The 71,550-nt window shown below is 37.7% G+C and overlaps 5 protein-coding genes across 11 annotated transcripts; 2 read left to right on the plus strand and 3 right to left on the minus strand.

Moving 5' to 3' along the window:
* Positions 1 to 5,068: 5,068 nt before the first annotated feature.
* On the plus strand, positions 5,069 to 7,432 carry LOC144715452 (small ribosomal subunit protein eS26-like). The gene is made up of 5 exons (XM_078590372.1): positions 5,069 to 5,189; positions 5,286 to 5,378; positions 6,199 to 6,283; positions 6,366 to 6,496; positions 7,282 to 7,432. The coding sequence occupies exons 1-5, from the start codon at positions 5,187 to 5,189 to the stop codon at positions 7,351 to 7,353; spliced, it is 384 nt and encodes a 127-aa protein (XP_078446498.1). The 5' UTR covers positions 5,069 to 5,186; the 3' UTR covers positions 7,354 to 7,432.
* A 195-nt stretch (positions 7,433 to 7,627) lies between these two features.
* Positions 7,628 to 16,663, plus strand: LOC144715451 (uncharacterized). 3 transcript variants are annotated; one of them, XR_013584638.1, is made up of 11 exons: positions 7,628 to 8,018; positions 9,218 to 9,403; positions 9,512 to 9,604; positions 9,681 to 9,863; positions 10,186 to 10,288; positions 10,370 to 10,561; positions 10,648 to 11,297; positions 15,784 to 16,058; positions 16,130 to 16,214; positions 16,372 to 16,411; positions 16,495 to 16,663. XR_013584638.1 is itself a non-coding variant. In XM_078590371.1 (10 exons), the coding sequence occupies exons 1-9, from the start codon at positions 7,794 to 7,796 to the stop codon at positions 16,191 to 16,193; spliced, it is 1,971 nt and encodes a 656-aa protein (XP_078446497.1). In that variant the 5' UTR covers positions 7,628 to 7,793; the 3' UTR covers positions 16,194 to 16,214; positions 16,372 to 16,663. The 3 variants fall into 3 exon arrangements, 1 of the variants encoding a protein (XP_078446497.1); XR_013584639.1 differs by having other exon boundaries at positions 16,520 to 16,663; XM_078590371.1 differs by having other exon boundaries at positions 16,372 to 16,663.
* A 12,421-nt stretch (positions 16,664 to 29,084) lies between these two features.
* LOC144715489 (uncharacterized) lies at positions 29,085 to 33,160 on the minus strand. 3 transcript variants are annotated; one of them, XR_013584647.1, is made up of 5 exons: positions 31,683 to 33,160; positions 30,811 to 31,595; positions 30,605 to 30,689; positions 29,738 to 29,868; positions 29,085 to 29,315 (listed from the first exon to the last, which is right to left on the minus strand). XR_013584647.1 is itself a non-coding variant. In XM_078590421.1 (3 exons), exons 1-2 carry the CDS (start codon positions 32,901 to 32,903, stop codon positions 30,843 to 30,845), a joined length of 1,974 nt encoding a protein of 657 aa, XP_078446547.1. In that variant the 5' UTR covers positions 32,904 to 33,160; the 3' UTR covers positions 29,085 to 29,315; positions 30,811 to 30,842. The 3 variants fall into 3 exon arrangements, 1 of the variants encoding a protein (XP_078446547.1); XR_013584646.1 differs by lacking the exon at positions 29,738 to 29,868; XM_078590421.1 differs by lacking the exons at positions 29,738 to 29,868; positions 30,605 to 30,689.
* A 1,532-nt stretch (positions 33,161 to 34,692) lies between these two features.
* ETG1 (E2F target protein 1 (ETG1)) lies at positions 34,693 to 39,767 on the minus strand. Of its 2 annotated transcripts, none has more exons than XM_078590877.1 (13): positions 39,540 to 39,767; positions 39,218 to 39,331; positions 39,028 to 39,135; positions 38,776 to 38,940; positions 38,444 to 38,536; positions 38,207 to 38,368; positions 37,983 to 38,051; positions 37,788 to 37,901; positions 36,987 to 37,189; positions 36,512 to 36,647; positions 35,788 to 36,021; positions 35,623 to 35,690; positions 34,693 to 34,878 (listed from the first exon to the last, which is right to left on the minus strand). In XM_078590877.1, the coding sequence occupies exons 1-13, from the start codon at positions 39,711 to 39,713 to the stop codon at positions 34,755 to 34,757; spliced, it is 1,764 nt and encodes a 587-aa protein (XP_078447003.1). In that variant the 5' UTR covers positions 39,714 to 39,767; the 3' UTR covers positions 34,693 to 34,754. The 2 variants fall into 2 exon arrangements, with proteins under 2 accessions (XP_078447003.1, XP_078447002.1); XM_078590876.1 differs by having other exon boundaries at positions 38,023 to 38,097; positions 39,540 to 39,766.
* A 1,945-nt stretch (positions 39,768 to 41,712) lies between these two features.
* Positions 41,713 to 42,448, minus strand: LOC144715646 (EPIDERMAL PATTERNING FACTOR-like protein 5). Of its 2 annotated transcripts, none has more exons than XR_013584677.1 (2): positions 42,143 to 42,448; positions 41,713 to 42,064 (listed from the first exon to the last, which is right to left on the minus strand). XR_013584677.1 is itself a non-coding variant. In XM_078590605.1 (2 exons), the coding sequence occupies exons 1-2, from the start codon at positions 42,237 to 42,239 to the stop codon at positions 41,829 to 41,831; spliced, it is 318 nt and encodes a 105-aa protein (XP_078446731.1). In that variant the 5' UTR covers positions 42,240 to 42,433; the 3' UTR covers positions 41,713 to 41,828. The 2 variants fall into 2 exon arrangements, 1 of the variants encoding a protein (XP_078446731.1); XM_078590605.1 differs by having other exon boundaries at positions 41,713 to 42,049; positions 42,143 to 42,433.
* Between the last annotated feature and the right edge of the window lie 29,102 nt (positions 42,449 to 71,550).

The raw sequence follows: 71,550 nt of genomic DNA on the forward strand, positions 1-71,550 counted from the left end.
TACATGTCTATTCCACCATTTTAGGTGGAGTTTGAGATTTCTCAGTTGATAACTGAAGTTATCCATAGGCGATATCGAGATTTCTTTATGCTAATGATGGTGCACAAAGTTGTGAAAAGCTGTGTTGGAGCCATATGGCTTGTAATCAAAATGGAGGAGACAGACTCTCACAATCGTGGCGGGCAGAAGGAGAATTAGTGAGTGATCCAAAAAATATCACAATCGAGCAATCATCAGGGCAATGCTGTTAGTGAAACATCGATAAAGCTGTTCATATATACGTGCAGTTGCTTGGCGCCCATTGCACCATGTCCGGATCTCCCATATAGTGGGTAGTTCCACAAGTGATGCCTTGTGAATAAAGCCATTGAACTCTTGCATAGATCTCTCCCTTGGGGTTCATCCATCTTGTCGTTCACTAACCACAAGTACGTAGTTGAAATCCCCAACTAATAAGTCAATCACTAGGTGAAAACCAAGGGAGATTAATAAATCGAGGGTATTCCTGCATATGTTGCGTGAGTTCCTTAGATAGGGCCTCCATCACTAGGTGTCGACGCAACACGTAGACTATTGTGAGCTTGTAAGGCTGTGGAGAGTGCTGTAATACAATTCCATATGAGACTTGGAATCATAAAATTATATGCTCACATGGTGCACCCGCGATTGGGTGTTATAGATACGATGTGAGTGTGGGGTATCTAAGTGATGGCTAAGAGGAAGGGTTTATGATAGTGTTGGAATCCTCAGATATAGGTTCGTCATTCACCGCTTGGTCCTTAGGGGCAAGTCCATTGGTATCCTCATAGGTATCTCGCGAGGGAGAGAGGGTTGAAGATTTGTCAGGCGTTATTTCTTAGCAAATGATATATGGGATGGGTGAACATCATGCAAGGAATGGAATGAGGAAGGCGGGTCAGTTGGATGAGTAGGGAGTGCTGGGTGGCTAGGGGATGTGATGGTGGTTGGATGAGGAAGGGGCATTGGGTGGATGGGGGATGTGACGATGGAAGGAGGAGGAAGATGCATCAGGTGGCGAGGAGGGGATGTGACGTTAGGGAACATCGGGTGGCTAGGGGATGTGATGGTGAATGAATGAGGAAGTGGCTAGGGATAGGGGGATGTTGGGAGAGGGCAGGAGGTGTTGGGGATGACGAGCTAATAACAAGGGATGGTGAGGTACATGGGAATGAATGGAGAGAAGGTCTAAGGGGCGAATGACTCAGAGTGTGTCCAATGGTAGACCGACTCTCCCTTATCTCGATGAAGTCTCTAGCCTCAACCCCATCAAGTGATTCAAAAGGGAAAAAAGCATTCAAGGTTAGTGTAGGGATCGTAGCCTCTTTACCCTCGTCCGATGGGGAGGTAGCAAATGGTGATGGAAATATATGTGGCCGGCAAGCCAATCACACATTCCACATCTCGTTCTATTTTCATTAATACCACATATTCATTATAGTGCACATGTGATGCGTATAATGAAGTCCATGAATACATGATCGGACTTAATGAATTATGATGAGATCGTAATACGGAGATCACTAGTCTTTAAGCATGTGTTCTAAACATTCATATTCAAAGGATACGCGAGAAGGACATCGAAGTATCCGGATAGAATAGCACTATCTAACCTCACTCATATGATGAGTATGGCCGTTCCCGTGGCCATTAGTGTGGCGACACTAAGGATATATACTGGGTGCTCTTTAGTGGAAAGAGTTCACTGAATTGATCTGTATGAATCCCTGAATGGTATTATACCGAACTGTCAATCAGGTTGATTCACGTCACGGTTGTGTAAGTGGTCCTTAGACTTGAGACACCAAAGACGTCTTGTGGGCGGACGGTTGTACTTTGTCTATGGCCAACGAGTCTCTAATCATGGGATTCTAAATGGTCTTAGTTCGGGTGCATCAAGAAGTACACGAAAGCAATTGAGTGGTCAAGATGGGATCGTCCACCCTCGGTATAAGAGGTGACAACTCAAGGAAGATGATGTTATCACCTCTTTGATGATGATGTTATCAAAGCGATGACGATGTCTGGCATCGCTTTGATGATGAAGAAGGTTGTAAGCTAACTACTGGCGGAAGGAGGTAGGCATTGGCGAGGACGACATCGGCGGTTCATCTTGCAGCGACATGTACTTCGTGGCGGTGAAATGGCGGCAGCGACGATTGCTCTCCTCGAAACTACTTTAGAGAACACTTGGTGTGCGTGTGGCGTGTGTATGCACAGTAGCGGGTTCGAAGGCAAGCGCAGTGGCGAGAACGGCCGCTGCGCAGCTAGTGAGGACAGTGGCATAGTGACGAGCTCAGAGGTGAGTGCGGTAGCAAGAGTGGTGGTGCAACTAGGTGCGGTGACGGGCTAGGAGGCGAGCGCGGTGATGAGGATAGCCGAGATGCATCTACGCGCGATGACGGGCTCAGAGCCGAGTGTAGTGACGAGGACAACCAAGGCGCAGCTAGGCACGGTGACGGGCACAAAGGCGAGCATGATGACAAGGACGATGGTGCAACTAGGCACGGTGACGGCACGATGACACAACACAGTGGTAGATGCAGCCCAGGCAAGCGGCTGCGGTTGCTGTTGCTACACGGCTGCACGTGTACGTGAGTGTGATTACGGCTGCGGCTTGGCACGCGGCTGCGCAGCTGCATGGTTGCGCGGCTGTGGCCGCGGCTGCTACGCAGATACACGACTGTGGGGCTGCGGTTGCGGCTACGGCTACAGATGCTACGCGGATACGCATCTGCGTGGTTGTGTGGCTGCGTGCTGCATGTTGCGGCTGTGGCTGCACGGCGGCACAGCTGCAGTTGCGGCTACACAAATGCACGACTGCTCCGCTGCCCGGCTGCCTCGCTGCGCGGCTGTGTGGCCGTGGACAATGACTGCGGCTGCTACTAGAATCTGCGGCCACTTCGGTGGTTGAGGCCGTTGCGGCGGCTACGATCCCTGTGAAAGGCTACGTCCTACTCTAGCGACTACTGTGATCGCCGCGACTGTGGCAGATGCAGTGGCTGTGGCGGCTCCGGCTGATGCGGGCTGCTGAGGCTGCTGCGGCGGCTACGGCCTGCTCCGACGGTTGTGGCCTACTTCAGGATCTATGGCCACTGCGTGCGACAACGGTTGCTCTGACAGTTGCGGCCACTGCGGGTTGCTGCGACGGCTCCGACGGCTGAGGCCGCTGCGACGGCTGTGGCGGTCGCTGCGGGCGGCTGAGGTTGCCCCAAAGGTTGTGGCCGCAGCGGGAGTCTGTGGCCGCTCTGGCAGATCCGGCCACTACGGGCGGTTGCTCCGGTGGCTGCGGTCGCGAAGCGCAGCGGCGGTCGCGGCCTGCGGATCATGAGCCTCGACCGTCATGGCTGTGGCTTGCGGCTGTGGTCGGCTGCGGCTGCGACGGGCGACGGTCGAGATCGGTTGCGGTTGCGGCTTGGGGTTATCGCGACCGCGGCTCGGGCGGCAGCGGCGGGAGCGACCGACGGCGGGCGGCACAGTTGCAGCTGACAGTGGCATGGGAGACCTGGGGGCGGCGGAGATGGCGGCGCCGGTGAAGATGCCGGCGGCGCTCCGCCGAACTTACGATGAAACCCTAGTCTCCCCCCTTTTCGAGGGGCAATTCTGTAAATCTCTCCAACTTTAAAGCTAGTAAAAAAACACCTAAAATAAACCTAAAAACACAAAGGACTGCATTTTCAGTTTTTCTTTTCATCTTGGCTCCTTTCTTACGATGGACACCCCCCCCCCCTCCTTATAGGGGAAATTGGGCCTTCCCCCTTAAAAAAAGGGAAGAAGGCCCAAAAGTTTTAAAGGGAGGGCCCAAATTAGGGAAAAAAAAACAGATACACATCGGGCGTGCAAAAAAAAAACATAGAAGATATGCTTTCAAGACTGGATGGTCCCCCATCAGAAGAACCTAGTGGGCAGGTGCGGGCTAAAGATGATATATGTAAAATAAATTATGAAATACTAATAAATTTGTTATCTTTTCTGCTATGGAAGAGTTGTATCTGATCACATATATGAATTATGGATACAAAATACTCATTACACAACATTCCTATTGAGATTTATGGCATACCTAAAAAATCCCACAAGAGTTATTCTTTATTTGAGCCTTACTATCAAGATATTGTTGTGTCGTCTATTAATATTATTGCTAAAGTATCATCATTAAAATGGTTCCATAAATAAAATGCTTCCCAAACTCGGCCTTTAAGACTGACATTGAATGCACTGACTTCTCCTAATTCCTAAGACAAATCGATCATCTTAGAACTGGATTACTTATGAATGTCTCTCTGACTTCAACTCTTGTTAAAATTTTTTTCTAGAAATAAACATTACATAAAGTCTATTTCATTTACTCCAGATCCACCTCAGATCCGATGTCCATTCTATTTTTAGTCATTTATCAGTATTTATTTCTAAATTATTTTATCAATTTCTATCACCTCCAATTTTTTTCTCAAATACAAGAACTTGATATACTCTCTATCCAGTTCCAATTCTCGCCAATTTCAATATATCTATCAAATAACTACTACTTGATTTTCAATATCTAGAGTATTTAGCCCACCAACCAAGTCAATCTCATCTCTACTCCACTTCCCAAACTTGAAAATTTTAACCATTGAATCAAATTCAGAAAGTCTCACACTCTCAACCCAAATCCTAATTTCCTATTAAAAAATTAAATGCACTAATTCAAGCCCGTTCATTGCTCAATTTTATGTAAACTCTACATCCAGAAGTCAACTATGCTGAATTTACTATTCACCCATCATTTAAAATTTTATAGAATGAGCTTGTTGAATTGTTCTTACTTTCTTAAATCATCCCACAGTTTTGAACTTACTTTCTTAAATCATCTCATTCTGATCAAGAACTAGTATTCTATCTCGATTCATTCTTATTTTCAATGTGGAACGATTCAAATAAAATATTACTTATTATTTACTTTAAAGATAACATGTCAAAAAAAATAATAGACGCTTAATAGATTTCCTCAACCTTTAATGAGAACCGGTTCAGGAGAAAACCCGGTCCACTCCTTCCCGGTTCGTATCGACCCGGTGTATTCGTTCCTGATATAAATACCCCCGTTCATCGTAGTGATCGGTTGTTATGAAACTGGAGCCCTAACAGCAGCGGAAGAGTCGCCGTTGAATTCGCGGGCTGCGGAAATGGTGAGCAGATCAATCGGTAGAGATCATTTTCAATCAGCATTTTGATTCTCTCACAGTATTGATGGTTTTGTTTTGTTTTTTTGTTGATTTTTTCAGACGTTCAAGCGCCGAAACGGGGGCCGCAATAAGCATGGTCGCGGCCATGTGAAGTTCATCCGTTGCTCAAACTGTGCGAAGTGCTGTCCCAAGGTACTGTCTGTAATGTATTCTTTTCTGATATTTTATCGGATTTTGTCTGATTGGATGGTAATCTATCGCCTGATCATTCTTTTCTTGCTTTGGATATGCCGACGCAATTTTGAAGGAAGTAGAATGCCTTCATTGTCTGAATTTTTTTATTATTTATTGATTAGTAACTCAGTTTTTTAATTTTTCTTCTGAAAATTCATTTTTCTTTATCTTTTGGAAATGCTGATGAAACTCGAAGGAAGTCGAGTGGCATCAATACCAGAATTCATTTAATGTCTGCTGCTTAGTTTATCAGTTTATTTTCTTTATTTTGTATATCAGTTTTTTTTCTTTTGGAAATGCCGATTCAATTTTCCCGAATTAGAACGGTATCAACGCCGGAATTATTTGAGATTTGGTGCCGAGTTTCTCTGTTTTTCCCCTTTTATTCGTACATTATTATTTTTCGTTGGGAAATGTCGATGCAATTTTTTAAAGTAGTTGTGGCGTCGATGTCTGAATTAGAACTTTGATTTATTTAAGTGTTTACTCCTTATTTCTCATTTTTTTCACCATTATTTCGCCAAGCAGATTTCTTTTACGTTTCGACATGCCAATATGACTGTGCAGGACGTGGAATCGCTGAACTGGCTGAATTTTTATGCATTATGGCTTATTTCCGCTGATCTTTTCACCTCTAATTTCGTTTATTAGTTATTTTCATTTAATTATAATTGCGGAGGCAACTTTCTTAGGAATTAGAATGTCATCAATGTTTGAATTCTTCTTAAAGTTTATTTATTTGTTGCTCAGTTTTTCAAACCTTTATCTCATGAATTAGGACAAGGCAGTCAAACGATTTCTTGTGAGGAACATTGTTGAGCAGGCTGCCGTGAGGGATATCCAGGAGGCATGCGTGTACGAAAGTAAGAAATTTCGATTATTTTCGACCCCCAAACTGGCCCATTTAATCTGTTTTTTTTGTTATTAAATCGAATTCTTTTTTAGGCTATACCCTTCCCAAGCTCTACGCGAAGGTGCATTACTGCATCTCTTGCGCCATCCATTCACACGTCGTTCGTGTGCGGTCTCGAACTAACCGGAGGAACCGTGAGCCGCCTCAGCGTTTCAGACGCCGGGTACGTCTGAATTAAAAATTAAAATTTTCTATTATTTCAATTAAAGATTTTCCATTAGTTGAAACGTGTTTAGTAGACTCCGTGTTGTGCGCATGCCCGTCGTCAGTTGTTTGATTATGATATTAGAACTGCGAAGGCGCCTTACTCCAAATTATGCTGGTAGTTTGTTTTTCTTTCAGGTTGTGAAAGAAAGAATAATCATAAAACATAATATTGTATGAGCTTTCCCTTAAAAATTAATAAATCTTTATAATGTTCTTGATTATTGTATCAATGCAGAAAATAAAGTTCCTGGCAAAATGATAACCGCCGTTATTGTCATCTATCCCTTAGCTGCTTACTTATTCCAATTAAACTTATTTTGAATTAACTTTTCAATTCATATCTAAAAAAATTTTAATTAACTTTTCAATTCGTATCTAAAAAAGTATTTTGAATTAAGTTTTCAATTCATATCTAAAAAGGTATTTTGAATTAACTTTTCAATTCATATCTAAAAAGGTATTTTGAATTAACTTTTCAATTCATATCTAAATAAATATTTTGAAATAAGTTCTCAATTGATATTTAAAAAAAATATTTTGAGTCGAGTTTTCAAATTATTTCTAAAAAATTATTTTCATTTTTAACTTCCTTCTTCCGAAGGGGAATAAAGTAGGAAATATTTTAATCATTCTCTTCATCTATTGGAATTCTTGATTTTTTTCTCTCTTAGGATTCGGAATTTCGAGATAAATATTCGTGATAATTCTTAATTTTTTTCCAATTTTTTTCTCGATGCGCAGGACGACACCAGACCGGGTCAGCAAGGAGGTGGGCCCCGCCCAGCCGCTGCCCCGACGACCGCGAAGCCCTAAAATTATTAATTTAAAACTTCCCCCTTTTTTTCCCGTACGCAACTTTCAAAATATTTAATGCGGCGTGACGTAATCAAAACCCCACGTGTCGATCAGACTTTCCGCCACGTGTGGATCTCCGCTCTTCTCAGTCCGAAGTGACGTGGCGAGAGTTGCGCCCGAGCGAACCTGTTTCCGCCACGTGGCAGATTTTTCTTTTTTAAAATAATTAAAAACGCGGAAAAACGGGCGAGGATATTACCGAGTCGTCGTCCTCGTCGTCGTCGTCTTCAGAGGTGAGCTTGGATATAGAGCGAGACGGAGAGAGAGATCATGCGGTGTGACTGACCGCGTTCTCCTTTACGCTGTTCTTGGGGGAGGAGAAGAGGGATGGGGAGTTGCTTGGGAGAGGATTGAATCGAGCGGGTTTATCGGTGGATTTTGGCGCGATCGGGAGAGGGATGGGCGATCTGCGCGGCGTATTGGCCGGGGAGGATGAACTGGCGCTCAAGCCGAGGTCGTTGAATCCGAGTCCGTCGGCGATCGGCGCGGATCACTGGCGGTTGGGAGAGAAGACGGTGGAGCGGATTATTCGGCGGATCCAGCCGTCCGGGATTACCGATCGGAGGAGGCGGCTGGTTGTCGATTTCGTCCGGGACCTGATTCAAGGGATTACCGGCGCCGACGTGAGTTTATTTGTTTTTCTTTTTTGGATTGTGGCTTTGGAGCTTTTTTTTCTTTTGATTATCCGGTTTTTTCGCTTGTTTCGTCTTCCTGTGTGTCTCTTTTTCTTGTTTCCGTCTCTTTCGAGTTCGTTTTCGTCCTTTTTATCGTTTTTCGAAAATTTCTGGCTTTTCTAATATGGTGATTTTCTGCTTCCGCTTGCTTGAGGATTGAATTGTTGTTCAGCTGCTCCTTTCATCCGTGCTTTTTAGTTATATTGTGAAATTTCGTTATAGTTTGCGCAAACTCCCTCAGTATTGTGGATGAATTTTTGCTCTAAAGCTGTGTTTTCTTCAACATTGAAGGCCAATCTTGCATGTAAATTCTGGATTTTTTTTCTCTAGTATGGTGATTTTTCTAGCATTTCGTTGAACTTTGTTCAGATCTGCTTCCGATTGAACTTTGTTCAGCTTCTCCTTTTTTCCTTGCTTTTAAGTGATACTTTGAAATTTCTCTTCAGTGTGCTGAAATTTCCTCATTACTGTGGATGACCTTTTGCTCTAAAGCTGTATTTTCTTCAACATTGAAGGCCAATCTTGCATGTAAATTCCTCATTTAACAGTTTTGGGAAAAGAAAATGTTTCGGTGTATCAATATTTTACTGAGGAAACATTTTTCTGTGGCTTTTGGAATGAAAGTGTATGTTATCTTCGAGTTGTGTATGGTTAAGGTTGAATTACGAACTCTTACGCTTATGTGCGGGTTTCTGTAATATTTCCTGAAAAACTGTTTAAGAAACTTGTGCCAATGGACTCCATGCAAACCCCAAAAAGATCTAATTAACCCTAGTTGCAATTTCCCTCCAGGGTTGTAGGATCAATATCCTTAACTTTCTTTCTCTTCTAGTAACAAATGGCTATGTTTTTCCTCTTATTATTTTGAAATTTGACGCAAAGTAACCTTTTCATATTTTCAAGCAGGATATTCTATGCTTGGCAACTCATGATTCTTGATATTTTATAAGTATTTTTATCAACGTTGTTCAGCAGCCGAGTAAATTTAACTCTTAGAGATCATTATTCGAATACATACACGCAGTGGAGATTTTCTCTTAATATCTCCAGGATATTTGGGATAGTGGTTATCTTGAGTGGACGATAGATTCAGCTTTTCCCCATTTTAATTCAGATATTTGCTTGACATGATCCTCTTTTGTTGTCAGGTTTTTCCTTTCGGTTCTGTTCCACTGAAGACTTATCTTCCCGATGGAGACATTGATTTAACTGCGATTGAACCGCGAAGATCAGAGGAATGTTTAGCTAATGATGTTCTCTCCATCCTTCGGGCAGAGGAGCAAAACAAGAGCTCTCAGTTCGAAGTAAAAGACGTTCAATACATCCATGCTGAGGTAGGATTACGAAATGCGTCGCCATGTTGATTTAACTGAGTAAATTTTTATAAAATCCATCTGAAATCCTCCTTTACTTGGCCATTTTTTCGCTGGTTTTTTACTCAGGTTAAACTCGTCAAGTGCCTTGTCCAGAACATCGTAGTGGATATCTCGTTCCAGCAAGTAGGCGGGCTATGCACGCTATGTTTCCTAGAGAAGGTACTGGCTAGGAAAATGAGAATTTCTGAGAAAAATTTACTCCCTATTGTGAAAAATCTCTAATGCTGGTTGGCAGGTTGATCGAATCATTGGGAAGAATCATCTTTTCAAGCGCAGTATCATATTGATCAAAGCCTGGTGCTACTATGAGAGCCGGATCCTCGGTGCCCATCATGGACTGATCTCTACGTATGCATTGGAGACGTTGATTCTGTATATATTCCATCTCTTCTATCCTTCCTTGGATGGTCCCCTGGAGGTGAGTGTTCTTGCCAATGAGCCCCTGTGGCCGCTCCTTTTTTTTGACTGCTTCATAGTTTATCTCCGTAAATACTCGTATACTTCAGCAGTCTTTATTTAATTTTTTTTACTCATCATGTGGTTAGTCTCAATAGGGTATGAGGCTGATCCTTAATAATATCTCTATGAATAGTCGGTCCACACAGGTTCTGGACTATTTTCACCTCTCCATCTGTGATAGTTCAGTTATTCTTCAAATTCTCTTCACCTTGTTGTGGGTTAGTATCAATCGGTGGAGGTTTATTCCTAGCAACATCTCATTGATCCTTTGTTCGTCTCAGGTTCTGTACTTCTTCCTAGACTATTTCAGCAGGTTCGATTGGGATAGTTATGGCGTCAGTTTAAATGGGCCCATCAGCTTGGACTCTCTGCCAGAAACAATAAGTGGGTTTGTTTCATCTATATCTTACTCCCATGTGTGCCACCTATCACTATTTCTGGCTCAACTTTGCAGTTTTCTTACAGCCGAAACACCGGAAGAAAATGGGGTTCAGTCGCTGCTGTCGAGAGACTTTCTCAGGAAGTGCGAAAATGAATTCGCCTCCACATTCAAATGGTCCGATAATGCCGCCCATCCTCAGTTATTCCATCGGAAGCATCTCAATATTGTCGACCCTCTCAAGGAAAAGAACAACCTTGGACGCAGCGTCAACAAAGGTGCCCAATTTACTTCAGCTGTGGAATTTTTGGGTATCCTTATCGTTAACTTCTTTTTTTTTATTGTGATCTTGTTCATGATCCAGGAAATTTTTATAGAATAAGGAGCGCATTCACATTTGGGGCGCGGAAGCTGGGACGAATACTCACCCTGCCGGAAGAGAAAATTGAAGGGGAACTATGCAAGTTCTTCCTGAACACGTTGGACAGGCACGGTAATACTGGTCCAATGAACGAGCCCGAAACCCTCCTTTTAGACTGTGACATTATAAAAAGCCCAAGACAAAGCCAAGAGGGCAATGGTTCTCCTGCCACAGCAACTCTTGATTTCCGGGGTGGTCTGTTCAAGGACATTGCCAAGCTTAGGATCTCCGAGCTGCAGGAGCCAACCCTTCCCAACTTAGAAAATTTTACGGAACATCTTCCTGAAAGTGCAGCTGTGGAAACACCATCATCATCGTCGTCATCATCGTCATCATCTCCAAAAACCCATCACTTAAGAGAGAACTCTGGGCATTCAGACCTTGCTGGGGACTACAACTCCCATATGAGGAGTCTTCTGTGTGCCGTGGGCTGTTTTGAGAGGCATCCAACTTGGTCGTATCCCTTCTATGGGGGTCTTTATTCGACAAGGGCGGTCTCTCCGTTTGGTTATTACGCCTTCATTCCCAGTTCATATGCCCAAACTCAAGGTTCTGCAAGACACCGGGGGACCGGCACGTATTTCCCTAATGTGGTAAGTATTTTGTGGCAGGCTGTGTTCTTTGAATATATTAATTGCGAAGAACTTTGCTTGAAACCAAATTTATCCTTATTTGGGTCGGAACACGTACAAATTTGGTTCATGTTAGATCATCTCTCTCTCCTCAGTGCATATTTGTATAAACTCCTCAGAAGATTCTGTATCTCTGAATCCTCCTTCTGCAGCAGTGATTAGTTTCCTGTCTTCTGTCAAGAAGACAGAGCTGGGATTGAAGTCTGGGAGTCTGAAGAAGCTCTCATCATGAACTGGATGATCAAGAACATGGAAGAAGAACAGAAGGATGACTACATTCTGATGTCCTGTGCAGAAATGCACAGTGACTTAAGTATGTCAATATCCTCTTACTTCTCCCTCTTACATTCGTGAGATCAAGTTCAGGACTCTTCAATTTTTGATGGGGCTCAACTCTGAGTATGAGACCTGCTGCACAGGAAAAATTGCGATTTCAGAACTTCAGGAAGGAACCTCAGAGCAATCAGACCTCCTCAGTGGCACCATCTACAGTTCCTCAACATTCGGCAGTACCTCAGAACTAATCTGTGGATATTGCAGGAAGCCGGACACATTAGGGACTGTAGGAGATTGGCATGGAACGACATTCAGAAGATTATACAATCTGAGATGAACAAGGTCCTTCAGAAAATCAACTCCACATCTTTCGACAGTCAGGTAAGCACTTTGCATTTACCACCTTTAAGAATATTACACGATTTGGTATCTTGGGTCTTAGATTCAGAAACAAACAACCTCAGAGTTTTCACTGCTAATGGAGGATCTTAAAAGTAGAAGGAAGAGGACAATTATGATTAAAGGAAATATGTTGAACAAATATTTTGTCCTTAATTCAGCTGGTAGATGATACTGGGTGGCAATTTATCTTGGATTCTGACTCCTGCTTTCTCTGTATAAAGAACACCGGGCAGAAGATTTCGTCTGTTAGCAGGAGAGAGGACTTCTCTTGCTGGATGTACTAAAGATGGGAGCAGAAAGTGATCTCGCTGCCCAGAGTGAAGGTCATGCTTCTCCATAGGAGACTAGGACACCTCATTTCATGTTTTGAAACAATTACACCCACAGTTATTTAAGGATTATTTTTGAACATCTTAATTGTGAAAGCTGCCAATTTGCTAAACATAAGAGGTCATGAATGTGTTCATAGTGATGTTCAGAGATGGTTCATCTAGATGACTTCTCTAGATATACATGGGTGTATCTATTGAAATCAAAAGCAGAAATCCCATCTGTTATCATATTGTTCTGTGAAATGATCCATAACCAATTCAGTAGACGGATCAAACGCTTCAGATCTGATAATGCTAAAGAATATTTCTGTGGAGAAGTAAACAAGTATATGGAAGAAAAGGGATAATCCATCAATCATCATGTGTCAATACCCCCAGCAAAATGGTCTTGCTGAGAGGAAAATTGGCCATATTATGTGCACTCCTATTCAAACTGCCCCAAGCATTATTGGACTGAAGCAGTGGCAACAGCCACACATCTCATTAATAGAACAGCATCGAAAACATTAGATCTTAAGGCCCGATTGATCTTTTATCCTCTGAATTTCCACATATACTAACCTGCCGCCAAAGTATTTGGCTGTGTAGTATATGTTCATGTTCATAATGCAGGAAAATTGGACCATAGGGCAGTGAAGTGTGTGTTCCTAGGTTATTCCACCAGAAGGGATACAGGTGTTATCATCCCGAATCAAGGAAGTTCTTTGTTGCTGCAGGCGTGAAATTTGATGAAATCAGAATGTTCCATGTGAGACAGATCGATCAGATATCTATTTGGAGTCCAGTGAGGTGGAAGCCGATGGTGGAGAACTCAGCAGACCTTCTGAACTTAGAGACAGTGAACAGGAACCTGAGGTTAGTGCTGCTCCGAGTCCTGTTGAGGAGGAGGAGCCTCATGCACTAGAAGAAGCTCCAAATTAAGAACTACTACCAGCAGGAGAAAGTAATCCAAGTAACAATGGATGGTCAATTGCTATCAGAAGACCAAGCTCTACCCAGTAGGATATCTCCAGAATATAAACAAGTTGTCCAGGCTGTGATGACTGTATCTGTCCCAAAGAATGTCAGAGAAGCTATGTCATCTACTGAGTGGAAGAGAGCAATGGATGAAGAAATGGGCGCTAGAAAGAAATGGTACTTGGGAAGTCCCAGTTGGAAAGAAGGTAGTCGGCAGCAGATGGGTGTTCACCATCAAATACCATTCAGATGGATCAATCGCCAGACATAAAGCCAGATTGGTGGCCTCATATGGAATTGACTATAATGAGACATTTGCCCGCTGAATACAGTCAGAATTCTGATTGCTCTTGCAGCGATATTTGAATGGAAGTTGTACCAATATGATGTGAAGAATGCTTTTCTACATGGAGAGCTAGAAGAGGAGGTATATATGGCTCCACCCCCTGGATATTGTTTGAGTAAAAATTTGGGTGATGTATGTCACCTCAGAAAGTCCTTGTATGGACTCAAACAGTCCCCAGGGCTTGGTTGCAAGTTTTCTAAAGCAATGTTGGCAGCGGATACTTTCAAAGTGAGGGTGATCATACCCTTTTATAAAGCATGGTAAGGAAGGTAAGGTGGCAATCCTAATAGTATCGTAGATGACATCATCATCACTGGAAACGACAATGAAGAAATTCAGAATCTTGAAAGACATCTTTCTTCATCATTTGATATCAAAGCTCTTGGTCTTCTAACCTACTTTCTAGGGATTGAAGTTGCATATTCAAGATCTGGAATTGTACTTTCTCAGCATAAGTACAGTCTCGATTTAGTGAAGAAACTGGACTGCCAGTAGACACAAATGTGAAATTGAAGGCAGAACAACAGGAAAGGATGCCCCAGTGGACAAGACCTCATTTCAGAGACTCATAGGCAAGCTCCTCTATCTCAACCATACAAGACCAGACAGAGTCTCATCAAGGAGCAGCTGATCGAGTTCTTGCATATCTGAAGGGTTCCATCGGACAAGGGCTGTTTTTCAGGACAGGAGGTGAGCCTAGTGTAATTCTTTATACTGACTCTGATTATGCAGGTTCGAAGCAGAAGGAAGTCTCCTCTCAAGTGCTGAAGCTGAGCTCCGTGCCTTGAAGAAGGGAGTCTGTGAAGGCATGTGGCTTAAAGGTATTTTAAAGGATCTTCATCTATGGGATGATCTTGCATTCAGACAGCAAGTCGCCATTGCAATGGCAAGAATCCAGTTCAACATGAGGACATCTTCACGAAGGGCATCCCAGGCCCACAGTTTCAGGCATTGGTGTCCAAGTTGGGCATGATCAGGGTGTTAGATCATCACGGCCCATTTAGGGCAGATTGGACTGACTTATGGGCCCCATGTACATGTAATAGAATAACCTAGGAAAATGAATAAAAAACCTAACTAAAATCAATCTAAATATCATATTTTTCAAAAATATGACCATTGTCTCTCTCCTCAGTGCATATTTGTATAAAGTTCCTCTCCTCTTCTTCTCATCATTTCCTCATCTCTCTCAAGAATTTACAGTTCATATTGAGTTTGAATTGAAACTACTGAGGATTGAATCATGACACATTCACTTGGAAATAGTTTATAGTTAAATTGAGTTACTTGAGATTGAATTATTGAGATTGAGTTTAAACATTTTGTATTGGATACAAATAGTCGGAGGTTAAACTGAGGCCGTTGAGTTTGTATTGAATTAGAAGTACTTAGATTAAATGAAAATTTATGGAGATACAATTGTGACACCCTTACTTGAATATTGAGATTGAATTGAGACAGCCTTACTTGAATACAAATGCTTCAGGATTGAATCGAGATCTTTGAGATAGGATTGAAGTAGATGTATTGAGATTGAATTAAAATTGAGATACTTTGACTTGAATAGAATAATTGTCGATTAATTTGAGATCTTTGAGACTAAATTGATTTGAATTCTGTTTGACCTTAATTATGATTTCCATCTTTCCACCGGCACTTAAACTCTCAATGCGGTGAGTTTCCTTATGGTTTGACAGTAACTTCTTGCTTTGTTCCAATTTTCTGATAAAGAACTTATTTAGATTACTCGTTAATATGAAAACTCTCTCTCTAGATTTCCTTTTCTTTGCCAATAATTATTTATTGACATTGTTCTTTTGATTATATTCAATTAACCAGAACTTTATTTTTTTTGTCTTTAAATGTGTATTGATTTCCCCTACTGCATAATATATTTGGGGAATTCTATCTCAAATCAACAATTGTCATTTGCGTTATTCGATGAAAATAATTCTCTCTTGTTTCTTTATCATAACCAGCTTCGAATGTTCCAACATGGCAAAATTTCCCTCCTGACTTTTTTTTTTAACGGGGCTTTTTTTGGCAAATGTTTGTCATCTTGGTAAAACATAATGTCAAAATATCATAAGACCACATTTAATGTACTTATTTTGTTATTGGCTGGTCGTGCCAGAGCCACTGGGTGCATCAAGAGAAGCGATCATCGGGAAGAACCCGAAGTCAACACGCCCCGACGACGCGATCGTTGGCGATGGGAGATAATTTTAGTGGTGGAAAAGTCAACGGGCATACGGGGAGGCGGCATCCGCAACGTCAGCGGGCCCCGTCTTGTTCGGACATGCTGAAAGTGCCACCGCCGGACATTGGGCTCGAGTTCGGATCTCTTGGTGCCTTTAAAACACCATTACCGCCTTCGCCTCTGCCGGAGAAAGTGAACGGGATCGAGAGGTACTTTGACCAATGCCGTCGTCGCGTAACTGACGCGGTTCGTCGCTGACGAGTGCAAAACTTTCGTGCAGGTCTGGCGACGCCTACCACTTGAACGAAGATGATTTTCCCCCCCTTGTCCAGTGGAGCAGATGACGGGTCCATTGACGTTTTTATGTAAATTCTTCTCTCGCTCTTTATCTCTTTCTAGAAAATTTTATAACATGGTATATTCCTCCTGCCCACGTAGCGGGCACGAGAGGGACGGCGTGGGCTAAGTATTTACTTGTAAATTCGGCATTTTTGGTCATATTGAGGAGGTTATATCTCGCAGGAAAATCTCCGTTGCCGAGTAAAGAGGGGGGTACTGAAAGGTATACAATAATGAATGATCTTTAATTTTTTCTTTATTTTCCACTCTTTCTAGGAAATTCATGAAAGCTGCATTTTTCCTCAGTTTGACAGAATTTGTAAGCTTTCAGGAAAATGGTGCAGAGAAAAATGAGTATTTTTTCTGGTACACTCTCTGAATTATGAGTGATGAATAGGTTGTCTTTTCTGTATATTCCCTAAAACTAACTCTTAATAAAATTTTATTGTTTTATAAGATGATCTCCTTTATGGTGTCCTCTGTGCTCTTCGCAGTCAGTTTCAAGTTTAAATTTTATCTTTTGATTAGCGAATGAGATCTCTAATAAATTTTACCTAAGATATCTTAGGATGACACTTGATGACTAGTCTCCTTAAATTCTCGTCTCTCAATTCTCTTATTTATTCCCAATCAGAGAAAACTTTTCTTTAGTTTTTCTAAAGAAACCTGGGAAAAAACATGTCTCGATATTATGTGAGATATAATCTCAAGAAATACTCTTTTTGATGGACTTTGTTTGCCCTGGGTATTTATACTTAAGTTATTTTGACGTTAAAGATTTCTAATATGAATTTATTTCATAAACTCACTCATAAATTATTTCTAGGTACAGTCTTCAAATACATCAGAGAAAAATGTAATTAATTGATGAATCACCATAGTCTACTTGTATGTTTTTGTCTTAGATGAATGCCTCCCTTAGAAAATTTATTGTTCTAAATATTTTGACTGAAAAATATTTTGAAAGGCAACTCAAGAATGGAGGTTAGTCTTCCTCAGTATTTTCAAATGACATTAGTCATACTGACATTAGTTCCCAAAAGATGTTCATTCACATGTGTTTTTTTGAGGTTTTTATGTACTTATGAATATATGTTCAAAGAAATTCAAAGAGGTGATTAAATATACTCAGTCTGAAGAAGATATTAAACAAGATATTTGATCACATATCAAAGGGATGATATTTGTTTCTCCAGACGGAGACCAAGAAATGTTGATGGATCTTAAAATCACTTTTTTTTCACACATCCTACAAATTTTGGAGGAATTTCTAGATGACTTTTACACAGAATGAGTAGTCTACTTATAGATCAATTGTTATAAATAGATAGGTGAGAGATATGAAGTTGCCCTCAAAATTTCAACCCAAAACTCCTCATGGATCATCAAACATTACAATTTGGAGTTAGATTATTATTAGTTGTCTAATTTATCTCTCCCTTCAATGATCCACATGTCAGATACCAATGTATCAGGTAGGCCTCATATATTCCAAATATTCTGCCTCATTTATCTTTTACTGATACTTTTCCAAAGACGGATCTCCCACTTTCACAATTTCCCTTAATGCTAAAAAACATAGGCATCTAGAATGAGTCTCCTCGCATTATAATACATAAACAGCAGAAAAAATACAGAATGTAGATTTCATGTTAATGAGAAGATTCAAAATTTGAATTCACAAGTATGGTTTATGATTCACAATATAAACATAAACATATAAAGGAATGAAAGACTTTTGAATCAATTTCAGTATGATAGCTGATTCGAAATGTAATTCAGGTTGTCATTCTTTTCAAAAATGATAATTAAAGTTAATTGATGGTAAATATGTAAGAAGGAACAAACAATGAAAGAATTTACGAGCCCTTTTGTAAAAAGTTTGGGGTTGGGCTTATCCACACATCAAACTTTGACCAAGGATTTGATCCTCAGCTCGTATTTATGCATTCTCTTAGCCAATAATTTTTTTTGAATTTCAGAATAATGTTTATCAAAAGCATAGATAAAGATACCTAACAATTTAATGTGAAATATAATGCAAGTACGAAGTGGAATTTTCATAATATTGAGAATTGTGTTTTTTGTAGATGGGAAAAAATATTAGCTTTCAATTCACTTGCTGCTAAAAATTTCAATTTTACATCAATTGAATAGATTCATCGGTAAATTAATAAAATATGAAAAATCTTGAGATTTAGATTCCCACAAGGTTTGATTCAGCATTAAGAGTTTCAGGCATCACATTCAAAGAAAATTCTCAAGAACAACTTGTTTTCAGAATGCAAGAACAGGAAGAATTTAGGAATTCAATAGTATAGATGTCAAAAGAATTGTCAAAAATAAAATAAAAAAGCAAAAATCTGAAAGATAAAACCCCAGAATGCCCTTTATGATGTTGGAAAGTTTTATTTTTGCGCAATCTGATAGCAGAAGAACATTTTCATCATTAGGCACCAGTATGTCTTCTAGGAGTTTTCCTTTTCTCTATACACAGCAAAAAAAAATAAAACACAAAATCTTTCTGAGTTACCGAAGTCTCTTTCTCTCATTTAATATATCCCACATATTCCTGTCAGCAAATTTTAACATTCTCTTTCTATTCAAAACATAATCGGCTAATTGATGGTCCATTTTAATCAGCTTATTTAATGTATATATATGCCTCTTCTATTATAGCCTCATTTTAAAACTAATATCAACTTATACATCATTAATATATATATGTATGTATGTATGTATATAATTTCTTTGGTAATTTTACTATGAATTGATAATAAATGATTGGTCAACCAATCACTAACTCTACTACCCTTGATATAAAAGTCACTCAAAGATCCAAATGAACTTGAAAAGTTATAGATTTTAATTCATTTGAACTTCAAAGATGTGTGAGAGCATAATGTTCAATGTATAATGTGATCTAACTTTGAAAAAAAATAATATCTGAACTTCCCTAACGCAAAGACTATGATTAAAAATCATTTTCTTGTAGTTATGTAATTTGTGTGAGTTTCAGATAGAGTATTAATTTCATATTAGGTGATTGTCATATTTTATCTACCATAACACAACTCCTATTGTGTAATCTAAATCATGATACATACAGAATATTACAGTCTGGCCAAAACTTAGTCAGACCAGACTGAAATACAATCGTCAGCCTGTGACTTCAGGGTGGACCAAATATGTGGTCTAGTCTTGATTTGAGGGGCCAGAGTAAACCAAAACATAACGTTTTTTTATGCGATATGTTAAATAAGAAAGCTAATCAAATATCCTTTATATCACAGTTTTACTGAATTTACAAAACTCCTGCTTTCTCACATAAGTACCCGCCTGACTATCGACAACCACTCACAACAACACCAACCCTGACATTGCCGCCAGTGCTTCTGTAGAAGGTAAGTTTCCTCTGATGTTTTCAGTTTTGTGAAATTTTATGTATTTTAGGGATTTTTCTGGAAGAAAATAATTTTTTGAATCATAATATGAACTTTTATGAATTTTTTACACTATATTCATACAGATAAGATATACAGTTCACCCTCCCTCTTAGTAATCTACATATCTATTTTTGATTTCTGCCACCACCCTATGGTTGGCACTAATAATGAACTGCTAAGTTGGAGAGTTTCCTAAGAAATATACTTCACCAAATAAAGATGAAATATTTTTAGAAACTAAATACCATTTCTAGGAATATTCCTAGTTTTAGATCTAAGAATCGATTCAAAGTCAACAAGTGTGTACGATTGTATTTTGCACAGGTATCTATCTAAATGAGATTATAATCATGGGTAATTGAAGGTGTATGGGAAATATAGACTACCCAAAATGTTTCGCGTGGAAGAAATGGAACAAATAAAAAATGAATGAAATGAAACTTTAATCATGTCACCTTATGTTGAAAAACTTTCAGCACCATTGAGTTCCTTGGATGAGTCTCTTTGAGATGTTTACGTTTCTGGCCTCTAGACATACTTTGAGCCATTCAGAACATTGTATTTCCTCATCCCTCTGCCAAACACCACAACTCAAAATCTTGGAGGATCTCCTCACCATATAGTGTCACATAAAGGCAAGATTATGAGAGCAAGAGAAAACACTCAGAATTTCTAGGTCTTCATTAAACGAACATGGAAAATGGGTGCCCTCCCATATTTATACTCTTATGGGAAATTTCCTATATGTCCCTAAATTTTGAGTGTTTACACTGTTAAGACCTTGATCAAGGTATATCAGAAGCAGAAGGCGCCTAAACGGCCCTCTATCTTTTTGGCCCAAACGAGGGCTGCCTCTGGCACAACCCATCAAGAAATATGACTCGCGGGTGTACCACGAGTCATAAGAAGGGACAAAAAAAGATTAAAAAACCTGGTAAGCTTCTCTTCTTCCTCCTCTCTACCCTTCCTCGACCTATCTTTCTCCCTCTCCTGCATCTCCAGCAAGGCTTCTACCGCACAACAGATCATCTCGGTGATCGTGAGCGGGAAGACAGAGCACTTGCTTCCTCTCTCTCTATCTCTCTCTCTCTCTTCCATTTCCCCTCCACCCAGACTCAAAACTTGTGTGACGAGTTATCTTTGGATCCAAACTCGTGAGCCAACGAGAAGGGCTTAATATACACCAATGTCCAACAGTATTGTGTGTGTGACCTTTTAAGCCCATGTATCAGTCTTGTTAATAACTTTAATTTCCCCATAGACTTTATCAACAAACCTTATAATTCTATATCAACATATATATACCGATTAATGAATAATCAATTAAACCTAACTGATGCATTGAGGGGAGTCACATTATATCTTATGTTTTAGAAGATACAAATGAATTTTTAAATCCTCTCATGGAACCTTTACTGTCATAAGTATATGAGTATTTATAATCCTTCATCTGCACAAGATTCTCGAATGACTTAGGGTATGGTTTGTCGTCAACCTCTAATTGACCAATCTAGTTAGTACTAATGTGAGGCAAAAGTCAATGGAGAACATTTTATCCATTATTTCCACTACCATGGCCTGATATTTAATTGTATCATAATCCTTGAATCAATATCTCAATATCCTCTTATAATCTTGGCATAGGATATCACCTTAAACATACGATGAGTTCTGTGGACTTCTTGTTGCATCTGAAATGAATAATTTCAAATCTGTGAGTTAGATACAGTCAGTCAGAATACAACTATCCAATGCATATTTGGTTTCTTAAGTCTAAAGACCCTTTTCAAAACCGTGAAATGAATCAACCTGATGAAAATTTAGGTATAACTATTCAATGATTCATACAGAAAAATTTAAAGAAACTTTTTCCTAAAAATCGCCCAATTTTTATCACTAGTGTCTTCACACTAATGACTACAAGATCATCCATACTCATCATATGAATATGATTGGACATAACGTCTATATGGATACATTGATACCCATCTTGAGGAATACTGTGATAGGTCCTCCAAAGGACCATTCGATTCGCTCCTTTTGAAGGGACCTAGTTAACACGGAAAAAACCAGGGAGCTGGCTATATCAGCAGATAATGTCCTCCCATCTTCACAAGGACTAATAATGAGCTCTCAGCTTGTATCATTATAAGAGGGAGATTTTGACTTTGTTCCAAAAGGCTTCATTACTTATTATTCATTTGACAGATTTTAAAATAAAATCTAATATAAATGATGTAAACTATGGAGTATCTAAAGATTTTTTTTAATGATTCAAAGAAATGAATTTTTATATAAAAGAATTTGGAGTATACGAATATGATTGCTTTGTTTAAAAACCAACTTTCAATTATTTACATATAATAACTTTATAAGGATTTTTATATTATAATTGAATGGTAAATCACAAAAATTTTCTTCATATTCATACAATCAATTGAGTTTAATGTTCCACGATTTAGAAATACCCTTCATGATATGATTTCATTGGGAAGATGAAAAGAGTTTATTATAGAGATAAACAATAATGGTTTATGGATAATGAATTCTATAACAAATATAAAATTGAAAGCTCACAAAACCAAAAAGTATGTCGAGAACTCCTAAGAATTAACATAAGTTCAGAAAATTATGTAAAAACACCCGACATGGAAAACAATCTCAGAATATCAAGATATTTAGATGATTTGAAGAAGAAATATATTATATTAAAATTTCATAAGATTAGACTTACTCATCTTTATAATTAATTTTCATTGAAAAATCATCCAACATAATTTTCAATATTTTATGGTTAAATAATAATGTAATAAATAATCTGAATATCCAGCAAAATTTCATGAAAAAATTCAACTTGGAAATAAAAACTTACCCTCATATTATATACAAAATTAAAAATAATAATTAAGTAGAAGATACCATTACTAAGATGAAACTAACTTAACTGTGGAGGGCTGGTGCAAAATGGACTGTAATGAATCATTTAGGTAAAATATATGAATGATCAATATTGACAAGAAGAACCCCGGATGATTTTTTCCTGAAGAATATTATGTAGAGTTTATTGTTTTGAGGTTTTTGAGAGACATAAAGAGATAAATATTGTTATGGCATATTTTTTGCTTTCACAACCACAGACAGAGAGAGTCTGGTGGTCGCATCAAAGATTATTTATTCTGCTCATTTTATTGTCCAACTGATAACATGATAAATGCATATATATTTCCATAGATTTTAGATGTTTTGTTATTTTTAATTTAGAATTTATCATGTTTTTATTTGAATTAACCAAATATTTATGCATTAGCTAGAAATTCCAATTTTTGCACATTTTGTTATTTATCACTAACTTCCTTGATTTCTGTGAAGTCAAGAAGATTGATGAATGATTAATATTTTATAGTTCAAATGTGCAGAAATTTACAGGAATTAGAAGATACAATTCTTAGGGAATTGGAGAATTTTTGGGAGCTTAGTGATTCTACAAAAGGGGCTTGAAAGGATCAAGTGGAGTTGTGGAGCATCAAAAGAGAAATCTGAGGAAGATGGGCCACAACATGGCATGCCCATTGGGCTCTCAAAATCCTTACAAAGAAAGAAGCTAAAGACTACAAGGGGAAGCTCTCAACCAATGGAGAAAAAGAGGCAAAATGACAAGAAAAGAGAATAGAAAATTCCCAGAGGGGTATTTTAATAATTCTCCCAATGTATAAGTACGCTTTTCTCCCTCATTTCACTTCATTTTGGATGTGATTTATCAAGTGGCTGGCCAGCAGGACAAGGCATTTTTGAGAATCCAGGTTGTTCAACCTGCTTGATGTAAGTTTGTTAAAGTTTTCATTCAATCTCTTCTCTCGTTTGCATTGAAAAATGCCTGATGCTGGAAAAATATAAGGATACAGACTTGATAAGAAGCATTGAGGGATCAGTAAACTTGCATTGAGGTTTTAGGAACACAGATTTCCATTTTCCCATCATTATCTATCCATTTTCCCTTAAAATCCATCACTTTCTCTCTCTCTCTCTCTCTCTCTCTCTCTCTCTAATCGACCCTTTCTCTCTCTAGACCTTTATCAATATCCCGAGTTCATCCCCTCAAATTTTCATAAAAAATATCCTTCATTTGCACCTTCAAATTCCATCTCAAACTCCCAGTGTCCCCTTCTTCACTTTCTCTCTCTATCTCCTCATTTTGACTTTTCTCTCTCTAAAACCATTATCTCCTCATCTCTACATATCTCTCTATAGGTTCCCCCTCACTTAAATTTCCAAATTCCCAAAAAAAACCGCATTAAAAAAATCTTTTTGCCTTTAGTTTTTTTTATTTTCTCCCATCGTCGCCCAGCCGTGAGGTGGTGTGTGTTGCACAGCAGCGCCAGTGGTGTTGGGAGCGCCCTCTGCCCGCCATTCACGCGCGGACACAGCGGCGCTACAACTGGGCAGAAGGGGGTCCTTCAGGACTTTGCTATTTTTCAGCTAAGTCCCAAATTGTCCGAACTGCCAACCCGGTTTGAACCGGGTTGAACAGGGTCGAATCAGATATATTAAAAAAATTAAAATATGAAAATAAAAACCTTTAGTGAACCAAGCCCAATAGATGCTCCGCCGACTGCCGGCAATCACCGGAGCAGGTAAATTTTGTGTTTTTTAGCATTTAAAAATTATAAAAAATAGAAAAAATAAAAAATAAGGATAAATTAGGAAACATAATTTTCTGCATCTTAAAATTCTTTAAAAAACAGGAAAAAATCCCTTAAATATAATCAATTTAGTGAGTTTAACATCTAAAAAATTCTTGAAAAATTCTCTAACTCTCGTTTTTGATATTTCGAGTGGTTTTTGGTGTAAATTAAATTCCAGAAACTTTTTAAAAAATTTTATTTTAGATTTCTGTTGTTAAGAAAAATTAGGAAAATTAGCGAAAAACATTTTTAGTGTTTTCTATTTGTATTTATGCTACAATTTAAATCATAGTAAATTATATAAATTAACTAAAAATCCAGAAAAATCTCATAAATTGTATTTTTCACTTTTAAATGCACTTTCTTCATTCCAAGCTTTAGAAAAATTATGAAATTAAATTTCTGCCTCTCTGTGGATCGACCCGTTACTTGCCTATATTAATTATAGAGTATTTAAGTAGAATTTTTGTAATACTGTTGGTTAAGTCTGAATTAAAACAACAGCATAAAACCCCTAAATTTGGACTTATCACCTACTTTGTTAATTTAAATGAAGATATTGATTTATTCAAAGAATTAATTTATGGGCATTTAGTTAATATATATTGAAGTTATTTAAATCTGAACTACTTAAACAATCAAGGTCCAAAATGAATCCCATGAACATTCTTAAATTCAAACGATTCATGTATTCATACATAATCTAAAATTTCACTTCACTTCATTTATGACTTTTTAAATCCATTTAATTCATAATTTCATATATATATATATTCTTATTGTTTTTGAAATATTTAATCACCATATTAAAATAATATTAGATACCATATTAATCATAACATCTCTTTAATCAAGGAGAGAATTTAATATCTTGGAAACATACAATACTCAAGTATCCATATATAACAGTAAAATCAGCATAATAATAACGTATCCATGGGAAAATAATCATAATTTTATCAAATACAACTAAATTGGTGATGTAAATCTAATATTTACTGAAGTGCATTCCTATTCAATTCAACATAACTGTTGAACCATAAAAATAACGTATGTTCTGGCATTACAGCATTGGATATTTATTTTTATTGATGAACTGATCCTAATACTGTTTTCTATATTTTGTCTCGTGATTACCAAATTAAATTTAGATTATCTAATTAATTACATTTATACACCTAGTCAATATTTTGTTGCATATTACTTGTTCATTTGATTTCATGATCGGCGAATATATGTGCATAATAATTATACTATATAACTCGGATGGTCAGTCCAAACATTCTGAACTATTTAGATAAAAACAGATGTGAAATTCTCCCTCCTGATCATAAATCTGTTATTTTTAGAATAAACATATGATAGTTTTAATATACATACTATACCTCTCTATTTGAGAAGTAAAATCATATATTTAGTTCCAATATTGGTATCCTCACAAGCATATCCATATCATATTGGTTAGGCATTACTTCTCCCATTAGGCATAACATTTATATGATATTAAAGGAATATCATAATGATATGGTAAAAGTTAATTAGATAAAAATATTTTAACTTATTGAATTGCTTAGAAGGTTTATAGAAATAAGTTCAACCAAGGATGATTGAAAGAAATGGTGAAATCTTGAAAAAAATTAAGAGCCGTTGAAGACCATATCAAGATAATAATTAGAAAAAATATTTTACAGATGATACTGTGAGTGATTGAAGTACTCCCTGATGTTTGGGTTTATGGATGCATTTATTGAGGCACTTAATTTTTAGGTATCGCATAAAAAATAAAGATGAAAACATATTGATATTTTGAGGAAAATATAGAAATTAAAAATGATAACAATGAATATATTAGTTTATTAGTTTGAGAGTATACTAATGATTAGTACTTGAGATTATTATTAGTTAGATTCCAGATCATTTTTCATAACACAGAAGTCGTTAAACTCCCATATTTTCCTCAGAATAAGGATAAATATAGGCTCAAATAACAGCAGAGAAACTATAGGAAAATCTCAAATATCACTATTATTTCTCTGTAAGTTATATTTTAAGACGTGCATGATCATGAATCAACCGTGAAGAGTGCCTTGTAAATGGAGCATACTCAGTTGAATGCACGGTCAGTTAGAATAACCATTTTTTTTGTAATTACAATACGACTGCTCATTTTGTGACACTATCTGGCATATTTCTTCTGTTGTATCTCAGTGATATAAATTTACTCAGTCACAACCAAATATAAGGTAGATAAGGATACTGAAACTTTTCACTCTAGACAAATTGTTAGAAGGCTTAATCAACATAGCTACCTAGAACATCTTTTTCTATAACCTCCCAATTATGGACGGTGAATGATATTCATTTTAAAAAATATGGAGTAAAATTAAAAAATAAACTGTGTAATAATAAAATCTAAAGCAAGATGCTCACAAATCATGATGCAGTATTCACATGTCAACTTAATCTAGTCTCCCAGTTATGTTCTTCCACTATCTTGATATGGAAGATTTTGCACAAATCATAGTATATCTTGACTTGAGTAAAGATGATGCCTGGGAAACATGACATGACACAGGGTCCTCTGGATACCCAAGATCGAAGTCTTTATTCTCCATAAAGTCTCCTGTTTTTTCAATTTCGTTCTTCTTCTGTTCCCACCATGATGAAACAGTTCCAAGCGTATAAATTTTTTTTAAAATCTCCATACCCAGCTTAGTGACAAAAATTTCCATAAAGGAGATTCGAAAACAACAAAGTATCCACTTTCAAGGCCAATAGAATAAATAAGTACACGGTTTACAATCAGCTTTGGTCCCACAGCCCTTGGACTGACACATAAACTTGAGTCATGGATAAACTTGAGGTGCATTATCATGGATTTTCTTTATCTGAAGAAGTCATCCGATGGTTTACAAAAGGCTCTGCTTAATTGGTCGCTAGTACATCCCATTCTTTGTTAAAAGCTAGACAAGTCAAGTTAGTCAAAAACATTGGACTTTTTTTGCTTCTGACAGAATTTTGTATGATTTTGTAGTTGAACTCTGCCCATGGTAACCTGTTTTTGCAAAACAAGTATGGATACAGATCAGCGATTACGATAACGACATCTCTTCACCATTATCATCGTCCATCTATCATTGACCAATTCGTCAATATCATAGCCAATCCTCCAAGACAAGAATGGATACCGAAATTCTATTAAAGAATAATGAATTCACCATCCATCCGCAGAAGAGGGAAAATTTTTCAGCGTAGAGTCTGCGCATCAATGTTGACTATGATAAAAGAAACGAGGACGAATTCATCATTGTCATCATCCAACCTCCTGTGTCGAATTTGACATCAAAACCAACCCCTCATCATCCATGGACGGTGATGATGAAATGTAGGGATGATGTTGGGTTTGGTGATAGCAGGTAATGAGAGTCAGAGTTCCAAGGGGGGAAGCTGTAACTTGTTGAGGCCTAAACCTTAACAAATCAAATAGTATACAAGGAAATTTATGTCAACTTAATGCTCCCTATCAAATGATATGAAACTAGTGGGATTACTGCCATTATCAAATGATAGCACAGTGGACCAAATGCTTCCCATCCTTTAGTCTGGCAAGACGATTAGTGATTAGTCAGATTTCTAACTGACACTGCGTTTCAATAAAAAATGATCTGGAATGGAAGGTGTATAGTTCTACGGTTTGCACTGCCCTCGTCAATGATTTTACGCTGGTTAACAATGACGTTGATGAGGTTATCATTGACGGTTGATGTTGACATTGACAAGCGGATGCTGATGCACAAGACTTATAATTTAGAAATTTTAAACCCAAACAATGTCATTGTGAACATCAATCAACCTGGTTGCTAATGACATTCACAAGGATTAATTTTTTAAAATCAATTGGACGGTTGGCATTAGGGAAGATATTGATGTGTGTTGACATCAATGACATCTTTGGCAATTCATCAACTGTTCGTCATCATCGTCATGCATGACAATCGTCGGGATACGAATAATCCTACAGAGAACAGACGCGCTCAGCTTGTAGATGCCTCCGATGATGTCAAAAGATGTCAAGGCCTTCCTAATTCATAAGCCATGAAGGAAGCAACTACCACCATAATTTATAGGGTGCAATAACAAGGGGACTGATGAGAACAATGACATCAAAGGGAGGGAGAAATGATGAAAATATGGATTGTTAGAGCCTGTGAAGACCCAATAATCCAGGGTACTTTAGTTTTCCCTACACATGATGAATAAAAGACTTTTGGACCAACCACTAGTAGACTTATCTCCTCCTCCATCCACCTTAACTCCTGACTTCTTTCCTCTCTAGATTCCAAACCAATTTATTTTCACTCATGTTTCAAATTCTTGAAAACTCTGTATGCGGACTTTTGGACATTTCTGTTTGTATCCGGACTCCATTGTCAAACACGTAGACATGGCCATAATAAACAACGAATAAACAAAACCCATCAACTTTTCATTTGGTTTAAAGCAAACTCTAGCTCCCGTGCGTTTTCGAAAAAAAAATCTAAGAGGCTTCTTCAAAGAGACATTCCAAATCACGAATACGACTACTTCACGCTTGATGCACTGTACTGCGTCAGGGAGAAATTATCTGATAACATTCAGGAACAAACCATGAAGATCAACCACAATTAATCGTTGCATCACACATCATGGTTGACAGCCATGTAAAATGCCCTGTTTTTTACGCCATCAAAGGCTAGCTATATTTGATGATTTGCATAGTAAGTCATCCTAAAAAAACATGACTGCACCATCTCTGATCATTGCTTAAGATGGGTGAATTGCACTAAAAGTTACACAAAGGGCTTGTGAGGACGATAACAGGAACCATGCTGACAGTCCTATAACGAAAACTAAAGAAGAAAGAGATACAAACCTCCACTGCCCCTTTTTCCTCGGGAGGGGTAATAACATGTCACCACCGCCGAAAGGTACGGGCCAGCTCAAAAGGTTGACCATGCGTCTGATTTTACACAAAAAAAGGATATGAGAGATGGTTCCCTGAAACTCAGATTGCAAAAGCGATACTTCTAAAAAGATGAGGTAGTTTATCTAGTGCAATACGAGGCACACTCATCAGAAGATACTGTCGAATCAAATGAAAAAGATAGAGCAAGATACGAGTTAAAATACCAAACCCCTATCATTTGTGTTTACATTACTTTTCCCTTTAATAGATATGCAGAAAACAAAGAACCTTTCATTCTTTTCTCAATGCTTTCTATTGTTCTTTCAAAAAAAAACCAACTCGCAGTATTATTTTAAGAATATTTTTGGTGAATCATTCCTTTTTTTATTCAAATAGAAAGTTGATATTTCAGCAAAGGTGTTTCAGCAACTCAGGGATTCAAATAGAAGTTAATGTTTCAGCAAAGGTGTCCCTACCCATAAATTACAGTCGCCTCCCTCTCCCTCCTATGGAGAACAGACAAGAAAATGCTGTTGAATCAACAGGGAGATACCGCCAGGCTCCAATCCTGGGCTTGCGATCATTGTTTTCTGATATGATACTGGGCCTACCTATGGGAAATACCAAGTTATCACTTTTTACCAGACCAAGACTGGGGTGGGCCCAACCTCTATTTAAGGGGGTTGGCATAGCCAATCATACAGCTATTTATTCCACTGTGATGTTACGATCCCCATGGAGGTCTAACAAAATCAAGAAATGGGACGAGGCGCAGAGAGGAGAATAGGAGAGATGAAGAGGTAAGAGAGAAGAAGGGAGAACGATAAGTGAAGAAACTCTCAAGAACCTCCGAATCGAGAGTTCTTACCCTCACGAGAGCCGGATACAGCTACTCGTGCCAAGAAACCACAAGTTGATCTTTCATCCAAAAAAGTCCCTCTAATGATCTTACAAAGCGATAGTTATAACCCTACAATTTTAAGAATCGGTTATCTCATCAGGACTCTAACAGAGACACACCTACTTTACCCTTCTCCCCTCTCTCTAACTCTCTCTCTCTATCGCCTATGCGAACGCCATTCCTGCAGGTAGGTGATACCACCCTCTGCAAGACATTGATGGGATCCTTTCCTTCTCCTTTTTCTTTTCTTTCATTCCTCTTCTTCGACTAGCTCTCAATCTCTCTATATAACGTTGTTCCCAACATTGGTTTCATCACGAATCCGATGTGTACCTTGGAATTTCCCTCACATCTGGTCTGTCGACCGATACATTTGCAAGAACATATCATTTCCCATCTTTCTCTCTCTAACCAACCAAGATCATTCTGGACAGAGACCTACCCGAGGTCTCCCTCAGAATGATTCCAACGGCAGCCAAATTGCCCTCCCAACGTTCACTTCCCACCAATCCACATAAAAAGCTACCCTGATAGATGCAAGTGCAGTTAAGTATCAACTTTGAGGTATTAAGAACAGGATAAATCACATGCGAGAAAACTTTTGAAATGAAAAGAGAAAAAGATAATTAGGCAAGCCATGGTGCTTACCAGGAAAAGTAAATTACTGGTTGCTGATAAAGTCACAGAGGGTGAGCATAGCCATTGGGTCGAAAGCAACTTTCTGCCTTTCGAGGCACGCCACCTTGGAATCCAAGGTACGCCAGATGACTTCTCACATCACCCGGAAAAGGGTGTAAAGGAACAGCAACTCTTCCAGCATGAGGATGATGCTCTGCCATGAATTGAATCACCATTCCATCATCCCCTAGTTTTCCAGCATAGACATTATCACAAGGCTTAACAGAGCTATCAGTAGGCGAATGAGACATCCCTTCCTGCCCCACTCTGCTCTGTTCGAGGGCCGAAAGCCAGCTCGTCGGTCCACCAACCAAATCCAGCCCATCTTTGCACAGAGAGGAGCTCCACATCTGCCACGTACCCTGATCAGTCTCAGACGGCCTCTTAAGCAAAGCACTCTGATCTTCCCTGGATGAACACGACCTCGACATCGGGGATTCGATCGGAGAAGGCTTCTTCGCAGAAATGCATTCCTTCCTAATGCTAGGTAAGGAATTTGGCATGTAATCGCCTTTATCTCTATCTGGTTCAAAGCAGGGATCTTGAAAGAGTTCTTCCTTCTCTTGAAAAAAAACTTTCGTCGAAGGCGCATCCGTCGAAGGTGCATCCGTTGAAGTATCTGAAGATTTCTCATCTGCTTCGTTGATCTGACTTTTCCAAACATCTTCCATCGGGAAAGTGCGCAAAGAAGGCCTGGCAAACAACTGGCGCCATGATTTTCCTGGAGTGGTAATCGGAGGAGGAACAGTGGCAACCTGGGGTAGAAACAAAGTTATATAATCTCTTCCCCAAAAAAAAAAAGAAGTAAAAACTCAACGAAAAGCGTTTAAAAAAAAACTTACGACACGCGTCAAATTTTGCTTAGAAATCTCAGCATCCGAGTTAAGCGACGGTTTCCCTGTGAATTGGTTCTTGTTCATACAGCCAGTGATGGGTCTGCTCGATTTGGTAACAGAGATTAACCCAGCATGAGAATCCTTTGAAAAAGCGTTCCACCCCTTGGAAAAACTAGTGGGAGAGTAAGAAGCTCCCTTCCCCCCATCAAAAAGCTTGGATTTCTGACCAGGAACAACTGTTAAACTACTTCTGCTCTTGCAAGAGCTGCTCAATCTAGCCAGTTCATGATCTTCACCTTCAGACGTACTGCTCTTTGTGCAGTTCAGCTCTCTCTCTTTCCTTCTCCCTCTTCTCCTCTTATCAGACTCTTCTCTTCTCCCCTCTTTTGAGCCATTAATCTCCTCCTTGTCGTCGCCCTCCATCTTCACCACTTCTCTGAGCCTCCTCCTCTCCTCAATCAGCCGAGCCACTTCCTCTCTCTGCCTTCTCTCTTCATCCTCAAGCATCTGCTTCTCCAGCTTCGCCAGCCTCTTCTCCTCGGCCTTCCTCCTCGCCTTCTCCCACTTGCTCTCTTGCACAACACTCTCGCTAACCTTCAAGGCCCTGCCTCGCTTCGATTCAGAAGAACCCACCTCAAGAATCCTCCCAAAAACAGCACTGGTGAACGAATACAGCGAAGAAACGCGTCCTTGGCCAAAGGAATCGTCCCAGTGCTCATCCCAAGCCCCGTTATGCTGATTGGAGCAGCCGAGCTTCAAGAACCAGCCGTTCTTCCCCAAGAAATCGCTCAGAAACCCGGGATTTCTCGTTCCGGGGTGCCCATTCAGGTCCAAAATCGGCCTTTTCGAGAGATGCCCGCAGGAAGAACACATGAATTTCCCGCTGCAAGGGTTTTGATCTCGGTAAGGCGCGAGGCAGTTCCTGCACCGTCTCGTGGCGGTTTTCCTCAGCTTGTGCACCTCCGCGGCCATGCTAAGCTGCTGCTCCCGAGCTCGCGCGCAGCGCCTGGCCCGGTAAACCGACACCAGAGGAAGAAGAATCTCGTACCAGAAGATCGTTCCGAGGAGGACTCCCACGCAGGCGAGCCTCGGCGATGTCACCTCGAATCGCAGCCCTGGCGGCAGGATCTGCGACGCCGCCCATACCACTACCAGAGGAATCACCAGCCATGGTAGCATGCCAATCGCCCGCCGCGACCCCCTCTGCAACGCGCAGAGTATGCACATTATCAAGAACCCTAACCCCACCCCGACGAACCAAAATCTCCCTCAAATCGACAAAATTTCCCCCAAATCGACAATCCCGATCAAGAATCCGACGCAGATGCCGATATCGATGTTGATGATGATGATGATGATGATGATGTTGATGATGATGATGATGATGACGTTGATGATGATGATGGTTGCGGCTCGGCGGCGAGCACCGCCTGAGAAAGGAAGGAAGAAGAGGGAAAGAGGAATGATAGAAAAAAAAAGGGAGGAAGACGAGCCGCCTCAATAATACTCGGTTTTTCTTTTATCCATTTGCCCCCTTTTTATAAAAAAATTATTAATGTTTATTTAACCCGGAAAAAAATACGATTTTGGCTGAAATGGGTGATGGTCTCCGTCGGCCGTCGCCGCTGCGGATAAGGCTCGTCGTCGGATGACGGATTGGACGGGACGGACGACGGTTGGAATTATATTGATTTGGTCTTGTCCGTAAGGGGTGTTGTTCTGATACTGATGACGGATGACGGGTTGGATTCTGGAGTTGGCTTCGAGCCAGGTCTGTCTGTCCGTCCGTCCACACTTCGTCTCGACCATCGTCCTTTCATCTTTATATCATAGTCATCATTCCGCCATCAGTCATCTGCCGTCGTCACCATCAGTCATCATCTGTTTCGTCTCTTCCTCTTTCCGTTCCTGTCCTCTCGGATGACAGAAATGCCTCTGTGTAAAAGGGATGATAATGAGGCGCCATGGATATTACATAATGGTGCGTGTAAAGGCATCTTATCGTCATCACCATTCCGTCGTCCTTCTGCATTTTTATCATCGTCACCATTCCATCATCAGTCATTTGACCACTGCCGCCGTGCCAGTCTTTCTCGTCACTGTCTCGGTCGTCTCAGATGACTGATGACTAATGACTGAAATGTCTCGGGACAATAACATACAGTGGATTGGTACGAAAAGTAGGACAAAGGCAGGATAAGGAAGCACAATAAATTTTTCATAGTGGTCTGCGTAAAGACATTTTATCGTAGTCATGCTTTCATCATCAGTTGTTCAACTGTCATTGCCGCTGCCGCCGCCGTGTAGGGAATGCCACGTCTGGGACATGACGCCCCGAACGTAACGGAACGGATGACGAAACGTGACGGACAGTGATGTGACGAAACTTTCGTCACGTCACTGTCCGATCGCGCGTCCCAGCGTATGCAAAAAAACCGTCATGTTCCTGTCACCGTTGCTCCATAGGGCATCTTGTCATGTCCCTGTCACATGACGGCGTCACCGTCACCGGTGACGGGAATAAAACCCTACTTGAACAGAGGGGTATATCTTCAATAATTTATAGACAGCGTCAGTTTGCGCGCGCCAAAAAAAAAAGGGACTTCTGTGCAAAATGCCAGGAAATCAAAATGGCCATGTCACGTGGCGAAATCTAGGCCCTCGAAAAGATTAAAAATAATGATTTTTATGTGTATTTTCTGTCCGTTTTAACTTTTCAAAAATTCCGTCACTGCCATCATCCATGACAGCCATTCTGTCACGTCACACGCCCTGGGCACCCCGTCACCGTCACATCCCATCACAACCATTTCGTCATCCATCACCATCACCATCACCGTCACCGTCACATGTCTGTCATGGTGACGAGTGACGTGACGGATGACACATGCCGATCCCTACAGTGCCGTGGTACCACTCTATCTCCCTCACACTCCCTGCGTCGTCTCAGATGACTGATGGCTAATGAAGGAAATGTCTCGAGGCGACGACGGATGATGGATCGGTACGAAAGGGATGACGAAGGAAGCACCATGAATTATACATAGTGGTCCATATAAAGGTAAAGTTAAAATATATTTAGTGAATTACACGGAGTCTCCCCTGCCTGAGCCTCTCCATTTCTCGCACCATCTGCCAGTGCTGCGGCGTCAGCTGGCTCTCCCCAAAGCTGGCTGAGAGCAGCTGCCCCATCGTCACCCATCTGCCATTACCAGACATGCTTAGAGAGAGAAAGAAGTAGAATATGGAGCAGAAGTGATAGACTTAGATATATGGAGAGAGAGAGATAGGGACGGGATAAGATGGAGAGAGATGGTGATCAATATAGATAAAGAAATGAAGATAGAGAGTTAAGAGAGATGCAGATAGGAAGTCAGGAGTTGAAGATAAAGGTAGCATTAGAGAATATGATAGAAAGCTAACGTAGACGTAGCATAGAAATACATTTATATGTAGCGGTAGAGATAGATGTCGAGATAGAGGTAGAGATAGAGATAGATGTTGAGATAGAGATAAAGGTAGGGAGAGGTAAAGATAGAAGTAGAGAGAAAAAGCAATAGAGGAAAGGATAGACAAAGATATAGAGATAGCCACAAATACAGAGATAGAGATATAGATAGATGTCGAGATAGAGATGGTAGCGATAGAGATAGAAGTCGAGACAGAGATAAATAGAGAGATAGATGAAGACGTCGATATAGAGATAGAGGTAAAGATAGAAGTAGAGAGAGAAAACAATAGAGATAAAGATAGACAAAGCAATAGAGATAGATGTCCAGATAGATAGAGAAAGTGGTAGACATAGAGATAGAAACAGAGAAGTCGAGACAGAGATAAGATAGGGAGAGGTAGAGATAGAACTAGAGAGAGAAAGCCAAAGAGATAAAGATAGTCAAAGAGATAGAGATAGGGCTAGAGATGGTGAGAGAGGGAGAAAAGAGAGAACCTGCTAAGGTCTTCGCCTTGGAGGGTCTTGTCAAGCTGCCTGGCGCCCACAAAGTCATTCTCCAAGACCTGAAACTGCCCACTTGTTAATTCAAGGCTCACCCATGCTTCTCTCTCTAGCTTTCTCTCTCTAACTTTCTCTCTCTAGCTATGTCTCTCTACGCACCTTCCGCATCTCGGGCGAGACGGAGTGATGATGGAGGGTCCTACAGGACGCCAAGTACCATCTCCACGCGGGTAGCTCGTCGGAGAGCACGGTCCACGTGGCAGCGTTGACCGCTTCGGGATGAAACGGCACGATCGCGTCCGCTGGCAGGATGTTTGACCTCCGCTCCGATATCACCAGCACTTGCACGTCCGCGGGCATGTCCAGGTTGTAATACTCGCAGTCGTACCCCACCTGGAGAATAATCGTTCATCAAAGCTAAGTTAGGGGGCCCTTCCTGTGATATATTGATGAAACGGTAACCGTTATGGACGGGACGGGACGTCATCCGTCCAAAGGTCTGAAGCGGTTCCATTCTAAACGGTAACCGTCTTGATACTGATGAATTTGATACAGAATTGTCGCACCATCCATACCGGTTCAGTCCCGATACCACATGGGATCCGTCATCCACCTTTCTCCGGGCCCTTAAGGCCAGGACAGAAACGGATGACGGGAAGGTTTGGACTTCACGCAATCAAAGGGGTTGACGGTACAGGATGACGGGATTTTATAGAACGGGATGACTGGTTTTTTTGGAACGGGATGACGTATTTCACGGAACGGGATGATGGGTTTTGAAGGAACATGATGACGGGTTTCGACACGAGGGGACGAGTTTGGACGGAGCGGATGACGGCTCGTCATCCGTCGGTGGACTAAAACTTGAAGACGATGAAATTACCATTTGCCATTGGAGGAGTTCTTTGAGTAGCTTCGCGTTCTCAACGCCGGTTGAGTTGAGAGCTCCGGTGGCGAGGTGGGTCTCGTCTACCGTAAGGTGGGTTCCATGAGCCAGCTGCAGGACCCCTGGTATCATCCTGCAACATATCATCATCATCATCATCATCATCATCATCATCATGTTTAGATGTGCAAATGTAGATAAGAATAATAAGAGAGATAGAGATGATTATATAAAGAGAGAGGGAGGGGGATAATCCAAGATAGAGATAGATGTGATGGGAATTGAGATGATGGAGAACGAGATAGCGATGAAAGCGAAGAACATCTAAAGAAATCTTAATATAGAGGTGATGGAAAAGGAGACATTAACAGAGATTAAGTAGGAGATAGAGATTGAAAACAGATAAAAAAGGAAATGGGTATGGAACGACATTGACATAGACGATGGAGACAGAAAGAAATGGGTATGTCACCTTCCGGTAACATTATCCTTCCGTGGTCGGAGCTGTGCCGTGTTGAGGTAGGCAACGGAGAGAGGGATTACGTCGGAGAAGGGCGTTAAGTCCTTGATCCAACGGCTGAGATTATCTCCGAAGATTGAGGCGCTCTCTCGCGTGAAGCCAGTCAGGTTCAAGGAGAACTTCCCCACTACCATGACGTCCACTCTTCCACGCACCTGTGTTAGACAAGAGATGAATTGAAACATTTCGTCGAAAAAAGATTTCCCATATAAACACGATTCATCATAAAGATCATGTGGTATGAAAAAATCTGTACCCTCGATAGACCATACCAATGTCGCATGCTATGTATATCACATGCCACAAAAAACATACCCTCCATGCATCATGTATATCGTATGGCTCGGAACTACCATACCGCAAATAGAACGTTTCAATATGGTATATCACACATACCATTTGGCATGAGAAAAACCATAGCGTCGATAGACCGTGACAATATGGTAAATCGTGAATAAAGCAAACCGACCGTATCAATATGGTACATCACATATCATATGACATAAGAAAAAACATACCATATCAATAATGGTACATCATAAATAAATCATATTCGATTGACAATACCAATACGGTACATCGTAAATAAATAATAAAAACATACCTTCATATGGCATGAAAAGAAAACACTCTCGATAGATCATCTCGACATGGTAAATAATAAATATAATATGGCATTAAAAAAACAAAGCATCATTAGTTCATGCAAATATGATTCATCGTGTATAAAATAGCATGAAAAAAAGAGCATACCCTCGATAGAAGATGCAACAAGGTGTACTGGGCCGCGAGCCCGTCGTTTCCTAGAACCGACGTGAGGTGCCTGAGTAAAGATTCGCGCACAACTCTGACCGCGGAAGATAAATCCTAAAGAGAACAGTCAAATCATTTGTTATATAAAAAATGTATCATTTGATCCTCAACAGACTATTATTTATTCTGAAGAACCTCATTATACGTATTATTGTTCGAGTCAGGCAATGCGTACTTCAATCGGGCACGAACGAGACACAAGATCTGGAATAGTCATTTTCTGGAAGGTTATACAATGAAGACGAGGAACCTGAAGAAAGATTTAGGTTTGATATTAAATAATACTCTTAGAATTTCGAGAAGAAAATGAAGATATCATTTTTTAAAAAGGCGAATCCCGTGATGTAAGTTTTATATACCTTGCTTGGAGGGAAATGAAGTGAGACATCTTCCGTGAGGCTGTGCAGAAATTCGTCGCCATCGTTATTCTCGTGAAGTGCAGTATCCGGATCGAAAGTGTAAATCCCAATGAACTCGATCACGTCATTTAATTTGATATCTGATTCGGGCAAATCGTACACCTATTAAAAACAATTTTTTGTTCAATTATCATGAAATTTTGGTCGGAGTTTGTAAATAAGCGCAGATGCTTCAACCTTCACAAGGCACGACAGTGAAGCGGGCGCCTCGAAGTAACTGCCGCCAGAGGAGGAGACATCTCCGTCAATCTTCGAAGAGCTTCCGTCTTTCTGCGAACAAAGTTTTAAATAATTCTTCTGTTGAATTTCACATTCAGTGAATCGATAGAGTTTGGATGATTGTTCAAACTAACTATCATAACTGAAATTTGACTAAAAACTATGGTGAAAGAGTGACCAAAAAAAATTAATTCGCAGAATCAACATAAGGGACTTAAATATGGTCATACAAATCCAAAATGGTTGAAAACGAGTGCCAAGAAATTGAAGAAAATCAAGCGTCAACCTACCTGCTTCTTACACATAGAAGTCGCTTCCCTCTCAAGATCCATGGCCGCGTCGTTTTCATCCCTACTTCGCTTTTCTCCGTGATTCAAGAGATGGGAATTCGTCAGGATTGTATGAAACTGAGGAGAAGAGGAAACCTCAGAGACCCATGAGTTCTGGCCAGGAACCTGTAAAGAATTAGCATTTGAGTATTTTGATTCAGTTGTTCCAAATTAAAGGAATCTAAATTGATGCAATTTTCTTGAAAATCTCACAGGGACACAGTGGTAGAGGCGTCGTTCCCAGAGCCGAGTTTCCGAAGCAGGGGGAATAGGAAATTGTGGTACGTCAGTAAACTTGTTAGTATTCCAGTTCGAACCATCCTGCACATAGATGAGGAGAATTTAACATCTGAAATGGAGTATAAAAGAAGACATGAACATGCGCGAACGCATGAGAAAATACCTTAAAAACCCCAATGTAGAATTCTTTGCCAAGCATATCCTGAACCATCCCTCTATATCGCACGAGAGAGTTGGGGCGAATCAGGTGGATATTCGATTGATCCAAGACGGGGACCTGTGATGATTTCTCGTTAAACTAAAAAATCCACGAAATATCAATCACCGAATAACGACTGAAAATAAATAACCAAAATTTAAAAATTATTCAAGAAAAAACCGATATTTGAGGTCAGATCCACGCTAAAGAACAAAGGATACATAAAAAAAGGCAGATAAGGAAACTTCAAAACAAGAAAACTTGAGTAAAAGCAGCATGATTTAACCTGATCGAGTCCCCCTTCTTCGAACAGAAATTTGCGAAAGACATCGACGGCACCCCAATCCTTGCAATCAAACGCCGCTGGATCGTTCTGAGGAGATCCTTCAACAGCCTTCTCGAATGTAACTCGTACTGCCCCGAGAGGATTCGCCAGGCAGTCGAACGCCAGACCCACCATTCTCTCTCTCTCTCTCTATGTCTCTCTCTCTATGTCTCTCTCTCTCTCTCTATATATATATATATCTCTATCGATCTCTCTCCGGCTAGAAGAAAGGGGGAAGAACACGAGAATTTAAGCGGGAAAACTCGCCTTTCCCGCCAAATTTAAAATGCTGACGTCAGCAACTAAGCGTATCAGTCCCAAGGACAAATAAAAATTCAGTTTATAAATATAATATAAATATAAATAAATTAAAATACGAATGCGAACAAAAATTTGGTACATATCCGATATAAATAAAAATATAAATACGAATGTAAATACGGATAAAAATATGAATAAAATTGTAAGAACACATGCAAATATAAATTTACAGAACAATTCCAGCAATAAATAGAAGTATAAATACAAATGTAATTACATACAAGTACAGGTGTAAGTACGAATCAACAAATCAATACAAATACAAATGTTAGTAGACATACAACTTGAAATGTATGTACATTTACAATTATAAACGTAAGTACAAATTTAAATATGAATGAATTTAAAGACAAATAGAAATTTATGGACCCCCACAGAAACAGATACAAGTACAGGTCCGTATAATGCAAATATAGATATAAATATAATAGTAAAAATATAAATACAAATATGTACAAAAGATTGATTAATCTTTAGGTTAAAATTTTGAGTATAAACCGAATAACATCAGGCCAAAAACTGGCCTACTCAACTCGGTTGTTAAATTATCTTAATTAATCTCTTGAACCCGTATGTAATTTTGAATTTTCAACTTTGAATTTCATTTTGTAGAGACTGTTACTATCCCTAACACCTCTCAAGGGCAATCAGATATTTCTCATCCCTGTAAATAGGTAGCCCTCGTTTAAGGAGGGCAGCCAGAAGGTGTTTTGACATTGGAAATTAGAGTTGGAGAACAATGGATGACATTTTTTGAGGGACGGAACAGGACTGAATGGATTTCCGTTCCGTTATCTGTCCAATGCAATTTTGTTTCGTCTGATTGGCCATTCATCCTGGTTTTGTCATCGTCAAGAGTCCGTCATCAGTCCCGTTCCTTCTTTCTTCCGTTACAAAAAACGGAATGGATAATGAACGTATGGATGACGAAAACGGTGGCCTTCAATAAAAATATAAGTAGACATGAGACATTTAGGCATAAATCCTAAATCTGAAATCCTTTGTCCCCGTTATTGGATGGGTCCCAAGGTTGGTACATTCGTTTCAAGTAGTTCAGAACGTCCATCGACATAAACTTCAGTTTGTTTATTGCCAAATCTGTTGTGAACATGAGCATTTAATTATGCCTGAAGTGTATGAACGCAATTAATATTAAAAAAATCAAGATTAGTATTCCAAAAAGTCCACAGAATAAACAAAATAAAAAGACGTCTTTAAATCATCTACCGAGTATACAAAGTGTATGAACACAATTAATATTTAAAAACCTGATTAATATTCAGAACATTCTATATAATAAACAAAATAAAAAGAGACAACTTTAAATCGTATACAAAGTGTACGAACACAAGAGAACAATATGAAACCAACAGGGGATTTTTCTTTAAAATACACTTTTCCTTTAGCAGAATTTTCACAAGATTTTACAGTTTTTTATCAATATATTTAATAATTTCGTTATCATTAGTATGTCATCTCTGTCATCATTTATCCAGGATGGATGACAAATGACGGGTGACTAAAAGCTCTCCGTTCGGTCATCCGTACGTCGCTCCAGACATGACAGATGACATTATTTGAAAGGACGGAGGACAAAACGTCCTCCAGCTCTATTGGAAATGCTCATGCTCGTCCCCCCTCCCTTCTACCTCCTAACATCGCCTCTATCACCGACAATCCCAATCCCCGTGGTCGTCAACCCCTTCACCGCGTCTTCAAGCGGCTTGTCCTCAATTGATCCCCATCCCTCCCCCTAACCATTCCAATTTTCCTCTTCCTCCGAGAACTCTCATCATCAAACTGAAACCGATACTGAGACGGCAAACCAAATCTGTCGAAGACGAACAACCGAAACCCGTCTTAGACCGAACCGAAGTTCAGGCAAAAACCGATACCGAGACCGAAACCATCAGTTCAAGAATTACACTTTCAGGGGGTATAGAATCGGCCACCGCACTGGCAGAGCCACGTCTCAGGATAATAATCACTGGGCAGGGACCTGCCAGGAGGGATTGCCACGTGGACGGGCTGGCAGGGCGTGCAGCGCGCGCACTTGGCCGAGCACGGCGGCGGCCACGAGCCCAGCCCGAGCCACGGCCCGCGCCGCCGCGCCACCAGCGGCGCCGCCAGCGACAGCGGCTTTCTCTCTCCTGCGAAGGAATTATCTTCAAAGGGATTGATCAGATCAGCTCCGAGAAGAAAACAAGTTTCCCGGAGTTTCTCTCTCTAGAAGAGACTCTTACCTGCTTCGGCCATGGCGGGCAGCGCGAGGAGCGAGAAGAAGAATAAGACGAAGGAAAGAGAAGGCCGCGGTGGTGGTGTTGCCCGTCTCCGCTTCATTGTTGGAGGAATCTAGAGAGAGAAAGGGAGCTTGCCGGGGGGTTCAGATTTGTGTGGACTTCTCGGGGAATCTCTCTCTCTCTCTCTCTCTCTCTCGCTCTAGCTATTTACCTGCGAAATCCTTTGTGGGTCGCTTCATAAATAGATAGAGATGGATATCCCGAGGACTGTTGTTCCTCTCTCTATCCTCATTTTCCTCCCTTGGCTTGTCTCTGTCTCTGTACAGTGTGTCCACAGTCCCTCCCCTCTCTCTCTCTTCTTGTTCTCTAGCTCTACATCTTTCTCTCTCTCTCACGTTCTCTAACTCTACATGTCTCTTTCTCTTCTCGTTCTCTAGCTCTAGATCTCTCTCTCTCTCACGTTCTCTAACTCTACATGTCTCTTTCTCTTCTCGTTCTCTAGCTCTAGATCTCTCTCTCTCTCACGTTCTCTAACTCTGCATGTCTCTTTCTCTCGTTCTCTAGATCTATATCTCTCTCTCTCTCTCTCGCGTTCTCTATCTCTACATCTCTCTCTCTCTCTCGCGTTCTCTAGCTCTACATCTCTCTCTCTCTCTCACGTTCTCTAACTCTGCATGTCTCTTTCTCTCGTTCTCTAGATCTATATCTCTCTCTCTCTCGCGTTCTCTATCTCTACATCTCTCTCTCTCTCGCGTTCTCTAGCTCTACATCTCTCTCTCTCTCTCGCGTTCTCTAGCTCTACATCTCTCTCTCTCTCTCTCGCGTTCTCTAGCTCTACATCTCTCTCTCTCTCTCTCGCGTTCTCTATCTCTACATCTCTCTCTCTCCATCTCGCGTTCTTTAAATCTACATCTCTCTCTCTCTCGCGTTCTCTAACTCTACATCTTTCTCTCTCTCTCTCTCTCTCGCGTTCTCTAACTCTACATCTCTCTCTCTCTCTCTCTCTCGTTCTCTATCTCTACATCTCTCTCTCTCCATCTCGCGTTCTCTAAATCTACATCTCTCTCTCTCTCTCTCTCTCGCGTTCTCTAACTCTACATCTTTCTCTCTCTCTCTCGCGTTCTCTAACTCTACATCTTTCTCTCTCTCTCTCTCGCGTTCTCTAACTCTACATCTCTCTCTCTCTCTCTCTCGTTCTCTATCTCTACGTCTCTCTCTCTCTCTTTCGCGTTCTCTAACTCTACGTCTCTCTCTCTCTCGCGTTCTCCAACTCTACATCTCTCTCTCTTGCGTCGTTCTCAAACTCGACGTCTCTCTCTCTCTCGCGTTCTCTAACTCTACATCACTCTATCTTGCGTCGTTCTCAAACTCTACGTCTCTCTCTCTCTCTCTCGCGTTCTCTAACTCTACATCACTCTATCTTGCGTCGTTCTCAAACTCTACGTCTCTCTCTCTCTCTCGCGTTCTCTAACTCTACATCACTCTATCTTGCGTTCTCTAACTCTACATCTCTCTCTCTCTTGCGTTCTCTAACTCTACATCTCTCTCTCTTGCGTTCTCTAACTCTACATCTCCCTCTTTCGTTCTCTAACTCTACATCTCTCTCTCTCTCGCGTTCTCTAACTCTACATGTCTCTCTCTCCTCGTTCTCTAGCTCTACATCTCTCTTTGTCGCGTTCTCTAGCTCTACATCTCTCTCTCTCTCTCTCACGTTCTCTAACTCTACATGTTTCTCTCTCCCCTCGTTCTCTAGCTTTACATCTCTCTTTCCCTCACGTTCTCTAACTCTACATGTCTCTCTCTCCTCGTTCTCTAACTCTACATGTCTCTCTCTCTCCTCGTTCTCTAGCTTTACTTCTCTCTCTCTCTCACGTTTCTTTAACTCTGAATGTCTCTCTCCTCGTTCTCTAGCTTTACATCTCTCTTTCTCTCACGTTCTCTAACTCTGCATGTCTCTCTCTCCTCGTTCTCTAGCGCTACATGTATCTATTTCTCTCTCCTCGTTCCCTCGCGACATACCTATCTCAATCTCTTATAGTTCTCAAGCGCTGTATGTATATATCTCTCTTTCGCTCTCTAGCTGTATACGTATCTTACACTCTCTTTTCTCCTCGTTCTCTTGCTCTAGACGCAGCTCACTCTCTTTCTTCTGTCCTTGTTCTTTAGCTGTACATGTATCTCTCTCACTTTCTCCGCGTTCTTTAGCCTTACTTGTATCTATCTATCTCAATCTACATCTCACCCTCGTCACTATCTCAGACTTTATACTTATCTCTCTTTCGATTTGCATCCGATCTATATCTGCATTTCTGTTCATCCACAATATTTTCTAATATATCTCTCTCTATTTCTCCATCTCTTCCTTATTCTCTATCTCTATATCTACTTCTTTAACTCTATTTCTACACCTATTTTTATCTGAATATGTACAGCACAAGCCCGGTGGAAGGAAGAAGACGACAGTAATAGTAAGAGGATTGATATTGACGATAATAATGAATAGTAGGAGTAAGAACAGCAAGTGAAAATTAAATACTGGTATAATGGGGAACCAAACAAAACTAGGTATAAGTATGTATTTTTTAGTTAGAGCAGAAGAGGACTGGTCGGCGACCGGACTCTTGCAGAACACAGGAGCCTCCTCTGGGCACACCTAGGGCCTAGCTCACTATTCTTTGTACATCCCTGACAAATATTATCCGTCTATCAAGTTTACTGTTAAATATTTCTAAAATTCTCTTTGTTCATGTTCCCCAACTAAAGGGGACGCACACTCTCTCTCTATTATCGTATCTCTATCTCTCTATCCATATCTATCTATCTATCTCTCTATCTATCTATCTATCTATCTATCTATCTATATCTCTATCTATCTATCTATCTATCCATATCTATCTATCTCTCTATCCATAACTATCTATCTATCTATCTATCTATCTATCTATCTATCTATCTCTCTCTCTCTCTCTGTCTGTCTATATATTTTTTGATATATATATATATATATCTATATCTATTTAAATGTCTCTATGTGTCTATCAATATCCATATCTATCTATCATTCTCTCTGTAAATTATGATATTTCTAGCTATCTCTCTCTATCATTATATATCTATCTATAGCTATCAATACTTATCTGTCTATCAGTATCAGTCTAATTTATCTATTCATATCTCTCTCCCTCTGTATCTATATATCTCCCTTCCAATATCTATCTATCTATCTCTCTCGCTTTCAACATCTATCTCTCTCTCTCTATAACTATCAAAATATCTCTCTCAGACTCTCTAAATTACGCAAGAACATCTGTTGTTACTGACCAGGATTTAACACCAAGTAACTCCACTCTCATGAAGACTCCCCTACCGATGACGTCAACCAATTAGTTGACTTGCCCTTGTCTGTTTGACCACCGTCAACCCTCTTGGGCCAGTAGGGTTCCAAGGCCGGCCCACTAATTAGTATCAAAATTCTCAAATTATTAAAGCACCGACTCGAGGGCATTTCGGTCATGCTCCAAACCCTAAGTCAACGCCGGTGCAACCCAGCTGCCTCAGCAAGCAGGAGTCAAAGTCAACGGCAGTGAGTCAACCACGCGCTTTTAGAGGTTTTCTCTACTACTTAACCGCGTGCATGTCTCTTGCACGACAAGAAATAAATTTCAAGGATCCAAACGAGGTAAACAAAGAACTTAAAAGTTCTTCATTTGTTCTTTACGATCGTCTTCTCCGCCATGAAAGGACTCCGAAGAGAGCTCGCCCTCGTCGTCCTCGTCTTGCTTCTTCTGCAGTCGTCTTCCTCGGCGATGAACGGCGGAGATTTCTTGCTCTTCAGAAAGCCAAGAGGATCCAACGGCGAGGATTCGCCGGTTAAGATCAAGGAGATCTTTCCGCCGAGAAGGCTTCTCCCCCGAGTGCGCCCACCTCCCTCCGGACCCAGCAGGGGAGGCAACGACGTCAAGAACTGACATTATATTCATTGATTCTTCCTGTTCTTCGTCTTATTTCAGACATTCTTATGAACATACGTACAAAAATGACGGGTGCTGTAAAAACCCACCTAGGAAAACTCTCTTTCCTCAGATTTTTTGAGTTTGGGTTTAGTGGGTTTGTTTCTGTCTATGGCGACAGAGAAACATTTTGTATTTACTGGAGTTTGTCTCATATTAACCTTTTGTTTTCATTGCCTTTTGTCTGCACTGGATGTTAGAGCATTAAAATTTTGACCAGTGAATCTTCTGTCCTGTGCCATTTGTTATGTGATTGGAGAGTTCTAATGGAGGAAGGGAGATAAATTGGTCGTTGATGACCTAGAAAGAATATCTCAAAGCAAATTTTAGAGGAGAGGATGGTACCTTGATCATTTTAAAGAATAATATTGTAATAACTGTGATGTTCTTGAACTGAAGGCTGAGTGTTTGATGGAATTTGCTAACTTTGCTGAAGTCTGAATTTTGGACAAATCCACTTGATTTGGAATTTTCATGCAAATAAAAAAAGACGTGCAAGGTTTTGAGTGTGTCCTAATTTATGTATTCTCAAGCTATAAATCTGGAAAAGGATATCAAGTGAAGATGGAATATTGATGTATGCATTGGTTTCCGTTGACAAAAAGTATTCTCAAGCTCAAAAAGTATGTGTTTATATGTCGTTATTAGGAGTCTTTGAACTTAATCAATAAAATTTGTTTTTCCCTTAGTGCTTAAGGGGTCGAACCCTAAGGAGGCAATGGTAAAATTCACTTTTTATGGATGTAGGGTTTAGAATTCTTATTTGAACTGATATGACATCATTTTACTTGAGTGAAAATAATGCTCGCAAATTGTATTTAACCTTGTACCCTTTTTCAATTCTAATTATCTCAATTAGCAGAGATTTAGCTTCTAAAATTTTTATCAATGAGAATCAGATTTATGATTAGTTAGCAATTCTTGATAAGAATTACTAAATTATCCCCTGAATAGATTAACTATGTATCTATTTGATCTTAGATTTTTAGAATGTTAGCAGTACTCTTCACTGAGTTGTTTTAATCACTAAACCCAAACCAAAGTCTACCACTAACATTCCTCATTTATTTTACCCCAAAAACTTAATTCAGTTTGAATTATGGTTTTGGGTTATTTAGTGAATTAGAAATGGTTTAAAAAAAACAATAAATCCTAATTGATTTATTACAATTTTTTCTAAAATCTAATCAAAGCTTTTCACGCATTGGAAGCCATAAGATGACGTTTAAGGTGTTTTGCAGTTTTATCCAATTTATTTCAAAATTGAAAAGATACTCTGAACTAGCAAATCGTGGCTACGATTTGCTAATCAAGGCAACTGAGAGCTAACAATAGTGGTGGAAGATTTAATTTGATCCAAATAGGTTTGACCTCAACTTCAGAATGCTAATCAATCCTAAAACACGATAAATTCGAGAATTAATGGATCGAACTCAGAGTTTTTTTGAAATTAAGAACTGCCGTATATTGGCAAATCGTGATCATGATCTGCTAATTAAGGGAATTGGGAACTAATTTAAGTTGATTAAAGATCCATTTCGATGAAAAATGTCTTAACCTGGACTAATGAATGTTAAACGATTGGAAAACCAAAGAAATTCGAGAGTGAACACAATTAAAATCTGAAATTCAGCAGAAAATTTGCACGAAAACTAAACTATGAAATTGCTGAAATTGAACGCAAAATCAAGTGTCAAATAAATTTGGATTGAGCCTAGAGATACCCGGAATGATTTAAGAGTTGACTTGAGAAGATTCCGCCCACGGAAAACCAAATTTTCCACAAATTGAGGCTTATTTTTGGGGACAAATGCTGCGCCGGATCGTCAAAATATTTATCCAAATCGAACTCCAAATGCACTCAGGGCTGTTCTTGAGTCGTCTCGGAAGCCAGGCTATCTTTCATTGAGCTTAAAAATCAAATACGCGTTTTGTTTATTTTGTACTTAAGCTGAACAATGCACCGCGGTTGGGCCACGTGGCGCTGCGTGCGCTTTAAATTTCATTCACACTGTGCCGCGTATGAGCGATATGCTCTGAAGAAGCTTGTGTGAACAATGTGGATCTGAATTCCCATTGGTCCACGCGAGCTTCGCATGACTTACTTGCTGCATCACATGCAGCAAGTTAAGTCACTGCTCATTGATCCATGCTTCCCTCTGTGTGGTGCGCGACACACACGATGCTGTGTATGTGCGTGTCACGCACCACAGACGTCTAGCGTCGCTCTAATTGGCCAGCACTCTCTATGTACGCGCTGCGCAATTAAACACCGCGTTAGCGCTTATACTGCTATCAATAAGGCCAATAATGCCAGTTTTAATAAAAAAATGATTTTTTATTCAAAAGTAACTGAAATAAATCGTAAAAACTGTTTATTAATGCAAAGAAAAATGCTTTACTAACTCCTAAACTAATTTATTGTTAATTTTTTTTTTATAGAAATGGGTCAATTAAAAAAATTAATTTATTATACAATAAATTAATTAACCTAATTATTTATCAAAAGTATTGTTTCTCTTGAAAATTAAGAAAAGTCTTGTTTTAACATAAAATCATGATAACATGCACTAGAATTTGATGTTTTTAAACATTAAAATCTTACAAATATGATAAAATTAGCATCTTATTAGCTCTCATTTGCATGTTATCACCTAGGAAACCTACCCTAGGGAGGGTTGGTGAATTACAACTGTCTAAAAAATGTTTCAGTGCTTTTTGTTTCACTTGACTTATGTTTTTCCAACCACTACTGCAATTTTACTTGATATTTAGTTTTTCACATCAAGTTAAACCGTATATTTTCAGTCCCACATTAGCCATCTCACCAAGATTAACAGATATCACTTACTGATAAAGTGAGTTGGTTGACACAGTTCTTTTTTATGCAGATATATGAATTTGTGAAATCCTGACTCTCCTTCTCTTATGTCCTTGATATCCAATATAAATGAAATTTATAATACAAAAAATGAATGTAAGAATAATTAATAAATTAAACATTATAATTTAGATTGTCTAAAATAAAATGAACCACAAATTTACCATATATTTAATTTTATCTTGCATAAAAAGAAACATGAACTGATGATATATAGTTGTGTTTATCAATCTTAATTTAACATGTATTTTATTTGATTGAATCTACCTAATCATTTTACCTGTCCCTTAGTTATGATTGTTTTTTAATTAAGTTATTTCAAGACGAAACTGACTCTAGTTTAGGAATAATTTGAGATTTACTATACATTACAAAGTTGGCCTTATGACATTGAAATTCATCTCAATTTAACATTTGTTGGATTTGATTGAATCTACCTTATCATTGTGCCTATCCCTTATTTATGATTATTCGTTGCCTAAGTTATCTTAAGATGAAATTGATTTTATTAGGAATAATTAGAGATTAACGATAAATTACAAAGTTGGCCTTATGACACCAAATTCAATATCCATACCTTACATTTTTATTTTTTACCCTCATTGTACATGATTTTCATGTATATGACAGTATCATTACAATAATTGAATGTATTTTATGTGTGTATTTTCATTCAAATGATCGTAAAATGCATGTTATGAAAGATTAAAATGATTTATTGACACTAAATGAATTTCTAATTTTCTTGATTTTATGGTATCTTACAATATTTATATCAAATGAACTTCATAAATAAAATAATTTTACATGTCAGAAAATATTAATTTAAAATTATTTAAATATTTTGTGAGGGTTAATCTATTTTTATAGTGATGTTCTGATTTTTTGGGTATTAATGGAACTTTCTGAAATTAAATTCATCAATAAAATAATCTTACAAGTCAGAAACTATAATACTTAATTTATTTAAATATTTGAAATATTTTTTGAATTTTCATTTATAGAATGTCATGCCACACTGGCAATGTGCCACAAAAATAGGAGGAGAGAAACTTAAATGGCTCATATTGAAAAAAATTCAAATGATGATATCTTACAATCCATTGAGGGTAGTTCAAATTCTATGTAAAAATTCGAGGGTAGTTCAAGATTTCGTTCCTCTATCCATCTACCACTTTGTATATATAGATAGAAACCCCCACGCTTGTTTTAAAAGAACCATTGTGTTTTGTTCCTAATTATTATTAGCGTATTAATTTGTTCATTTGGGTCCATTCTTGTACTTCAAAAGCGATGGCCTGAAGGAGTTATATTCAGATAAAGACACATGAATCCAAAACACCATGAAAATGAAGGAGTTATCTGACCTATTGGGCACATGAAAATGAGGTTAATGTGATCTTTATCTTTTTTCGACTCACTTCTTCGTCCCTTTTCCTAGGTTATCATCACTGGTAGCCTTGATTTCAACTATCATGCATACGACCTCCAACTGCATTGCTTGTCGGCATGTATATGTCATCATCTCCATCGAAATCAGTGATGTTATCTCTTCACAGTTCACTCATGTACACATCCATCGAAGGAATTTATTTTGAATTAAAATTTATTTTTATGCTATATATTATATTAAAACTCTTAATATTATTTTATAAAATTTTAATAAATTATTTTAATTAATAAAACTATTTTCTAATATTTTAAAATTAAATTATAATTAGTTTTTATTTTTTTTAATTTAGGTTCAATTCATAAAATAAATATTAAAAACCAAAAAAATAATTTAAAGCTAAAATTCACTTATTCATTAGTTTCTCTATGTGGATTTGATTCTCACTCATCCTATGCCTAAGTCTTAATGGACTCCTTTAACCTTTATTAATGGTCCACCAAAAGGTATAATTCACAATAGTGATTGAGGGGTTAATCGTGATCAACAATCAATAAAAAAATTGACAAACCCAGTCCCAATTGCCACTAAAAAGAAAATTATGATCGCAATCTAGAGAGTGATGATGAAGTTTATTAGTGTTGGAAACCTGACGTGATCCAATACATGAAAACATAATCTGATTCAGAATCCCCCATAGTTGTAGAAAGGAATGCACAAGGAGAAGTTTGAGGGGCAGGGCTGCTACCATTAGGGGGTAGAAAAGCATCAAGAAGGGGGGAAGTTAGACTGAGAAATGGTGGGGTGTTGGATTCTATGGATTTTATTTGATTGCTTGAAAGGAGGAGGGATTAGAAGGGAAATAAGGATGAAGTGGGGAGGGCAAGTCTGGCAAGCACCTAAAATGGGTGCCCCCTTTCTACTTATACTTATTTAAGGTACTTTTCATAAAAAGACCTTATAACATTAAAGATATCCACCACCATCCATTAGAATTGTGTGTTTGGCCCTCGAGGCCAATGTATAATTCTAGTTAATAACTTTAATGACCTTTTGGATATGGTTATCTATCAAAACCTAATCTATCAGTTGTTGGGTTTGGTGCCTTGGTTTCCATGGATGCGAAAGCGTGTCGATCGATTCCATAATTGATCTTTAAAATAAAACATTGAATATACCTTTTGGGTAACTCGTTCCACCTTTGACTTTGCCGCTCCAAGATCGTTCTGTAGCCATTCACGCGTCCGGCCTCTAGAAGTATCCACAGGATCACTCGGTGCTTGAAAATCTTCAACTCTTCTTGAAATTTTGAAGCTCTCCTCACCATGAAGACAATGGATGAGTGGAGAAAGAGAGACCCCTTTTCCTCTCTATATTTCACTTAAGGCTTTTCAAAAACCCTACAAAGTAAAATATATCCACCAATGCACTTATGACCTTGTCCGTGTGACCCTCTAGGCCCATTTATCGTTCTAGTTAATAAATTGAGTGGCCCAATAACATTTATTGGCCAACCTTATTAATTAACTATATCAACATTTAGATTAATTAAATAAAGATCGATTTAACCCAATCGATAGGTTAAGTTTCCAGCCTGTGGGATGCCAAGGTACACCTCGTGCTCTAGAAGATACCGAGTAGTCTCGAACTCTCTCATGGAACCTTTACCGTCATCAATTACAGTATATGGATAATCCATCATATGTGTGAGACTCTTGAATGACTTAGGGTATTCTTTATCATCAAACCTTAATTTGTCATTCGATTAGTACTGATGTGTAATGGGGATCATTGGAGAACACCTTCTCCAATATCCTCACTACCCTGGCAAGGGATTTTTCTGTATCATCTTCCTTGAGTCAATATCCTCATATACCAAGGGCGGATGATCCCATCTTGACCACTCAATCATCTCTGTAAGCTTCTTACTACATCCAATCTATAACTTATTTGAATCCCATGATTAGAGGCTCTGTAAGGGATTTTTCTGGATCACTTATACAATCATGACTTGAATTAAGTTGATTGACATTTAGGTATAGTGCCATTCTAGGACTTGTACAGATCACTTCAGTTAACTCTTTCTACAAAGAGCACCCACAATATGTCCTCAGTGTCGCCACACTAATAGCCATAGGATCAGCTATACTTATCACATAAGTATGATCAGCTAGTGCTATTCTATCCAAATAATTCGATGTGCATCTCAACAATCCATCGAACAAGAATATTCAAAATACATGTTTAAAGACTAGTGATCATTATATTATGATCTCATCATAATTCACTAAGTCATTGCACATATTTATGATCTTCACTATAAACATCACACGGAATAATAATGAACACAAATATTTTATTCAATGAACTTAAATAACTTGTTGTGTGATTGGCTTGACGGCCACATAATATCCATCATCAGTGAGCTAGTATTGATGTGTAACGTTGTTCATTAGAGAAAACCTTCTCAAATATCCCTACTACCATGACTAGATATTTAATGGACATTCTTACGAGAGTCAATTTATTACTTATATCTAGGGCAGATGATCCCATCTTGAACTCTTAATCACCTTCATGCACTTCTTGCTATATCAGAACTAAGACATGTTTGAATCCTATGATTAGAGACTCATATATTTTAGTCAAATTTAGTTGTCCATGTATAAGATGTACATGCACAAGACGTCCAATGTTAACGTATCTCTTATGTAACTATGCCATGAATCAACCTGACTAGCTTTGAAGGATACAGATCAATTTAGTGAAGTATTTCTCTAAAGATCAACTACCATCTGTTAGTAGTGTCTCCACACTAATGGCCATAATATCAACCATACTTATCGTATTAGTAGGATCAGATAGTGTTACTCTATCCAGATTGTTCGATGTCCATCTTGAGTATCCATTGAAGAAGCATATTTATAATGCAAGCTTAAAAACTAGTGATATATAGATAACTCTATCATCTTTCAATAAGTCATTGCACATATTCTTGGACTTCATTATAAATATCACGCGAGTAGTAATGAACACATATTTATTTGAACGAAATTAAACATAAAACGGCTATGTGATTATTTTTTACGACCATATAGTTTCCGTCATGGGGGTGGACATGGGCTTAGTGCATAAAAGGCAAGATTCCAAATCAGGGAATGTGTAATAAAATATTTCGACTATTACCCTAAAAATAGGATAACTAAATAAGTGAAACATAATGATGAATAAAACATAAAAAAGAGTTTTGGTTGGGCACAAGTGCTATTTGGAGGACGAATCACTCCACCCAGTGGATTTTATTTTTTTAGTTAGGATAGATTGCTTTCTTTGTTTGACTCTATGTTCTCTATTGTATATGGAGTACCATAAACATTCCAATACCACAAAGGATCAAGCATCACCAGTACAAGTGATGAGTTGGAGTTATGGTGTTTTGTATATCTCCACAATATAGCTTTGTGCATATGAATACACTTATGAACTAAACGTTGTGTTGTAGGGATGTGATTGACAGGAAATTGAGACACTCACAAAGCGATTTACCTAATGCAGAATCGTAACAGACCTTTAAAATGATGATATACTCACCTAGGAATGGATTGGATTTGTGATTTCTCACTTCATCAAGTGAGACATGTTGAGATTCCCAAGCATACCTCCCCTAGGCATATTACAGCAATCTTGAGATGTCGACTTTCCTCCTCCATCTTGATGATCTCTGTAAACGATCTACCATCACCGTTACACTATTCCAATCACCTTAGGAGAGGAGGGAAGCTGAGGATGGAATGGAGGAGGATGGGAACCTAAAGAATTATGCCATGGATAAATTTTTTGAGGGCCTTCCCATATTTATACTTGCTAATTTTTTATAAAACTCCCTAAATTTTGAGTATATCTTTTAAACTCCAAAAGACCAGTTACGTGTGACCCGCTAAGTCCAAGTTCTAGTATAGTCAATAACTCCAATGGGGCAATTAGCCTTATTGGACAACCTAATTAATTGTCTAAATCAATATAATAGTCAAGGATCAATTTAGCTCAGTTGATGGGTTGAGTTTCTACCTTGTGGGGTGCTAAGCTATAACTCATGGAACCTTTACCTTCATTAGTTTTAATGTTTGTGTAGTCCCTCATCCTTTTGGTGCCCCTACGATGACTTAAGTTATGATAAAATATCAAACCCTAATTGGTCATCCTAATATGTATTGATACATTGAGAAAACATCGAATACCTCTTCTCCAATATTCTGCTACATTGGACATTAATTTCATTGCATCATCTTCCTTGAGTCGTTTCCTTGACATATAAAATTTCATGCACACATTTTCTGATTTTTAAGAAAATATAATGCCTAGAAGTTTACTTATGTGCATATGTTTTAGTGTTTTTTATTATTAAGTCAGTTTTACGCAAAGTTTTCCTATTTTTGTCTGTAAATGTTTCCCTATTTTTTTCTGATTATCATGATTTGTGTATGAATATAATCTAAATATTATAAGTTTATTTTAATGTTGGAATGTTCTTGGAAAAACAAAAGGCTTTTAGCATCAGGTGCAACGTTGAGCACTAGAGCAGCACCACAGGCCATAGGGGTGGGGGGGGGGAAGGGCGGGATGTTGAGGAGTACCACATGCATCCAGTACCTTATAGTCTAGTGCATGCAAGAGGTAACATTGTTGAGCTCCATGCACAGACGTGTGGGAAAGTTCATCCTTTAAATTTTTATGGTAAACTTAAATGATCTTGAATTTTATATAATGTTCATTCTTTTTAATATTCTGATATGGGATTGACAAACTTGGAAATTTCAGATGCCATGCTAGATTTTTCAGGGGGTATATAAAACAATAACGAAGGCTTGTGGGCTATCGTGTGATCAAAACACATAGAGAAACCAAATTTTGGGCTTTGAGCTAACTCAGCCTAAAGCCCGTGTCAGAACAAGCTTTTGTTAAAGCGAAGCATTTTAATCTTTACCATTGATATTATTGAAGAAGATTGGATGGTCCAGATTTTAGTCTTTTAATCTCTTCTTTTCTCTTTGAATGACACGGGCAATGACGCGACCAAATGAGGAAGGACCAGCTGTCAATAAATGTTCACGAGATTATGTTCATTGTAACTAAGGGCGTCTACATTTGTAATTTAATTGCAGTGTCTGAGCCTTTTATTTCATGGATTGAACAACCAGGAGCAAGATCATCTATTTCGTACCTTGGCCTTTTCTCCATCACTAATGAGCCATTTTTGACAATAAAAATGGTCAAAAGCACCACCTAGATGCCAAAGAAGAGCTTGGAGTAATCCCAGATTCTACATTCCTTTATCATTTCTTCCCTTTAAACTTTGAACTTTGTGATTTTATGGGATCTTTCTCACCATAATCAGAAACCATCCTAAACTGATTAGAGGAAGGTCCTCTTCAATATTTTCACTTCTCCTCGAGTCTTTTGGTTCCCGGTGGTGATAGGGCTTGACTTAAAGAAATAATGATGAGAGAATGATGGTAGAAAAGAGAAATGATGACTCACATGGAGTAAGACGCCAACCCAAGAAGCTCTGAAGCCAATGACTGCCCTCCAAGTGTCAAAGACTTTCAGTAAATCAACGTATGCCCTAAATTCATATATGATCATGATATGACACTAAATAATCATAAAATATAAACTCAAGGAATCAAAGCAATAATTTTTCATAAAAGCATTTGTTCTTTTTCAAGCAAATCTCATTTTAAAAACATATTATGCATTTTTAATACACATTTTTTAATTCTATAAAAATCTAGGAAAATTACCTGAGTTCTCTAATCTAGTGATAATATCATTTTATCTGTTTTCTTCTAATAAAACAAAAAAATTTGAGTACAAAAATCTAATAAATGCACTCTCTCTCTCTCATTAAATGTCATTTCTGCAAACACCTCGTGACCTCTCTCATGTCCTTTGATTTTTTTTTTCTTTTCTACATCTCTTTACAATTCTTCCTACTTATAAAAACTACAGAAAGCATCTGAAGATATTTATTTTTACATTTCCTATATCTAGCATTTAAATAATAATAATAGAACCCATACCGTTATTATTTTTGTAATATCTCTTCTCCCTCTCTAATAACTCTTTAATTAATTCTACCTCATAGTGTCAATCCCTGAGGAGACAACCATGCTCTCTGCTATACGGTTTTAGTGAAATTACAAATTTATAAATATTATTTGATTTAAATTAAGTTAGTAAAAACAACATTTCACATAATAATTGCATGCAATCATGGACTTTGTTATGATGAATATATATTGTAAAATGAAAATTGAATATGATATAAAATGTGTGATTGACTTGGAGGCCACATATATTTCAACCAGGAAGAAGGGGATGAGGTTATCAAATCCAATCACAAGAGTTGTATACACATATTGTTCAATAAGTCTTTATTGATATGTTATAACATTTGTGAGTCAAAACAAGGATTTCTTGTAAAAGAGAAATACATTGGTCATGGTGGAATAATAAGGTATACATTGGGTTCCTTGAACTTATGTTTTTCACTTATTCTCAATACCCATCCATCCATATCCACCCATCAATCCATATTATGTGCCTTGCATCATTGTCAATTATTCCATCTATGAACATATATATGTTAATACTGATGTATATTATTTAGTTGTCAAGCCAACCACACTTTCATATTTTATTTAAATTAATTTAAATAAATAAATTCATAATTATTCTTCTCATGTTCATAATGACAACCTTGAATACATGCAATGTCTCGGTGAATCATGATGTGATCATAATAGAATGATAATCAGTCTTTAAATATATCTCTAAATGAAGATTAATGATTAGTGTATTTTATTAAAATGCCTAAGCATGTTTTTTGATGAATGTTCAAAGTGAATTATGCCAAGTCAACTCTCAGTGAATGAATTAAAATTTTTTCCTGAATTTTTATTGATGTCACAAAATATTTTAAGATAACTTTCATATGATACAAACAATTCAAGTTACTCATGCATCGAAGACTACCTTGATGTACATAATGGCATGTGATGTTTGACCATTTGGTCGACATGACAAAACCATTGAAACAATCCTCAATATTTTTTTGACATGGTGATTACCATGTCCTATCTACCTGGTAAAATATTTATTTTAATCAAACACTGTTTGGCATGAAACATAGTGGTCAACATGGGCTTATCCACCTATATTAGATATTTATATCTCAATTAACATATTATTAAATAAGAGCTTAAATATATACTAAAAAAATTTCTAACTAATTTTTATATTTTAAATTCACGGACTATAGGCAAATAATGTTTTTATCTTTTGTGGCTTATGAAGTGAATGACAAACTTATAATTTTTCTACTTTAAAAGTATATCAATTATTGCCTCATTTCTTTCTCTCTTATCTTAAATAGATTTGAATGTTTAGTTTCTGAAAATTAATTAGTTTTTCATTTAATTTTGAAGCTTATGTAGGCAGATTTATCCTTAATTTCAAATTATATATTTTCTGTCTTCTTTTTGAAATACCACACTACAAAGAGTAATTATCAGATATTGCATTGTGCATAAATTTACATGATATTTTTGAGAAAAAATTGTTGCTAACATCATCCACAATCCATAAGATTTATAATATATTTTTAAGACTTTACCAAGAGGTTGATAATGTGCCCTAAAATTCAGTCTGTTAATGGCCTTGGTATGAATATCATAATTTGGAGATTTTTGGTAATATTTTTAATTATTTTTGAACATAAATCGTATTTTCAAAATCCATTAGATTCTGTAGGATCTAAAATTGTACTATTTGATGCAACATTAAATAAATTAGAAGGAGTTGTTCCACTGATGGAATTATAGCAGATCCATAGACGGAGCCAATAGCTCAATGTATTTTGAGTATCACTCGTATAAAAAGGGTTTGTTCACTAAGAGTGATTGGCTTTTGTCAAAGTGGGAGATTTATGGAAATATATGTGGCCGACAAGCCAATCGCACATTCCACATCTTGTTCCATATTCATTGATACAAAATATTCATTATAGCGCACCTTTGATACTTATAATGAAGTCCATGAATACGTGATCGAACTTAAGTGAATTATGATGAAATTGTAATACAAAGATCACCAGTCTTCAAGCATGTATTCTAAACATTCTTATTCGAAGGATACACGAGAAGGACATCGAAGTATCCGGATAGAATAGTACTATCTAGCCTCACTCATATGATGAGTATGGCCGGTCTCGTAGCCATTAGTGTGGCGACACTAAGGATAGATAGTGGGTGCTCTTTAGTGGAAAGAGTTCACTGAATTGATCCGTGCGAATCCCTGAATGGTATTATACCAAACTGTCAATCAGGTTGATTCACGTCACGGTTGTGTAAGTGGTCCTTAGACTTGAGACACCAAAGATGTCTTGTGGACGGACGGTTGTACTTTGGCTATGGCCAACGAGTCTCTAATCATGGGATTCTAAACGGTCTTAGTTTGGGTGCATCAAGAAGTACACGATGGTGATTGAGTGGTCAAGATGGGATCGTCCACCCTCAGTATAAGAGGTGACAACTCAAGGAAGATGATGCAATGAAGTCCTTGGCCAAGGAAGTGAAATATCAGAGAAGAGTTCTCTGATGATTTCTGAATGCATCAGTACTAACTCGGATGATCGATTAGGGTTTGACAATTGACCATACCCTAAGTCGTCCAAGGAGCATCAAGTGGATGAGGGATTATACATACACAGTAACTGATGATGAACATGTTCCATGAGTGAGTCGATACACAATCCTTTGTATCTTCTAGGACACGAGGTGTAGCTTGGCACCCCACATGTCAAAGACTTGACCTATCGATTGGGTTAAAGTGATTCGACATTAATTAATCCATATAATGATATAGTTAATTAATTTGGAAGGCCAATAAAGGTTATTGGTCTGCTGGAGTCATTAACTAGACTGATACATGGGCCTAGAGGGTCACACGCAAATGGTCTTTTGGACGTTGGAAGATATACTTAAGTTTCTGGGGTTTTTATGAAAAATACCAACTTAGTATAAATAGGGGAAGGCTTTGAAAAAAATCCACCTAGGCTAGAATTTTTCAGGGGGCCTTCCCCTTCTTCTCCACTCTCCCAACACCCCCTCTCCATCGCCGATGCGATCGAGAAGGAGATCCTCAACGAGAAGGAGGAGATCCGACATGTCGAGGATCGCGTGGATACATCTAGAGGTTGCACATTTGAGTAGCTGGGCTCGGCTCGCTCTAGGATCCAAGAAATTACGGATGCACTCTGTGTAAAGGTACTTCATTTTATGGTTTTATTGATGTTGTTTTGATTCCGTTCAAGTCTTCTGCTGCAAAACGTTTTGATTTGTTCATCCATGTCAAGACCTTTAGAACCCAACACCACATACATAATGAATGTCACTTTGGTAAATATGTTGAACTATAATTATAATAAATAAACAGACTTGTTTTTTCTTCTTTTCTTCTCTTTGCTTCAAAGAGAGTACCCCCCCTTCCCCCCTTACAAAGGAGCGAATATGGGCCTTCCTCTTAGGAAAAGGGATAAGGCCCACATGATAGAGCCCTAAGCGCCTCCCCTCCCTTAGACAGCTAGCCCGAGACCTGGACCCAAATGCGTCTGTCCAAATACACAAACGCATGGACCCTATTACATAGGCTCTACACACTGCCGAATACTTGCCCGCATACAAGGCCTACAATGGAAATAAACCATAAAATCATGAACGAAGATAACATCAACCTTTGGGGGCCCATTGACTAGGCCAAATACTAGAAAGTCAGGTCTCTCCTTCAGCCCATGCTTCGCGAGCTAGCTGAGGTCGGTCTTCGATGCTAGATGGTCCCCATCATGTAGGGTAAGTTTCCTTGCACCTTTCGCTATTATATTCTTATAAACATCCATATATCTAGATCCATCCATTCAATACATCCATCTATTACATCTAATTCATATTTCTATCATTATCATCCATGGTGCCCACTTATTCAATTTTTATTAACATTTATATACATTAAGAATCACATATATATTCATCCTTATCATCTGTCCCATTCTGCGATATTTCTTATTTTATCAGAGTATATCTTTTCATCCCCTTATTAATCTTTTAGAAGGATTTAAATCCTTAATGTCCTCTACGTTCCGAGAATAATATTTATTTTCATTTTCTAGGCATAATTTTATGATTCAAGTTCTTATAAATTTTATTAATTGACTTAAATATCATCAGAAAATTAATAGCTCAATTTTGGATTCATCATGGAGGTAATCCTTCACCACCACTAGCTAATCATTATGTTACAATTGAGAATGTATTTTATAATTCCTATTGGTTAACTCAATTATAATCTAAAAATGAAACCACGAAATTTGAGTTTACCTTGTTGCACATAGGCTTTAGAATTTTTGTACTTCTTGGAGTTTTTCATTAAAAATATTTACACTTAAAATATATCGTCTAACGTCGAATGATCCTTATTTGTGTGGCCCTCTAGGCTCATGTACTAGTCTAGTTTATGGCTCTATTGACCCAATAATTCATTAGTACATAACCTAATTTATTTAATATATAAAAGGTTATCCATGTTTAGATCAATTGAGCCTAATCGATAAATCAGACTGCTAACACATGAGGTTTCTAGATACACATTGTGTTTGAAAAGGTGAAACAAGTTTCATCAGATATTTCATGTGCCTCATCTGTCATGAATTAACATCTAAAAATAATTATTGATCTATTCAGCACTCCACGATTGACTTGGGACACTTTGGCAAAATAATCAGACCCTAAACAATCATCCTAGTAAGAATTGTTGTATTCGAAAATCATTGTAAAGTCCATTTTTATTTAATAACTACTGTGAAAAAATGCTCAATCGAATCATCCTCCTTGAGCTTGTCTAATTTTATATATCAAAGGTAGATGACCCCAACTTTGACCACCAAACCACCTTTGATAAATTTTTTCATCCAATATTACACTATTTGGAGTATGCAATTATATGTTTGTAGGATACAAGGAAACTGTCCATCACCTTAAAGAACTGTTATGTGAATCTATTTGATTGGAACTTTAATATGAAAGGAATCACACAGATGAATTCAATGAACTCTTTTGTTGTCAATTCATCTGTCACTTGAAACTACTACCTCTACTTAGTGTCTAAAATAAATGTTTAAGGGATCAACATCCTCATCATATGAACATTAATATGTAATGTTATTCTATCTTATTATTTGGATATCCTTCTGGTATATCATGTGGATACATGTGAGTATAACTAGGCAGTTTACTAATATCTTATCCTAATTATCTCATCATTGTACATATCCTTTAACTTTTTCATTAATGAAATTATAAATTTCCTATAAGAAAATCATACATTTCACATCTGTTTAACAAATTATAAAGAGATAGTGGCTGCTCCTTTAAGAAATATTTCATTGCATGGAAACCTATTTTTAAGAATTGCACTGCTACTTTTTTATGATATTATGTTGGTTTATAATTTTGATATTCTGAGTATTTGTATCACAATCATTATTTCAGTTTTAGAATGAGAAAGGTTTATGAGTTTATTTTTTAAGAAAGCCAATATAGAAGAAATTATGAAGACACATGCTTAAGCTAATTAATATATTATTTTTAGTGCTATTATACTTTTTTAAAGACTTTTTTCCTTGTACCTGATTCTTACAATACAAGAAGGATGGACGAATCATGGTAATGCATTTTAATGATTTACAGGAGATAGATAGTACGTTCATGGTGTGGTTCATATTGATGAATTGGATGTTGGCATTCTGTTTCTGGTTCTTTATTTGCTTGAAAAATTAAAACTCGACATTTTCTTTTCTTTCCCATCATTCTTCTTGGAGAGTAGGGATTCTGAATTGTTTTTCTTTCCTTTCATCAAAGAATTGAATGTAGGAAAGAAGGAATTGATGAAATCATTCGTTTCATGTTCCAAAAATGAAATAAGAGTCTTATTTCATCCTAATAACAGAAAAATGATTTTTTTATGAAAGTCACCATTTAAATGAAGTTTTGAGATTTCAAGATAACATAATATAGTTTCTGTCCTCTATTACAAAACTGGCATAAGAAACTTTATAAAGCTGTGAAATTTTTTATCTGCAATATCAAATTAACAATTACTTCCCAGTAAGTTTTTATGCAGAAAATTCAAAATCATTTTTATATTTTTTATGAACTATAAAATTTAAAACTCATCTTGTGATAATTTCCCTCCTGAAAACCTTGAATTTTTTTTACTAATTCTTCTGTCATGTCAAAGTTTAATTTTGTTTATGAAATGTGTCTAGAAAAACTCAGAAGTAAATTACATATTTTCCTACATTATCAAAATATACATTATTTTTTGAATTTTTTTCTGTTTAAAACTCTGAATTCATTTAACTTACTGCATCAAGTTTTAGTATCATTTTGTAAGAATTTTTCTAAAAATATTCTGGATTCTTTTTATAAATTTTCTTTTGATGTTAAAGTTGGGTTTTGTTTCTGAAAAATGTCTGTAGAATCATTTGAGTCTCTCTCTCTTTCTCTCTCTCTCTCTCTCTCTTTCTCTGACATTATGTCATAATCAACAGTCTGTCTTCTGGAAATTTAATTGTAAACAATATACCATCTTCTGAAAATTTGTATATTACTACACCTGAAAATTAATTACGATACTTTTTCAGAAATAAAGTAGAAAACACATGAAAAATTATTTTTTATGAAGTTGAATTTTAGAAACCATTTCAATAAATCTTCTTTGATATTGAAGTTAATCCTGGAGATTTTCTTTAACTTTTAAGGAAAAAATTAAAGGGAAGTGTGGGAGCAGACTATAGCATTGACTTTGTAGATTGAAGCATCAAGGTTGGGAAAGCCTATCTCATGATGTATTGAAGGAGGACTGAAGGTGTAAAATCTTCAAAGACCTATATCATCCTAAATAAGGGAGGAACGGTTAAAGGTACTAGTGTTGAATATTCAACGGGAGTAATTGAAAATGTTATAGTTCTAGATAAACCTTAGATAGCGTAATAGGACAATAGTGTAAGTAGTACATATTAATTCTATTGTCTCAAGTGATCTAAAGGTTATACCTAGAGATCATTCAAGAGTCTAAACGACTATTGTGGCTGGATACAAAGTGAAGGAGGTTTGTTCTGGAACACGGGTAAGAAATTGTCCGTATTGTGAGTACTAATCAAGGAATATACATATTTAATATGGAAAATGTAAGAGAAATTTTTTGTGAAAACACCGATTGAACCCCTTTTTATTGTTTTCCACTACCTCGTATTTTCATACACCTATTAATCCATGGATGGTTTTATAATCTGAATATCAATTATGTCGAACGAAGTTAAGGGTTTTTCTGTGGTCCATAGATGTGGGACACCAAGGACATCTTGGGAATGGATAGTAATGAACTGCACATCCTTATTACATGATTCTAATGAGTCTTTTCTTGCATGCTATAATAATTCTACATAAGGTATTTTTTTGTCAAGATAGGATCATCCATCCTCCATAAAAGAAAATAAATGTTAAGCAAGATGATGTAATTGTTGGGTTCTATTCGACGAAAGCATTGATCAATTCCAATCAATCTCTAAAATCTAATACATTGCATGTAACTTGTGGGGAACTTTTTCCACCCTTGATTTAATCACTTTGAGACTGTTCTGAAGCCATTCATGTGCTCGGTCTCTAGAAGTATCTGTGTGATCAAGTAGCTTTTGGGTCTCTACTTCTTCTCCAACTCCTCTTGAAAAGCTTGTTGATCTTGTCACCATGGAGACAGTCTTCTTGGATGAGTGGAGAATAGCTCTGAAGGAAGAAGGGGGGCAGGATCTGGCTGGCCGGGGTGCCTAAAATGGGTGCCCCTTCCCCTATTTATCTTTAACTTAATATTTTTCTCAAAAACTCATCAAGTAAAATATATTCACTAATGCCCCTATGATCTTATGCATGTGACCCTCTAGGGACATGTATCATTCTAGTTAATAAATTTATTAGTCACTAAAAATTATTAGTCAATCTTATTAATTAACTGTATCAACATATATATTAATTAACCAAAGATAAATTAAACCCAATAGATAGGTTAACTTTCTAGCCCATTGGCTAAGCTACACCTTGTGCTCTAAAATATACCGAGTAGTGTTTGAACTCTCTCATGGAACCTTTCCCATATATGTGCAATAAAAGATGTCCTTGGTGTCTCAGGTCAATGGATCACTTATACAAATGGGACATGAATCAACCTGATTGATGTTAGGTATAATAACATTTAGGAATTCTTCAGATCATTTCAACAACCATACGATCACTTATAAGAACACCCACTATCTGTCCTTTGTGTCGCCACACTAACAACCATACGATCAACCATACTTATCGTATAAGTAGGATAATATAGTGTTACTCTATCCAGATAATTTGATGCACATCTCGAATATCCATTGAATATTGAAAATTTAAAATACATGTTTAAAGACTAGTAATCATTGTACTATGATCTACTCATAATTCACTAGGTCATTTCAAGTATTCATGGACTTCATTTTAAACGTCACACTTGAATAATAGTAAACTAATATTTTATTCAATGAACTTAAATAAAACATGGTGGTATGATTTGGCTTGACGGACACATAACATCTATCAATAATGAAGTTATTACCCTTGGTAATGTAAATTTTAGATAAATAATTATCCTGTTATTTCCCAATAAATGTGTCATAATTAGGATGAGCTATAAGGATATGAGTATATATATTGGTTATAGAGTCATTAACTAGACTGGTATGTGGGCTAGAGGGTCACACACATAAGATTTATTAGATGGGGTTTTTTCAAAAATTCCTCATCAAGCCTAAAAGGGGAAGCTCAAAAAAATTATGCAAGTGCTAGTCTTTCCACGGGTGTTGAGAATCTATTTTTATTGTTATTAACTAGATTAATTAATATCGTTGTTTGTGATCAACTTTTACAATTATATTTTTAATGAACCGTCTATCTGAAAATGTGCATGATGAGTAGAGGGATTATACACAAGGAGGCAGAGTTCAAGGTTTTAATTCAAACTATTTAGATTATAGTTTTAAAATATTAAATCTTGATTAGATATTATCTTTAGTGAAGATTAGATGATCTCTATTGATTTCATTTGTAAATAAAAGGTAGATCCTTAGAGATCATAAGGGAAAAGAATTGAGAAGAGGGAGGTAAGAGAGATAAGAGAATATGAGTAGAATATAGGTCCTCACTTCTTTAAGCTGATCCTCAAAAGAAGAGCCATAGTTGAAAGTGTAACAAGATAAGTATAGTACTTAATGTAGGGTATTTTAAATAATACAGGTTGGTGAAGAATGTGGGGATTTAGAGGAAAGTAATGAATATATAATCCATGTAATTTTTAGGGTGTTTTATGTCTGATTAACTAACTTCTTGAATCAAGACAGGCTAGTATATTTTGCCATAGCCAAGGCAATTTTGGAAAACAAAAATGAAGATTAATGAAAAAAGAAACTAAAAATCAAATAAAGAGCAGTTTCCCCAGATTTACACCTGGGAAAACTGCCAAGAGCAGTTTTAGGGCCCTTTTCTTCATGTTCTCTAAATAATTTCAAGAAAAAATAGCTGTGCATCAGCATTTATTGCATAAAATTGGCCTTTTTACATTTTATGTGTAATTTCTCATTAAAAAAGTAATAATAAAATACATTAAAGATAGAAAATTAGTCACTAATAATATCTTTAAAATATCCCAGAGAACTAGAAAATCCACTACTAGTTTATTTCTTTGACGAAATCTACTAACAGATTTTTCATTTGCCAGAGTGTACAGAGTATCTCTGTTATAACTTTTAAGAAGTGCATATCTTCTATTTTGTCTTATGTCAATACTTTTGGTCCATACAAATTATGTAGGTTCTGCATATTCAAAAGGTCCCAAAATCTGTAGAATAACTCTGATAATGTTTGTTAGACTTCTGATCTTATATTTTATTAGTGTGATTTATCAAATTTTTAAAGTGTTCTTTTGAAGGGTACTGTATTTATGGATAATCATGAATCTTTAGTGGCCTCTATAAGGCACCCATTTTTACCTCAAAGGATTTTTATTCAAGTGCTAAGCTTTTTTTCTCAGAAACATGCTACGCCCCTTTAAGTGTCCTCCACACGGTTCCTGCACCTTAAGTTGTGTCACTATTCCTCCCTCCCTCACCATCTCCCTTTGTATCTCATTTTTCAAATAGATATCCCTTCCATCCCCCTTAAACTTACCCTTTGGCCATCCCTTTATCTCTCTTCCCATCCACTGTTGACTTCCACCCTCCAAACTTACCCATCCACCTTTGCCTTTCACCCCCAAACTTCCTAATCCAACTTTACTTTATTCATCATCCCTATCAACCTTACCCTTACATCCCCCTCCCCTAAATTCTTCATCCACACTAGATTTATCTTTCTTCCTTCTATCTCCCTTAATCCTTCCCCCAACCCCTCTCCCTTCCACTTTCCTTATTAATCCTCTAAATCCCCATAACTATAACCCTCTACCTCTCCTTACTACCTCTATCAGTTATATCAAGTTGATTATAAATATATAATTAAATAACGTTTTAAAATTCATAATCAGTAATTAACAAAGTATTTCAATAAAAAATCAAAGAGTATGCAGCTAATCATTCATTAAGTAGGGAAAATATGACAAACTTTATATGAATTGCTCACTAAGTCTATGTGCTTCCCTCTTCAATCCTCCAATTACCTACTTAATAAAATGAAAATTTAGGCATCTAAATTTTTTATTGACAACTAAATTAGTCAATAAAATTAGTATGAGTCCTTGAAAATTGAAAAACATGATTGGATATTGATGATGACATGTTATCTTTATACAGGATGATAATTATAGAATTAAGAAACTTTTAAATTGTGATTAAGGGATGATAAGGGATATTGAATAAGATAACAAATAAATAAAAATATGGTGAAATGATAATGTGATAAATAATAATAAAAAATATTTGATGAGATGGGGGATAGATGAAGGACCAATTTCTGAAGTATGAAGGGATAATAAGGACAATTAATAAGGATGTGTATGTTATAATTAATGTATATAAATATTCGTATATGGAATAAAGGGTTGTGCTGAATCATGGAAATGGAAATGATGACTTGTACAAGTGGAAATGTATGGATATAAGCTGATAATAAGAGGATAAATTAAGTGCAAGGAACTTAAGATTGATCATTCTGGTCCCCTGGGATCAAGGTGTTTTACCTCTGTATGAGAGTCCCCTCTCTTGTCTTTTGTCTTCCAACTTTAATAAAAAATTGCACCAATAAACTTGATGAATATCAAATTTGCCTTTTCAGATGCCCTTCCAATGTAGGAGAAACTTTAAAATTATTTTTACATGGGTATAGGGGTCTATTATATGCAGTGGTATGTATCTGTAGAGGAGAGAGAAAAAGGTTGGCCTAAAAATTTTGGCCCAAAACTCCTGGATCATTAGATATCACAACCTAATATTGGATGTTTCTGGAATGCATTTCCATATGTGAAATGCATGACCACAGATTCTCTGAAATGTGTGCCTCATTATCTAGATGAATTCTATTACATTAAATAAAAGGTATCACATTTTCAACTTCATATTTCTTATAACACATTTATTGTGGCTTTTATTGCAAATTTTCTCATCTTGATACTTATAGATCTTTTAGTCTTGAAATTCCCTTGAAGCACCACATGTTTGACGTGTCAACCCAGATTTGTTATCGATTATATCTTTCGGTAATTTTTTTCTTCTTTCCTATTATCCCACATACAAAAACTAAAAAACATCATTCCATGGTTTGTGATTTATTACATAATATTACTTTTTTAATTATTTGATTAGCATATAATATCTTTGACATGAACCAATGGCGATTAGTTCATGAAGTCCCCAAAAATTTAGAAAAATCAGAAGAACCTTCTAATGTATATATAAACATTTTATTCTTGATAACTCAAATATATGAATCATTTAAATGTGATTATTAATCTAAAATTTGTGATATTAATTTAATCATTATCATATGCAAAACTTCTCATACCAATTATTCCATTTAAGAATGCACTTTTTACATCCATTCTATTGAGTAGGGTTGAGGAAGGTACTCAACTTCTCATACCAAGCCCTTGGAGCTTGTTTGAGTCCGTAAAATGACTTGTGTAGCCTATAAACCCAATCAGGATGTTCACTACTCTCAAATCTTGGAGGTTGCTCGACATACACCTCCTCTTTAATTATTCCATTTAAGAATGCACTTTTTACATCCATTTGGAATAATTTAAAGTCATTTGCCGATGCAAATGACAGGAGCAATCTAATGGCATCTAATCATGCCACAGGTGCATATGACTCCTCATAGTCAATGCCCTCCTCCTGCACGTATCCCTGAGCCACTAGTCGAGCCTTATTCCTAATGACTTGATTTTGTTCATTACTCTTATTTTTAAATACCCACTTGGTACCTATCACATTTTGATTACTAGGTCTAGGAACTAAACTCCAAACTTTGTTCCTTTCAAATTGATCTAATTCCTCATGCATGGCATTTGTCCAATCGACATCCATTAATGCCTCATCGACTCTCTTTGGCTCAAATTGGGAGGTAAAGGCAATGTTCATATCTTCTCGTCTAGAAGAACGAGTTCTTACTCGATCTTCTAAGTCCCCAATCACATTCTCAATAGGGTGATCTCAAACAATTCTTACTGATCTCGGGATGTCTACCTCATCTTGATGATTTTCTTCATCTTGATCCTTTTCGATTTCAGAAATATCATCATTAGATCGATTTTCATGAGCAGGTTCTACTTCTTGCTCACGATCATCTCCTAGGTTATTTTCAACAAATCTTACATGAACGGTTTCTTCAACTTTCAATGTCCTTTTGTTGAAGACTCTATAAGCCCTCGATGTTTCAGAATATCCTAAGAATTTTCCTTCATCACTTCGATCCTCAAACTTGCCTATGTCCCATTTTCCATTCACATGGACAAAGCACTTACACCCAAAAGACCGAAAATACCCAATATTCGGTTTCTTTCCTTTAAGAAGCTCATATGGCGTCTTCTTAAGGATAAGTCTGGGTATGGCTCTATTTCCTATATAGTTTGCCGTATTCACAGCTTCTGCCCACAGATAGCCGGGTAGGTTATTTTCTCCCAACATTGCCCTAGACATCTCAATTAGGGTTCTGTTTTTCCTTTCGGCCACCCCATTCTGCTGAGGTGTACGAGGGGCAGAAAATTGGTGAAGAATTCCCATTTCTTCACAAAATCTATTAAAGTGATCATTTTCAAATTCCTTTCCATGATCACTTCTGATTTTATTAATTTTTAATTCTAGGTTGTTTTGCATTTGCATCGTAAAGACTCTAAACTTCTCAAAAGCCTCATTTTTGGCTTTCAAGAAGTATACCCAAGTATATCTTGAGTAGTCATCTACGATTACCATGCAATATGACATTCCTCCTAGGCTTAGGGTTCTATTGGGTCCAAAGAGATCCATGTGTAATAATTCTAGGGGTTTCTTAGCAGATACTTCTAACTTTTTCCCAAAACTTATTTTGACTTGTTTTGACTTGATGCATGTTTCACAAGTCTCACAAGTTCCCACAAGTTTTTCAGGAAGTCCTCTAACTAGTTTTAGTGATTCTAGCATTTTTAAATTTCTATCATTAATATGACCTAATCCTCGATGCCATAATGTGACATTATTGACATCATTTTTAGCCATTAAACATGTTTTCGAAAATCTAATGTCTTCTAGATCAATCAAATAAATGTTTTTTACTCTCTTTCCGATAAAGAGAATTTCCCTCGTGTCTTCGTCTAGGATGTTACATACTCGACGAGTAAATTCAACAATCTTATTATTATCACATAGCTGACTAATACTAATTAAGTTATGATGAAGACCATCGACGAATAAAATATTCCGGACTAAAACATCGTTATCGATTCGAATGTCTCCGATACCTTTGATTGTTCCGGTGTTGCTATCTCCAAACACAACTTCACCAGGAACTTCTTTTCTCCAGTCATGTGTCTTGAACATCCGCTGTCCAAGTACCACTTACTTCTAAGACTGGAGTTCACCTAAAACCAGGTTAGATCTAAAAATGAAAGAAATGATATCCACCATATCCCCAATCATGTTGATCATGGTATGGTGTGTGTCTTATCATATGACTATTATATCCTAAGTAATGTGGGTTTAAAAACTCATATCTATTTTCAAAAGATGAAATTCTATTTATTGGGGCATAAGGGATAAAATTTCTCTTCCTAGGTTTCGAGGTGTTCATATACCTATTGTTCACCTGATGATTCTCATTCCAATCCCCAATGCTGTGAGAGAATCTATATCCTTGATCTTTTTCCATGTTAGAATCTTTAGAATATGATCGAACGATCTTATTCTTTATATAGTGTCTCTTTTCCTCAAATTTCTCTCCATCGATGACACTATGAGATAACACATATCTTTTATCTTGAGTTAAATTTTTATCGGGCTCATATGATTCCACAATTTTCTTTAATTGTGTATCTTTGACTTTTGCCGTTTTCTTCTTATTCTTCTTGCAAGGATCATATCCTAATCCTTCCTTGCAAGAATACGGCCTGCATGATCCTAGTAACATTTGTAGGATCTTTTCGCTATCTGAAAATTTTCCGTAAATTTCAGATATTTGTTTCTTATCTAATATTTTATTTTGTTTTAGCACATCTACTTGTTTCTTAAGTTCGTTATTCTCTTGTTTTAATTGTTGGACTAGTTCCGGGGTTTTTCCAAGTTTGGAATTAGCTTCGTCTAGTGCCGAAGTTAATTCTGCCACTTGTTTATTTACTCTGCAAAGCTCGTTTTTGCAGATCCTTAAGTCCCTAGTGGTAGCTTCAAGCTTCGAAGATGTTTCTCGTAAGAATTCTTCTAATTCTTCTCGAGAATGTTCATCTTCTAAAGCCCTAGGTGCCTCTCCTTTGCATA

Source organism: Wolffia australiana, chromosome 19 (assembly GCF_029677425.1).
Source record: "Wolffia australiana isolate 7733 chromosome 19, ASM2967742v1".
NCBI classification, from domain to species: Eukaryota; Viridiplantae; Streptophyta; class Magnoliopsida; order Alismatales; family Araceae; genus Wolffia; species Wolffia australiana.

Coding starts and splice junctions, on each gene's coding strand:
- LOC144715452 (XM_078590372.1), top strand. Junction 5,379..6,198: donor GTGCGAAGTGCTGTCCCAAG/GTACTGTCTGTA, acceptor CTCATGAATTAG/GACAAGGCAGTCAAACGATT. Junction 6,497..7,281: donor CTCAGCGTTTCAGACGCCGG/GTACGTCTGAAT, acceptor CTCGATGCGCAG/GACGACACCAGACCGGGTCA.
- LOC144715451 (XM_078590371.1), top strand. CDS start 7,794: ATGGGCGATCTGCGCGGCGTATTGGCCGGGGAGGATGAACTGGCGCTC. Junction 10,562..10,647: donor TGGACGCAGCGTCAACAAAG/GTGCCCAATTTA, acceptor TTCATGATCCAG/GAAATTTTTATAGAATAAGG. Junction 11,298..15,783: donor GCACGTATTTCCCTAATGTG/GTAAGTATTTTG, acceptor TGGTCGTGCCAG/AGCCACTGGGTGCATCAAGA.
- LOC144715489 (XM_078590421.1), bottom strand. CDS start 32,903: ATGTGCATACTCTGCGCGTTGCAGAGGGGGTCGCGGCGGGCGATTGGC. Junction 31,596..31,682: donor AGCAAAATTTGACGCGTGTC/GTAAGTTTTTTT, acceptor TTTCTACCCCAG/GTTGCCACTGTTCCTCCTCC.
- ETG1 (XM_078590876.1), bottom strand. CDS start 39,713: ATGGTGGGTCTGGCGTTCGACTGCCTGGCGAATCCTCTCGGGGCAGTA. Junction 39,136..39,217: donor TCTACATTGGGGTTTTTAAG/GTATTTTCTCAT, acceptor ATCTATGTGCAG/GATGGTTCGAACTGGAATAC. Junction 38,098..38,206: donor TTCATTTCCCTCCAAGCAAG/GTATATAAAACT, acceptor ATCTTTCTTCAG/GTTCCTCGTCTTCATTGTAT.
- LOC144715646 (XM_078590605.1), bottom strand. CDS start 42,239: ATGAAGCGGAGACGGGCAACACCACCACCGCGGCCTTCTCTTTCCTTC. Junction 42,050..42,142: donor GCCCGCCATGGCCGAAGCAG/GTAAGAGTCTCT, acceptor ATTCCTTCGCAG/GAGAGAGAAAGCCGCTGTCG.